At 32.5% G+C, this 72,089-nt stretch overlaps 4 protein-coding genes and 1 long non-coding RNA gene across 5 annotated transcripts; 3 read left to right on the forward strand and 2 right to left on the reverse strand.

Moving 5' to 3' along the window:
* The first annotated feature begins 2,155 nt into the window (after positions 1 to 2,155).
* On the forward strand, positions 2,156 to 4,228 carry LOC136068132 (protein FAR1-RELATED SEQUENCE 5-like). The gene is made up of 2 exons (XM_065774861.1): positions 2,156 to 2,297; positions 3,828 to 4,228. The coding sequence occupies exons 1-2, from the start codon at positions 2,156 to 2,158 to the stop codon at positions 4,226 to 4,228; spliced, it is 543 nt and encodes a 180-aa protein (XP_065630933.1).
* Positions 4,229 to 20,665: 16,437 nt separating this feature from the next.
* On the forward strand, positions 20,666 to 26,033 carry LOC111992689 (aldehyde dehydrogenase family 3 member F1). Its single transcript, XM_065774862.1, has 8 exons — positions 20,666 to 20,904; positions 21,084 to 21,152; positions 23,259 to 23,475; positions 23,983 to 24,092; positions 24,437 to 24,666; positions 25,089 to 25,179; positions 25,261 to 25,410; positions 25,522 to 26,033. The coding sequence occupies exons 1-8, from the start codon at positions 20,716 to 20,718 to the stop codon at positions 25,756 to 25,758; spliced, it is 1,293 nt and encodes a 430-aa protein (XP_065630934.1). The 5' UTR covers positions 20,666 to 20,715; the 3' UTR covers positions 25,759 to 26,033.
* On the reverse strand, positions 23,878 to 24,746 carry LOC136068128 (uncharacterized). Its single transcript, XR_010629537.1, has 3 exons — positions 24,403 to 24,746; positions 23,999 to 24,123; positions 23,878 to 23,903 (listed from the first exon to the last, which is right to left on the reverse strand). It is a non-coding gene; the product is annotated as an uncharacterized LOC136068128 (long non-coding RNA).
* Positions 26,034 to 38,957: 12,924 nt separating the features above from the next.
* On the forward strand, positions 38,958 to 41,919 carry LOC111992692 (glutaredoxin-C3). The gene is made up of 4 exons (XM_024024555.2): positions 38,958 to 39,219; positions 41,202 to 41,275; positions 41,360 to 41,458; positions 41,581 to 41,919. Exons 1-4 carry the CDS (start codon positions 39,047 to 39,049, stop codon positions 41,634 to 41,636), a joined length of 402 nt encoding a protein of 133 aa, XP_023880323.1. The 5' UTR covers positions 38,958 to 39,046; the 3' UTR covers positions 41,637 to 41,919.
* A 753-nt stretch (positions 41,920 to 42,672) lies between these two features.
* LOC111992696 (probable methyltransferase PMT27) lies at positions 42,673 to 47,593 on the reverse strand. Its single transcript, XM_024024558.2, has 8 exons — positions 46,272 to 47,593; positions 45,783 to 45,932; positions 44,658 to 44,928; positions 44,321 to 44,431; positions 44,058 to 44,232; positions 43,503 to 43,775; positions 43,214 to 43,408; positions 42,673 to 43,119 (listed from the first exon to the last, which is right to left on the reverse strand). The coding sequence occupies exons 1-8, from the start codon at positions 47,520 to 47,522 to the stop codon at positions 42,903 to 42,905; spliced, it is 2,643 nt and encodes an 880-aa protein (XP_023880326.2). The 5' UTR covers positions 47,523 to 47,593; the 3' UTR covers positions 42,673 to 42,902.
* Positions 47,594 to 72,089: the final 24,496 nt, after the last annotated feature.

Here is a 72,089-nt window from a genome sequence, read left to right on the forward strand (position 1 = left end):
TGCACTCTCCACAATCCTTTTGATACCATATACATCTCTAAATCCTCTAACTGAGTTTAAGTTGGAAAGGGCAAATTTCTCCCCACCACTTGAATCCAACAGTACTGATCCATCACAACCCTAGAAAGGCAAAGAATTCACACAACATTAAAAGGAAAAAGGAAGTTAGAGACTTTGAGAGTGGCTTCATAAGAATTCTCACTTCTCATGTTACATTTTTGAAAGAATGATAAATATTCTTTTATGCTGATTTTATACATGCGAATTCTTCATCAGCTAATTCTTGGAATTATTAATTTCATTAATTAAAATTATCAACACTTTTATGACCTAGGAATGTCTTTCTCTTGAAACAATAGTAAAATTACGAGACTTCTTTGTTCACAACAAGAGATACTAAAAACACCATTTAAAAGTTATGAAATAGACAAATAACAGTATTATTTGATGCTCAAACTCACATTTACAAAGCAAACATGAAAGTGAAGCCGAAGGAAAGAGGCAGCCATACGATTTTCCCTGTTGAAAGCTTTTTGCACTTCATTCCTCACAATATTTTGAAGATCAGGACATGTTTTATCATAAAAATGGTGGGAATTGGATCAGATTCTGAAGCTGTGTTGGAAGCGGAAGCCATGGATGAGCTATTGAAGCTCTGATACCATGTTACGAAAGAGTTCTAGAGAGTATTGGAAGAAAAGACTTTGGAAGATAATGAATTTTACTCAATAGAATCAGAAAATGGAAAAGGTTAATTAACTTTACATTGTGCCTCTGCTTTATATACACAAAGCAGACAAAATAGAATTCTAACTAACTTAACAAACTCTAATCTCCTAATTAGAGTGACAGCTGTAATCCACTAACAGTAACTCATACGTGCCAATATCTACACGTGCTAATCAGTTGAGTATTAACACTTAAGTACACGACATCGTTTAGCCTTTCATCTTTGCTTTCTTCCTTTTAGTATCAGCTGTGTCGTTTTGCTCTGTTTTACCTTCAGTGCATTCCTTGAAGTCTTCTTTCTTCTTGACTGCAACTTCTTCTTCTTTAGCAGATGTCTCAATACATTTACATGCAAAAATCACAATTTAAGCCAAATTCTTTTCAAATTTTGCAATTTTTACCCTATGACCAAGGGAATGCTAAAATTAATCGAACTTGACCCAATCAAATGCCAGATTGACCAACTTTGCAATTCGAGAGTCAAAATGACAAAAATAACTTTAATTGACCAAATTGACCGATAGTCAAATAAAGTCAAAAATTCACCAAACCACCAAAATTTATAATTTTACATAAAAATTAGTGTTTTCGAACTTGTCTTTCAATTTTAACCTTGGTTTGACCAAAATTTTGATCTTTCAATTGAGATAAATTTGATTTCATAGTAAAAATAACTGAATTCATTTTAAAAAAATTGCTCACAGGCCTAGATTCAACTTAAAATGAGCAAGACCGTGGACCATAAAATCAAACAACAAAATCTTCTTCCCCAAATTTAATACTTGACTTTGGTGTCTTTTTTGCATGTAAACTTACGTGGAGAATAATATAATAAAAATTTGTCTTGTTCCTAAATCAATGAGGTAAGTCTTACTTAATTCTATATGCAATTTAATTTCTTAGTAAGTAAATAACATGTCCACCTATGCTTTGTCAATTTTACTCCCTAAACTAAATTTCCTAATTAAGACTATGTTCATGCATATTTTGTAATGTGATTAAAACCAAATTGTCAAATATCTTAGTTACCTTTCAAATGATGAAATTTATGATTAATTTCAAAATAATATTTTATATTTAGGATAAGTGTCGTGGGGTACATAATACCTTTCTCACATATAATCGAACTTCTAAGTCCATATCTTTGGTTCGAGACATTAGCATACCATATTAACTTATGAACCTTAAGAAGATCCTTAGTTAATAAAAAATAAAATAAATTAAATATAGGTGTCCAATCACACCTTAGAAATCAATAGTTGATGGCAACTCCTAAAACATGAAAAAATAAATACAAGACTCACTCACACACACATCAACCAAATGTCGTACACGAATCACACTCTTTACACATGCATTAAGTGGAGATGGGGGTCGACTATTGAAGCTCAATGGTGGGGTAGTCTGACAATGCTACAACTCAAAGATGGAGGAGAACTTGCAGTCTCAACAATATGGAGACAAAATAGATGAAAACGATGGCAGATTTGGGGGGAAATTCTTACATAGTCCCAGACTACAAGGTCACCAAGTTGACCTTGTAGTTCCAGCCAATAAGAACAAAACATGTAAGATGAAAAAGCTGAAATCATTTAAATAGTACAGCTCATCAACAATGGCAGCACACTCTTGAAGTCCCTAATGTTAATTCTCAAAAAAAAAAAAAAAAAAAAAAAAGTCCCCAACATTAGACAACCAATTAATGTTAACATTATTAAAAGAATAAAATACAAAAATGGGAGCTAGCCAGCTGTTTTCCAATTGGTACTTAGGACAAAGAGAACCTTTTAGGGTTCTCACTCTTGTGAACAAAAGCCACTAGTCTTACTCCTTTGTGCTGACAAAAAACAAGTGCACAGTGTGACCGCAAACAAATGTTACTATGAGTGATTTTTGGAGAAAATTTCTTTTTGCCCCTTTCTGAAAAAAAAATCCAACAATTTTGCCCTCTTTCTCAAACTAATTAGAAAATGCCCCTCTTTTGAAAATCGAGTTTCTGAAAATCGATTTAGGCCCTATAGGGCGTTTTTAAGGACCCTATAGTGATGTTTTAAGGACCTATAGTGACGTTTTGTAACTCGATTTTCATAAAGTCGAGTTACATGCAATTTTTTTTCTTTTTTTTTACCTATAACTCGACTTTATGAAAATGAGTTACAAAACGTCACTATAGGTCTTTAAAACGTCACTATAGGGTCCTTAAAAACGCCGCTATAGGGCCTAAATCGATTTTCAGAAACTCGATTTTCAAAAGAGGGGCATTTCCCTAATTAGTTTGAGAAAGAAGGCAAAATGCTGGATTTTTTTTCAGAAAGGGGCAAAAAGCAATTTTGTCCAGTGATTTTTAGTGAAATCAAGTGAAAAGTTCTAGTGTAAAGAGACAAAATCTTGTTCACATAAGCATGGAAGAACCCAATTTTCAAAGTAATGGAGGTATAATTTATTTTGTCTTGTTGTGTTTTGTTTCATTTTTTAAAGAATGTATTATGATTTGTTGTGATATGTTTGCTCCTAAATAAAATATATAGAAATGTAATGAGTTTTGACTTTAATGCTTTTTTTGTGGTGAAAAATTTAATGCTTTGTTGTGATATGTTTGCTCCCAAATAAAACATATAAAATGTATTGAGGTATGAATTTAATGCTTTCTTTTGGTGAAAATTTAATGCTTTGTTTTGATATGTTTGTTCCCAAATAAAATATATAAAAGTGTATTGAGGTATGAATTTATTGTTCTGTTGTGATAAGTTTGCTCCAAATAAAATATATAAAGGTGTTTGCTCCCAAATAAAATATGTGTAGTGATATATGTTTTTTTTTTTGGTTATTATATTCTAAATTTATGTGTGTGTATATAAATATATATATATATATTTATATATAATATGATAGGAATAAATAATATATTCATCTTTATATTGGTAACTATGTCTAATTTCTAATTATATTTGTGCCTAGAAGTGGGGAAGATTTGTAATAAAGCATACCATAGGCCTTTAAGAACACATAAAAAATTGCACACATAAGATAATTATTGTATTGTGAATTCCTTAATATTTTATTTCAAACATTTATATTTTTCATAAAAATTATTGTAGTTATTTACAATTCAAGTGATATTGAAGGAATTGAAGATTGTTTGTTTGTTGAACGAGTAGAAAATAGTGATGACAATTTGTTGGATAAGGTGGCATATACTGAAGTTGAAGCATACAATTTTTACACTAATTATGCATCACGAACAGGTTTTAGTATACGGAAAGGAAAGCCTAGATATTTTAATGGGACAAAGAACATAAGGCAACGTGAATTTCTATGTTCTAAGGAGGGTTTTAAAATAGATGAAGATCCTTGTGAAGAGAAAAATTGGAAGAAACTAGAGACTAGAACTGGCTGTAAAGAATTTAATCGTTTCACAATTGAAAATGATGTGTGGAGGGTTACTGCATTTAATCCAGAGCATAATCATGAACTTGCACTACCATCAAAGAGACATTAGTTAAGATCGAGTCGTCGTATTTCAAAACCTAAGGCAGGTTTAATTGATTCCATGGTGAATGCTGGTATAAGTACAAAGAATACTTATTTGTATTTAACAGAAGAAGTTGGAGGGAGTGAGAAAGTGGGCTTCACTGAAAAAATTGTTGTAATCATGTGAACACAAAAAAGATGTCAACGATTAGTGCTGGAGATATGTAAAGCCTATTGAATCATTTTAAGAAAATGCAGATAGAAGATCCCATGTTTTTTTAGATCAAGTAGATCAAGAAAATCGCACGACGTTTTTTTTTTTTTTTTTTTTTTTTTTGAGTCATTTTAGCCACATACTTGTGGACACAACGGAGGAGTCACCACTTAGTTTTTGCAACGGCCTAGGAACCATGAACATAGCATCCTTTTGAGGAAAAACCATTAATCTTACTACCAAAAATATGGGTTCAGAGTTTAGGTATGTTCTTGGGAAGGTGTTAGGCACCTAAGACCACCCAACCCTAAGGTTGGTCTCCCATCATTGTGTCTTACGTCTTAACCTTAATAGAATCATGTTCAATACTTGTATTCTAACTCACACATACACTAGCATACATCTAAGCATACAACATGGCTTCATCATCCCAAAACACATATATAGCCATCCATAAAGCATAAGAAACCAACCCACACATATACAACCCTAGCATTCATCTAACATGGCATCAAAACATTAACATAAACCCTAGTGTCATATGTCTAAACATGATTTGTCATATTACATCATAGCATACCTTTACATCTCATCACCTAATCCTAATATTCATCTAGCATGGCATCACATCATATTCAAGGTAGCAACATGTGTGATCAAATCAAGGTAGAAGCATAAGCATAAGGAAAGATCCAAGTAACATGTGATTCATCCAAGTATTCACATTCATCTCTAACAGCAAAACAAGATCATATCACAAATGCATGAACATTTCAANGACTATGTCTTGAATGTGGAAGCAAGTTGATTGTCAAGATATAATTGATGTCTTTGAGGTGAAAGAATAAGATAGTGAAAAGTATGCCTTGTCCATTTTGATCATTTCAATAGCAACATTTCTTGTTCTTATAAAAATTTGAGTCATTGGGAATTCTTTGTTGTCATGCATTGTGGGTCTTCAATTTAAAAATTTTGACTAAAATTCCAAGCCAATACATTTTGAAACGTTGGATAAAGGAGGCTAAGAAAGGGATGATGGCTTATGAACAAGACAATCATTCAAGTGGCAATGCTAAAGAGGCTGAGATAGTGTGGCGTAATAGCATGTTATGTATAGCTAATACAATTATATCCAAAAGCCAAGGGGATGATAGCCTTAAAAGCATTTGTCAAAAGATACTATTGGGACTTGATGAAAAAATGGAAAGAGAGTCATCAAAGTTGGGTTCAAATGCAAATTTCGAAGAAAATGAAGTTGTAGAGCATAATACAACTGATGAAATGCTTCGCTTATCAAATCATGTGTCAGTTTTAAATCCCCATGTGTGAGATCAAAAGACTTACAAAACGATAGACTTAAAGGTCACTTTGAGAAGCACAAGGCAAAATCGTCTAAGAATGCATCCTTTTCACGTAAGAAATTCCTTTTTTTCTATACTAAATATATGCCATATTTTTATTTTTAATAAAACTTTTTATTTACAATTATTATTATGTTTGATTTTTTTTAATGTGCAATTTTATAGGAAAAAAAAAAAAAAAAAAAAGTTTCCAAAGAAAATTCAAATGTGTCATTCGGTGGCTCATACAATCCAGCTATATACCAACCACCAAATCCCTACTCTCATTTAGGATTTACAAGTGATAATGCACATGGTCAATCTTACATGTCATGGACAAATCATTCTCAGGTATTCAGCATCCTTTAATTTACAAATTTAGAATATTTATAATGTGTAATCATAGTTTTGGTCATTGACATAATATCTAAATATGAATTTGTCTCTATATAAGAAATGGGTTGTGTAAATGTTCAATTTACAACTATGTTGCAAAGTTCCAATGCTATTACGCAACCTAGTCAGGTAAATTGACACAATTGATTATTTATTTGAAATGAAATAAAATATCTATCATTTATGAATTAACATGTGTACAGAGCTTTGTTTTGAAATAATGTTTTGTTATATTTTGATCTCTATAGAATCCAACAACTTATATTCCCTCACAAATAAACTCATTGATGTATAACTCCAAGCAATCAAATTCCACACATACACAAGTAGGGGCGTAGCCAGGATTTTTTACATGGGGGGCCAATTTTCAACGACAATGATTATCATTGTTGTATGGATAGTCTATATTTTTAGGTTAATATGGACTTTCTTTGAGATAAGTCATCAGATTTCATCTTGCTTATTGATAGGAAATTCACATATTTGTTTACGTGATCCTGGATCACAATCTATCTCTTCAGATTGAATTCTTGAACATTTGGAAGGGTGTTCATCAGGCATTGAAGTATCAACATATATTTCTACAGCCACATTTGTTTCTAAATTGCTAAAATCGTTTTCCTTAAAAAATTGATCAATTGTTTTTCGTTTGCTCATAATTCTTTGAGCTTTAAGAATATGACTCAAAAATTAACCTAAAAAGAACTTAAGAAATAAAATCTTAATTAGAAATTTTTACTTAATTATAGGGATGTTATTCATACTCAAGAAAAAAACAAAATTTTCACTATAATTTAAACAGTCAACCCATCATCATTCCTATTATTAAAATTTTCTTGTATTTTAATTTTTTTTTTTAATTAAGAATAACCCCTCAATCAAAAAAAAAATAAAAAATTAAACACACAAGTACACAACATAAACCAAACAATTTAACAACACCCACTACCACATGATATCTAACTAATCAAAAATAGGTAATAAATCAAAAAAAAAAAATTACCTTAGAAACTTTGTCTTCACAAAGTGCAAAGATGGGTGTGGGTCGTGTGGGTGTGGCAATGCCTACTAGATCTTCCCTTCAAGACTCATCACAAACAACCTTCCCATGCCTTCAATCATATATTTCTTTAAAAATCTATGAAAAATAATAAAGCATATGAATATTTAAGTGTAGATAGTTGAGCAAAAAAAAAAAGGACGCTAAAAAGAGATGAAGGTGTAGTGCTAAAGAAAGAAAAGAAAACTAAAAACTCATTGGTCAGGTTTTTTTTTTTTTTTTTTCCGGATTGTGAGGACTAAGTCTAAGAGGAGGGATGAGCTGAGAGTTTTGTTTTGTTTGGGGGCTGCTAGTACCAGTGGGCAGTGGTGTGTACACAAAAGACTAGAAGAGAATAAAAAGAATAACAAAAGAAAGGGTTCTGATTTTGAGATTGAGAATGGGTGATAAAGTGTTATTTTGTTGGGTAGTGCCTTTGGGTATTTAAATATAAGTGGGTCATGTTTTGTTTTATTAGAGGATAAAAGAGGCCTACAATTGAAACTAGAGCATGTTGGGAGTGAATTGAACAGAATTGGGGGGGTTGAATGTCCATCATTGGGTTGGCCCAATTAAAATTTCTATATACGCTGGTGGACCCTTTTTTTTTTTTCTTTCAAGGGGCCACGATCTCCCCAAAGGGCAACGTGGCTCCGCCCCTATATACAAGAGGTAGATTTGAAAATTCTTGTGGTGTGTTTGCACTACCAATTTTATTACTTATTTCTTGTTCTTAAGGATGACTTCCTTTGTACAATGGGTTTTTTTTTTTTAACAAAAGATGGTCAACAACGTAGAACAGCAAGGTTAGGGCAATCCAAGAGCTCTAGATAAGAGAGTTCCAAAGGTATACTTCATTATTGATTGTTTTAATTGTAGTGTGATTGTATCAATACAAAATAATTAGAATGGTTTTTGTGAATGTCAATGTATTCAATTTTGTTCCATTCAATATGCTAATATGATTTTTATACGTTTCCAGGTGGGAAGACCGAAGATGTCATGCAGCCAAGAACTCTAGGAACTTCACAAATCTAGCACAAATTATTGGCTTGGAGCCAAGTGACATTTATCATGACACCAAGTTTCTTTTGTTTGTTATTTTATTTTTGAGGAATACATTTGTTCTCTTTGGATTTATTTTGACTTGTTGCCAAGTGAAAGTTATGTATTAACTATAGTTTTATTGTTAATGGAGATTGGAGTATGGCTTTGGAGTAGAAAACCGTGATTTGTAGTTTGCATTATCAATATTACGCTCAAGGTTAAAATTCCATGTCATAAAATGGCATGTGTACAATTGGTGATTTGGCTCCAAGTTTAGGCTGTGATTACATTATAGTAAAATTGATCTTTTGTTGGCACTTGGCAGCTTCTCAAAACTCCTACTCTCATATTCCACAAATACACCCTTTAAGCACCTTTTTTTTTAGATAACAAATAGAATTTTATTGATGTGTCTTATCAAAAAAAAAGAATTTTATTGATGTGTAAGTAAACAAAGTATAGAAATTAAAAAGGTCCCAAGTTAGCTGAGTTTGTTCCCAAGGATACATCATGAATAGAAATAAACAACCCCCAAGCTTTTCCCCTGTTCTAGCCTATTACAAACAGAGGGTCATGTGTTCAGGCCGAAAGTTGTGTTCAGGGTCATATGGCTAACGCTCCTTCCAAAATCACCTTTAAGCACCTATGATTCCATGAAAAAGGTGATTACAACTTAAATTTGGCATCAAGTTTTTCCTTCTATTTTCTCTGGAACTGAATAGAGGCTAAGAACTTCATTGATGATTCAAAGCACTATAGACAGAAATGTAAAACAACACTTAATTGAGTAAGAGTTTAACACACTTTTTGAGCTTTTGAAAGGAGAAAAAAATATTGTATAGCAATGGAAATAGTGGTTAATTAAGACATTTACAATTGATTTCACATCCAATTTCTCGGCAATCAAACAGAGGCTAAAACTAATATATAAGTTCAGTAACTTAGAAAGAGAGAGAGAAAGAGATATTAGGGAGTGCAATTTCATTGTCACCTTTTGAACCTTGTGGGTTTTCTTGAACCCATGCATGCTGATGATCTACAAAATTAAACAAAAAACATGAGAGACGAATTTTCAAGTTTTCAGTGATAAACAAAAAATGAAAAAAGCTAGAAGAAGATGAAAAAACCAATGAGACCATGCCTGTGTCAGCTAGGAGAGAGTTACAAGAAAGTGATTTTCATTTTTATGTTGAAGAGGAGAAATGAAATATAAGAAACAAGTGGGCGGATTGAAATTTGAAATTTGAAATTAAAGTGGGCTCGAAACTTTTGAACTGGTGAAACAACTGTTGAAAACAGCTGGCTAACAGGAAAGTTAACGGGAAGACCAGAATTTGCCATTGTTGATGAGCTGTACTATTTAAATGATGTCAGCATTTTCATCTTACATGTTTTGTTCTAATTGGCTAGGACTACAAGGTCAGCTTGGTGACCTTGTAGTCCAGGACTAGGTAAGAATTTCCCAGATTTGGGTGCTTTATCTCAACAAATATAGATGAAAGATATTTTTGTCTTATAATTTTAAGTGAAGGAATCTAACCCAATTAGTGAGTTCTGAAGTCATGTGTGGTGCATGTACTTCCATGTTTAGTTAGACTTCATAGCAAAACAAACAACATATGTGTGAGGGACACTGGAATGGAGTTATAACTTTTGGGGGGGGCCAATCATGTGTTTTGATAGTTCATTAGGTTAAGTTTAATTTTGATGAAAGTTTAGGGTAGGAAAATATAAATTGCCAATTTTTAAAAATATAAGATTGGTGAATATAATTTTTTTACGTTCATAAGTGAAAATAATTCTACCTTATTAACACAAACAATATAATTTTAACCATAATTTGTTATTATTTAGTATATATTTGTAAAAATTGATCAGTTTTAGTTGTAGTATTTATTATATATAAAAACAAATTAATTAATCAAATAGCTTGATTGTGTATTGTTGTATATATAGGTATATACATTGATAGGTTGTAATAATGATGTTTAAGTTTGGAGAGTATTGTTTTATAAAGTCAATAAAGTGAAAACTCAAGTTCTGAAATTTTCTAAGTGAAAATTCAAAATTCAGTATTTTTGATTAGTCGAAACTTTTGCTCGATCAATCAATATGATAAGAAAATAATCCTGAAGTCTCTGGATATCGCTATTCAATTCAAGTTCAATCGATCAAAAGGAACTCTCAACCAATCGAAACTTGTAAAACTGAATTTATTGCATAATTTTTTGGTGACTATTCTGAAGTTTGAAGAGGTTTCAAACTGTGTGAACAATTTTATGAAACATCTTGACTCTTCACACGTGCATTTTGATGAAATATAACCCTATGGGTATAAATAGAGACTTATGTTCACTTGAAGTTATCTCAAGAATTGTAAGTTAGAGAGAAACACGTTTTCTCCAGAATTGTAAGTTAGAGAGAAACACAAAAAATTTTGTGATTATTCTCTAAAATTGCTATCTATAGAACCCAACAACTTGGTTGTATCCTGGGGACAAATTTGTGATAACTCTTTAGCAACAATAATGTGGGGGCAAATATTGTTTAAGGATAACAATTTTGTACCTCTAAGTTATCTTTTTCTATTTGTCTTTTGTGTTATCCTTGTTCTTCCTTTATTATTTTGTGTATCATTCCCAACAATCTTAGACAATATTTCCTACAATGAAAAGAACAAGTGGTGTTTCAGCATTGAAGATGTTGAATCATGAGTTGGTGAAATTGGATCAATTTGATGGAACCAATTTCTCTCAATGGAAAGACAAAATGAAATTCTTACTTACTGCACTGAAACTCTTTTATGTCTTGGACCCAAATTTGATGTCTTTCCCTACTGCGAGTGATGAAGACACTAATGAGATAAAGGTATAAAAAAAGAAACGGGAAGAAGACGAACTGATTTGCAGAGGACACATTCTCAATACTCTTTCAGATTGTCTCTATGATCTCTACACATCAATGAAGTCATTGAAGGAGATTTGGAATGCATTGGAGTCAGAGTACAAAACTGAGAAAGTAGGTACAAATAAATTTATTATTCAAAATTATTTTGATTATAAAATACTTGATAATATCTCAGTTTTAGATCAAGTGCATGAATTACAGATATTGGTCAATAAACTCTGTAATTTGTCAATTAATATTCCTAAATCATTCCAAGTGGATGCAATCATTGCAAAACTTCCACCAAGTTGAAATAATTTTAGGAAGAAGCTTTTGCATATGTCGGAAGATCTCACTTTTGAACAATTTGGACAACATCTTCAAATTGAAGAGGAAAGTCAGGTCAAAGATGGAACTAACACCGATTCTAAAGTAAATGCGAACAATGTGAGCAGTGTTCAAAGTAGGAGTTCGAGTAAGATGATAAGCACTTGAAAGTGAACAAAAGTGGAATTGGTTTCAAGAAGAACAACTCCAAGAATCCCAACAAGGACAAGAAGTACCGGGCTTATTTCCATTGTGGAAAGAAAGGTCATTACATTCATGAATGTAAACTCTTAAAGAACAAGAAAAATGATGAAGAAGACAATGCCAGTGAAACAAATGTCATTAAGGAAATTGCTGCTGTGGTAAGTGGCATACATATTGATATGATCACTGAAGTTCATATGGTTGTGAATGCAAATCATTTTGATTGGTGGTTCTATTTGGGTGCAACGATGTATGTGTGCAACAATAAAGAGCAATTCAAGACTTATGATGAGTCTTCCATAGAACAACAAGGGTTAATGGGCAACCATAATAAAGCAAAGGTTCTTGAAAAAGGCACCATTGAAGTGAAAATGAGTTCCGACAAGATGCTGTTCTTGACCAATGGTTTTCATGTACCTGACATTGTTATCCTTATTCTTATTTTATTACTTTGGGTATTATTCCCAACATGTACAATTTTAAGCTTGTTTGTCCAAAAATTTAAAAATTTAAAAAAAATAAAAAGAGGAAAAAGAATCAGAATTGAACATATAATCTAATTTGGTAATAAACTTGAATTCTTTTTGTGTTCAAAATAAATTTAATTAATAAAAAACCCTAAACTTTTAAAACTCGGCTCGGCTCATTTATAGCCCTACGGCACTACTCCATTGTCAGGCAACTCTTCAACGGAGAATAAAAATTAATTTTGGAATAGAAATCATTGGCAACCATCCATCCCTCCAAAATTGAGATTTGACTTCCATATCCAACCCTTCATTTCTTTTAGTTAGTACAATTCTTCATCTTTCTTGGCTCTATGATGCTAAGTTGCATTTACTCTCTAGTTTGGTTTGGTTGACTTGGATCTATCTATTAAACTTGGCTCAGCTCATTTATAGCCATATGGCACTACTCAATCATCAAGCAACTCTTCAATGGAGGATAAAAATTAATTTTTGATTAGAAATCATAGGCAACAATCCATCTGATCCCTTGAGATTTAACTTCCATATCCAACCCTCCATTTCTTTTAGTCAGTACAATTCTTCGTCTTTCTTGGCTTTGAGATGCTGAGTTGCATTTACTTTCCAAGGTTTAGTTTGGTTGACTTGGTTCTATTTATTAAACTCGGCTTGGCTCATTTATTGCCCTACGACACTACTCCATCATTAAGCAACTCTCCAACAAAGGATAAAAATTAATTTTGGATTTAAAATCATAGGCAATCATCCATCCCTCCAAAATTGAGATCTCACTTCCATATCCAACCCTCCATTTCTTTTAATCAATACAATTCTTTGTCTTTCACAGCTTTGAGATGCAGAGTTTCATTTACTCTCCAAGGTTTGGTTTAGTTGACTTGGTTCTATTCTTTTTTTTCTTTTTTTCTTTTTTCTTTTTTTTAATGTGGTTTTCTGGAAGAGTTTGGACTTTAGAGTGATTTTTTTGGATTTTTTTTTTTCAAAATAACATCCATTTTCAAACAATTTTGTTAGCTAGCATCATTTTCAAACTATTTAGGAAACTAACATCTCGAGTCTTGTAAACTCGAGTTCATTGTAGCAAATCGAGTAGTGAAACTCGAGTATTAGATACTCAAGTTCTTGGTCTACACAAATAAAAAAGAGAAAAATAGATGAAAACGACCTTCGCCTGAGGAATCACACGTTCGTGGGTTTAGTCTGAGCTTGGGTTTGTGGGTTTCTCCATCTGGGTTCGTGGGTTCGCTGCTTGAGTTCGTAGGTTTTGGGTTTTGTCACTTGGATTCGCCGCCTAGGTTTGCTGGTTCATGCGTTCGCCACTGGGTTCATGGGTTCACCGCTGGGTTCGCCAACTGGGTTTGTGGTTTCTGTTTTTAGTGTTTTGATCTCTTGTTTTCAATGTTTCGCCAACTAAGTTTGTTGTTTCTTTGGTTGTCGTGGATTTTTTTTTTAGATGTCGTGGATTTTTTTTTTTCAAAGGAAGAAGAAGAGATTGAGGTTTCTTGGATTTCTTTTGTGGAAATTGAGTGTTTAATAGTCAAATTCTATGTGAATTTTAATAGCAATTGAGTCTGTGATACTCGATTTGCTACAGTGAACTCGAGTCCCTTAGCTTCGAGATATTAGTTTGCTAAATAGTTTAGAAATGATGCTAACTAACAAAATTGCTTGAAAATGGGTGTTATTTTGAAAAAAAAAAACTCCAATTTTTTTGCCATTGCTCAGCGTCCTGAAAGGGAACTGCTAGTTCTTGGCCTAGTGATCCATTGGATGATTTTGGGGAGTAAAGGATAGGTGGATAAATAGATTAAAAGAAAGAAAAAATAAATAAACTAGAGAAAAATAGAAAATCAAAAGCAAATTTGAAGAGGTATATAAGTAAAAATAATAATAAGTGAGTTCCAATTAACTCAAATGATAAAGTTTTTTATAGTTGAATAAGAGATATATAATTCAATTTATGCCTACACAGTAAGTTAAAACTCTATTAAAAAAAATAACAAAATAATATATTTTGTTAAAAAGTTTTTTATTTAATTTTTTTTTTGAGAGATAGTTTTTTATTTAAATTTGGGTGAGAGTAAAGACATCAGTGGAAAGGCTGTACCTCTCATCCCTCCTCTATAAACTATAAAGCAATTCATTGTCTGTTGAAATTTGATTGGGCTACAGCCTTTAAATTAAATTTTCAAACCCATGTCTTTTTAAACAGGAAAGCCTGCTCTTATCAAAAAAAAAAATTGAAAGCCTACCCCGTAGTTAAATCAGTGGGCCTGACTTCAATTGCATCATATACGTAGGAATGAGTTAGAAATTAGAATTAGGGGCGGTTTGCTAGTTGTGTGCATTTGGGCTCCGACTCTACTACTTAGCAGCTAGTCGACTAAAATTTTTAAAGGGTATATTTATTTCTAAATTTTTAAAGGGTATGTTTATTTTGGTAAAATTGGTAGTATAGGGATGATAGGCCCAGTAGTATGTACCTATGTATATATTGGGCCTGGAGCTCAATCTGAGGACATTAAGTAGTTCGAGAACAGGTAAAACACTGTCGTAGGAGTCTATATTAGTGAATGAAGATGTGAGGTTTGGTCATAAGAGTCCAAGAAGGTGGTCCTAGGATGAATGCATCCTTGGCTGAGCAAAGCCGAGGTCTGAAAGTTCGGTCTATAATCCAGGGCAATGTTCCAAGAGATTCTATTGATAAGGATAAGCATCCTAGAAGCACAGGACAGAGGAAAACCATATAATATCTAAGAGAAAGCTGCTACCACCGCATTGAATGCTCAATAGCTAACTCTCTAGCCGCATTAATGCAGAAGTGATACCCGAATAGTAATTTTCAACCTTACAGCTACTCTCCAAAGACTTCAAGAAGGTGCTAATAGAACAAGGATCAATACCAGCAATCTAATCTACACGTGGAGGGTAGAGATGAAAGGAGGAAGATAGTATAAAATATAGAGAAGACCCTAAGGTAAAAGGACCAAAGAATGAAGAGAAAAAGACTATAGCAATAAGAATTCCGTTTGTAATCAAATTCATGAGATATATATAAGAACTAATCTCCTCGGATTGTGCCGAGAACAATTTTATTTAGATAAAACCAGTCTATCTTTACTTTATTGTCATCTAGATCCATTATAATTGTTACCCGACTCATTAGAGCCTAGTTTTCTAACTCACTCTCTACAAATTCATTGTATTGGGCTCTTTGGGCCTAGACCCTTTTACATTTTGGGCTTAGGAACCAAATTGTGTCCTTACAGGTAGATTAGGCTTAATTTTTTTTTTTTTTTAGTTTTACTATTGGTAATTTTGATGCGATTCGGTGCATTAGTGTTGGTAATTTTGTTGTTGGATTAATATTTTTGGGCTTTTATATTTTGTTTTAGATTTGGTCTTTAAAATGAGGAAAATGTTAGAGTTACAATTTTTTTTACAAATTACTGATGTGATGAGTACTTATTAGTAAGTAAAAAAAATCATGTAAGAGGTGGGCCCAAATACGAACCAATAAGCATTTGCTACCTTAAAAGCATCCACATCAGTGGATGTAAAATCTTGCAAAATGTAAAAAAAAAAAAAAAAAAAAAAAAAAAAAAAAAAAAAAAAAACTCTTTATTTTACACATTTTGACCAAAAAAACACCCACATCAGTAGGTGTAAAATTGTGCATAAATGTACAATTGCTACAGTAACCGTGCATATATGCACGATTACTGTAGCATTTGCATTTAATATTTTATTATTATTTTCTCTCTCATTCTATTCACTCCTTCACTCTTTCTGAACACTCTCTCAAAGTCCCTCACTGTCTCTGAACTCTCTCTCTCTGTTTCTCAATCTCTAACTTAAGCTTCACTGTCAACTCCATCCCTCACTTTATCTGACCTTTACCGCTGATAGTTTTCCTTTGTTTCTAGTGGGTTTTGGGATTTTGATAAATGGGTTTTTGTATCTTTGGATTTGGGTAGGTTGATGATGGTGGCTTGGTGATGGTGATGATGGTGATTGGATCTTTGGATTTTTGTTGTGTGGCTTGATGATTTTCCTTTGTTTCTAGTGGGTTTTGGGTTTTTGATAAATGGGTTTTTGGATCTTTGGATTTGGGTAGGTTGATGATGGTAGCTTCATGATGGTGATTGGATCTTTGGATTTTTGTTGTGTGGCTTGATGATGGTCATTAGGTAGGTTGATGATGGTGTAGGAGGCAAAATTTTAAGCCAATCATAAAATGCCACATCAAAATTTAGTGAAAAAATTTAATTAATATGTCATTAAATTAGATAAATCAAGTGTTGACATGTGTCATTTAAGATGATATTTATCCTAATTAAATAGAGATAAATATCTTGATGATAATTATTCTAATTAAATAGAGATAAATATCTCAATTAAATTGGAATGATAATAGTTAGTCATTATCTCTATTAAAATAAATAAATAAAAATAGAGATAATTATCTACAAGGAAGTCAATCCCAAGTGGGACTTATCCTTTGAAACCACTATAAATAGAGGACATACCTCCTCTCATTTGAGACAATTTTTCTAAGACGTCAAAGCTCTGGAGAAATTCTGCCTCAAGAAAACATTCAAATAAGTTCTTTGAAGTTCTATTGGAATTAAGCTAAAAAAAAGCCTCCATAAACTTCAACAAACCTCAAATCCTTGAAGCTCAACGAATCAAACCTCTAAAACCCCGAAGAACTTCAACCTAAAAACCTTCACATTCAAAGACTTGAAGAACAATAAATCTCTAATAAGCTCGAAGCTAAAGATTTGTTGTGGAGACCGTTCAATCCATCTTCCAACTAAAGTCAAGAAAATTCCTTGTTCGAGTCAAGTTCAATGAAAATAAAATCAAAGGGTATTCTTTTGTAAAAAGGATTGAAATAGAGATTGTACTCATTATTCATCAATACAAATTATTATTTGCAAACCATATTTCTTTTCAATTGTTTAATTTTCTACAATTGAGAAAATTTTGTGTTTACAGATGGATCTTTGGATTTGGGTTTTAGGAGGCTTGTTGATGGTGGCTCGATTGAATGGGTATGTGAATTTCATTGATGGTAGCTTGGTTGAATGGGATGGTGGCTGGGTTGTTGTGTGGCTTGATGATGGTGGTTGGGTGGTTGGATGATGGTGGTTGTGTGGGTGTTGGGTCTGTGAGAGATGACAGTGGGAAAAAATGAATATTTTATTGAATAAATGTGTATAATAGAAAAATTGACGGGAGAGTTTTGTAAAAATAGGTGTGCAAAATAGAAAATATCAAGTTTTTTTTTTTTTTGCAAAATGGACAGATTTTTTGCATCAATTGATGTGGATATTCAAACAATTTCTAAAAATATTGTAGAAAAATTGGTGACTATAATAATACTCTTAAAATAATTAATAATATTGTTGAGAAGGCAAAAGTATAATTTTATAAAATAAAATTACTAAAATTAATATTCATATATATAATAATATATTAAAAAAAAAAAAAAAGAGGGTGCCATTGCCCCATGTTCAACCATGACTCTGTCCATGCATATATGGATATCTATCAAATAATTTATGTAGAGAAAATCTATAATCAATTTAGCCCCCCTTCAATTAACGAGGAGAGTAACTCACCATACCGTGTACGTCTTCGTCGAGCTGGAGTTAGGTATTGGCATTTATGTTGCCAGCTAGTAAACCACTACACTCTGACAAAATCAATCGGATAAAAGAAAAATAAAGAAAGTCTGGTTTTAATGAGAAAAAAAAAATATTCATAATATTTTCATAATAAATATTAAATAATAAATAATTATTTATTATTATAAATATTTAAAAAAAATAAATTAAGTGATAAATTTAAATTAAAATTAATAACAATTTAACACTGACAATTTAACGCTTCTATTTTTTTTAATTTTTTTAAAAAAAATCTACTTTCTTTTAATTAAAGGCCACAACAAGCTTCAGGTCAATACTCGCATGCCGTACTTTTCGCTTAATAAATGCTCCTCAATTATATATGTCTATCGGCCAACTCCAAACTAAATTCACGTTTGGTGAGGTGCAGCCGTGCAGACAAGAGACAAAGGAGTTAATAAGCACGCAATAAGTTTATCAAAATAATAATATTTAGTGTATTTGAAAATATCATAATATTTTATAGTTTATTTGTATGGATTGTGATAGTACATTCTGAGGCTCTGTTTGGGATCAAAATGAAAAATTAATCTTGATTTTCAAACATTATAATTAGTAGGTTTTGTTTTCAAACTATATTTTTTACTAGCATCTCGAGTATAAGAGACGCGATTTAGAGCCTATAAATCAAGTCTTAAAGTCTCAATTTTCATGAGTTGATCACGTTTGATGTGGCATTTTTTCTACATGACGATCACTTGAGAATCGAGTCTTAGAGACTTGATTTATAAGCACCCTTTAAAAAACAAGTATAATGTTTTATAAGCACACCCACCTTCTCTTCCTCTCTCTTTCTCTATTTTTCAATTCCCAAATTCTCAGGTCCAAGCTAGCCCAGCGCCGCCCGTGGTCCAAGCTCGTCGATCCAAGCCGCGCGGCCAGGTCGCACTAGCCTAGGTCGCATTGCCTAGGCGGTGGTCAGAGTGTATTTTTTGATTTTTGGGTTTGCATTTCCTATTCGATTAGTTTTTATTTTGGATTTTGTTCTTGGGTTTTTGGGACTTTGGAAGTTTGAGAAAGGAGAGTGGGAGAAGAACTGGGTCTGGGTCTCCAGACACTTGAAAATATTTGTATTGTAAATGATGTAGATGTAAATCGAGTCTTAGAGACTCGATTTACAAGTGGACGCAACATGAAAAAAGTGCCAACTCAAACCTGATCAAGACATGAAAACCGACCCTCAAAGACTCGATTTATAGTCCAAAATCGAGCCTCTTAGACTCGAGATGCTAGTAAAAAATATAGTTTGAAAACGTGACCTACTAAGTAAATAGTTGGGAAATCTTAGTTAAATTTCAATTTTGGTCCCTCTATTTGGTAGAGTGGTTTAACAACATGTTTTCAGTTTTTAAACAATATTACATGTATTTTTAAACACTTTTTCATCCACACATATTTCAAAAAAAATACAAATAACGTTACTAGAACAACGTTACCAAAACGACCCCTAATCTCTCTCACAATATTTCTACTTTGTTTTAACTCTCAACTCTTTATTTATTTTATTTTTATAACTTTTTGATCCAATGGTTAATATCAAAAATTAATTTTTTATCTTTTGATCTGAACTATTGAAAACATATTGTAATGGATCTCAATCCTATTTGTATAGTATTTATCAAAAAAATTTCTAAAAAAAAATATTTATTAAAAGATATAGTTTTTAGTCTTCCCCACTAAAAGAGCAATTAAGAGTGGATTTAAGGTTCAATAATGTCGAGAAGGTATTAGCTTTTTTGACCAAACAAACATTTCTTTTAAAAATGTTATAGACGCAACACTTCTATTTTTTTTTTTTTTTTTTGGAGAAAGATCTATTTTTTTAAATTAAAGGCCACACCAAGCTTTGCCTGACTTTCGCTTAATAATGCCTCCTCAATTATAAATGTCTATCGGCCTGCCTCAAACTAAATTCACGTTTGGTGAGGTGCAGACAAGAGACAAAGGAGTTAATATTAAGCACCGCAATAAATTTATCAAAATAATAATTATTAGTGTGTCTGAAAATATCATAATATTTTATAGTTTATTTGTATAGATTGTGATCGACATTCATCTCTCTCACAGTATTTCAACTTTGTTTTAATTCTCAACTTTTTTTTTTTTCAATCCAATGGTTAATATCAAAAATTATTTTTTTTTATTTTGATTGAACTATTAAAATGTATTGTACTGGATCTCAATCCTATTGTATAGTATTTATCAAAAAATTTCTAACCAATAGTATTAAAAATATATTTTAGTCTTCCCACAAAAAGAGCATTATGTAGTTATCAAAAAATTTCTAAAAAAATAGTTATTAAAGATATAGTTTTAGTCTTCCCACTAAAAGAGCAATTAAGAGTGGATTTAAGGTTCGATAATGTTGGGAAGGTATTAGCTTTCTTGACCAAACAAACACTTATTATATTAGGTGAAACATTCAACATAAGATTATTATTGATTATAATTTAAAATACACTAACCTTTTTAAGTTTTTCTTTAATAATTATTTTGTATTAATTAGAATTAGTAAAAAAATTTATCGTCGAATAAGAGATTTCACCTACACCAAACTAATTGATTTTTTGATTTAATAATAAATAACAATTATTAAGAGGAGATGCATTGAACTATCTATAAAAATAAATAAATAAAAACTTTTTTTAGCATAAACAAAGAAAAAAAAAAAACAGTGACATACTGACATGATTTTTATTTATTATTAAAAAATAAAAAAAAANTTAAAAAAAAAATTAAAAAAAAAAAAAAAAAAAAAAAACTCGGGAGGTCGTTGTGATGGATTTATTGTTTACCCGTCACAGCTTATTAACTCCACAGTTGGCTAAGAGAAAGTGGCATACATTTTTAGAGACTGAAAACAAAATTGACAGTAAAGAACGCAATGGAGGAACTAGAGAACAGCTTGGGCAAGCTAAGGCAATGCTTTAGGAGTGGTAGAACACGAAGTGTTGCATGGAGGAAAAACCAGCTAAGGGCTGTGCTTAAGCTCATCCATGACAAAGAAGATGTAATATTCGAAGCTCTTCAACAAGATCTTGGAAAACATCCCGTTGAATCTTACCGTGATGAGGTAATTAATTAACTGTGTTACTACTAAAGACCTTAATCATATTATATGTGAGAATGGTTTTAGAATTACCAAAGATGGAAGGCCAAAACATATATATTAGTTCTGTTAATTAACTAATTTGCTATAGTACTTTCTAGCACAGTTCATTACATAACTTGTGGTGCATTACTATGCTGTAGATCGGGGTTGTGAAAAAATCTGCAAATTATGCTTTGAGCAATATAAAGAAATGGATGGCCCCTAAGAAGGTAATTATATATTTGTTTATTTTTAATGTTTGCTGCTTAGTTGAGTTTTAAGCTTGGACACTACTGCGCACCTCCGCTATTAGAAGGGGATAGATTTCTAAAAAAGAAGCAAATTGTTGGGATAGCGGAAACTTTGACATTACTTGTCCAAAATTACTCACATATTTGAATGAAGAATTTACGTTGAATAAAATCCATAGAGAGAATGCAAGAATTTAAGTGGTTCAATAAACTGCTTACCTCTACGGGAGAGATCAAATCCATTATAATCATTTAGGATTACAATTCCTAACTTCTCTTGTATATATAGCACTCACTCAAGTTACTGTTTCAACCCTAAAACGATTATCAAATTGCTCTTATTCTAAGAGTCTTTTTCTTTGTCAAGAGAACTCTTCTTCTAATAGTATTGTCTTCTTTCCTCTCAACATGAAATAATTTCAACTTATAACTTCCGTTCCATGATAATAGTTCTTTATCATCCGGCTAAAACAATAATTAGTTTTGGAGTAGGGGAGATTTAAATCTCAGATCTTTTATTTGATGACAAGAGATTTTATCAGTTTAGTTAGTTGAGACCCACAATATTATCCTCTCTGAATTATTCTGCTAAAAGTTAGAATTCATCTTTTTAAAAGTTTTTTCTTCTTTGCATAAGGAGGACATTTAGGCCAAAGACAACTCTTTATCATACTATCTATATATAAACATTCAAATCCATTTTCTTGGTGGGAAAAAAAAAATTATTATTTCTTTGATAAGAAATAATTAAATTTTCCTTCCATATAAAGAAAACCCCAAAAGAGTAAAAAAGAAAATTTCCACACCAAGAATAGCCAAATAGATAAGTAAGTTCAAATAGAAGTTTCAAGAAAATTTCAATAAATCTTCACCTCAATTAAAAATCTATAGAGTAATAAGTAATCTTTCTCTTTTGCATGAAAACTCCACCTTAATCCAAGCAAGCTTTTCTTAAGAAAAATTATTTTTGTTTGCATAGCATAGGCAAAACTTGTGTGTCTATATTGACTAATTATAAACTTGTACAAGATCTTCTCTCAAACTATGCTAGTAATGACCATTGGCTAAGACAATAATTGATTTTTGGTGTAGGTGGGATTTGAACCTTAAATATTTTATATGAGAATAAAATACTTTTATCAATTGAGCTAAATAGAACTAATGATTTGAACAATTAATATTAAAGACAAATAGATCAAAAAGAACACACGGAAAACACAATAATATTGGTGGTTCAACGAATTACCTATCTCCATAGATAGAGATCACACTATATTCAATAAGGATTACAACCTTTTATCTCTCTTACATAGCTCTCACTCATGTGTATCCAAAGAACTCTTATTCTAAGACTAAGAGGGTTGCCCTCTCTTAAGAGAATTTTCTTCTAAAGAAAAATCAATTGCGTACTTCACCCCTAACCATTGTACAAGCTACTGCTTTGCTTATTTTCTTCATATTTCTGTCATCCGGGAAAGAGAAGGCTTTGTATGAGGGTTCATTGCCTCCCATGCCTGGAAAATTCTTGTTTTAGCTTTATACGGTATGAGCATTAATGGGGAATTCCATCAAACAAAGATCAAGCACATTCATTGAAGAAGCAAAGTGATTCCAGGAAGGAGAGAGGATTTCGAGGGGGACTTTTTATAATATTCACTGTGGTTGAATTTTACATCATTGTAATTTATCACAATGCTGGTTATTTAAATACTTAGTATAGAATAACTAGATTATTGATCATTTGCATCAGTAAAGTAGATTATTCTCACGCAACTTTAAGCTTTTAACATTATAGAATCTTGAATCTTGTCAGTGATGTTCTGTTTTAAACTTCTATAGATGCAACTAAATAAGTTACATAATATGCACTTCCTATATTTTATCCATATCATCCTTGCTATTATCCTGAAATTTTTATTTATTTGATCCAAAATTTATAATTTTCATGATGGGACATTTATTTGGGACAAAGGCTTGGTTATTGTTGTTGTTATATGATAGGACACATATGGACACAAGGATAAAACTTTTGAGGTTTTGAGTTTTGTTCTGTTATTAATGCTGACTTACACATTTTGACCCCAGCAACCTGTGCCTTTGTTGTTCTTCCCATCAAAAGGAGAAGTGCTGCCCGAACCGTATGGTGTGGTTCTCATATTTGGATCTTGGAACTTCCCTATCTGTGAGTCCAACCGATTCTTGATTTGCAGTGAAATTGAGTTGTTGTGGAGCCAACCAATTTATATGTCATTCAAGAATCACTTTGCTACAACAGCATGTTTAGTACTGGCACAATTTATATGTCATTAATGTTCATATCAAAATTATGCAATTATCCTTCTCTCGTACACTTATCTGTTGCTATCTGTTCTTTTGTTTTCCCAAATTCTAAGCATGACTGATATGCTAGGTATCCAGGGCACCCTTGTTGTGCTTCCCTGGTATTTTAAATATCAAAATACAAAATGGTGCTTAAGCAGTGACATGTTTATGGAAGTATTCAAGCTTGACCAAACGGTTATCTAATTGGTTCTATATCACATTAGTGTCAAGTTGGACGTTGGCTGACATAACACCAATCAGACTACTCCAATTTTTTATATAAAGGTCTGTTTGGATTGAGGGAGAGTAAACTAGAGTAGAGTTGGCTGGAAATAAGCCTATTTCCGGCCAACTCCCCTCCACTCCACCTCCCTACGCCCCTCCTCCTACAATTCGTTTGACAGCCACCTTGAGGCCAACAACTAAGAAGAAAAAAAAGATTTAAGTAAGTTATAGTTCAATTTCTCTGTATTACATGGTATTACAGGCAGCAGCCAAACAACCTTCATATCTGAAGGACTGGAGAGAGAATCCAGGATTGCAGGGCATTTTCCTCCCAACTCAAGAGTAACAGGTGTCAAATTCTTTGCAGCTGCGGTCATGACTTGAGACGCCACTCGCGGGCTTCCTAAAGACATGTGGTCAACTATATAAGCAAGAACTACTATTTTGATCATTTACACTGTTGAGAAAGAACCAATTTACACAATTAAAATTTCTTGTTAAAGATATCAAATTGACCAAAAAAAGCCCAAGATACAACAGATGATTGTGTTGTGGTGACTTTTTTTTGGTGTTTGGTGGTGGTGGGGGGGTTTTTGTGGGGGGTGGTGGTGTGGGTTTCTAAAGAAACTCTTGCACTTCAACTTTTGCTAGTCTGTGACTTGTAATGGAAAAGAAATGATACCAGTAAAGAATATTTTATCCCATTCGTGCTGCAGCAGTTGCTCACTTTCATTTGCTCCACCCAAAATCACTTTAATCGCACTGTCATCCAAGTAAAGAGGAGAATATTAGCTAGAAAAGAAGCGCATGCTGGAGCTTGCTCTGATGGTTTTATGACCACTGCATTCCCCGCAGATATAGCTCCTATTAATGGGTCCAGTGCCACGGCTGCATTCAAGAAGATGATCATTTGTATTTGGATAATTACAGTGCATACCAACAATCTGTTTGTGTAGCTTTTGTTTGGATTGAGGGGGGAGGGAGGTGGAGTGGAGGGGAGTTGGCCGGAAATAGGCTTATTTCCAGCCAACTCTACTCTAGTTTACTCTCCCTCANAAGGCGTTGAAGATGTAGACAACTTACAGTGCTTCTTCATCTAATGAACCACCCATGAACGATGGAATCTGGCCTCAGCAGTTTTTTTTTTTGTACCTTATCTCACCAGTTTGTTTAAAAAAAAAAACTGTTCTGAAATACGGTAAAATAGTACGAATGACTGCTAGTTAGAGAGTCAGAAAGGTTGTTTTCGGAAGTTCCACTGCTAGGATATTGAATTGCATAGTATATTTGATGTTTTGATTTTCATGTGCAACCAGCCACATTGTTGGCAAGTATATAAGTTTATTTATCTTATCCTTTGTTTTACAGGTATATCGAGCCCACAATATTGTTAAACCCTCCTCTTAATGCTGATATCATGAATGAAGAAATCTTCGGCCCTCTGCTTCCAATAATCACTGTGAGAATCAATAGACTCTTTGTTCTTATTGCACAGTTCTTGAAGCAATTACTCTCCATATAATTGCCGCTCTTTACACAGGTGGATAACATTCGTGAAAGCGTTGACTTCATAAATTCAAGGCCAAAACCTCTTGCCATTTATGCCTTTACAGAAGATGAAACATTCAAGAGACAGATTTTAGCTGAAACATCCTCAGGAAGTGTTACATTCAACGATGTCTTAGTTCAAGTACTGTACAATTTATCTTTTAGCTCTCTACTTTCATATCAACCTATCAAAAGAAAAGAAAAACAAACAAACAAAAAACTAAGTCTTTGTAATGTGTAATTATTCTTGCAGTTCCTATGTGATGCTTTACCATTTGGAGGTGTTGGTCAGAGTGGCATTGGAAGGTACCATGGTAAGTACTCTTTTGATACTTTCAGCCATGAGAAAACAGTTATGCAAAGAGCCTTCTTCCCTGAACTTGAGCCTAGGTATCCACCATGGAACGACTTCAAGCTGAAATTCATAAGATTGGCATACGATTTTGACTATCTTGGAATACTCCTCCTCATGCTGAATTTGAAAAGATAGCCATAGTATATCAAGTCAATTATGTGGAGATCAGAATGTCGTTGAATTTCAATAATGTGGAGTAATGTGATATACATGCCTATCTATGTGGAAAGACTGAAAAACATGCATCATATTGTGCTTATTGAGTACTTTTTTTTTTAAGCTGGGTGTGCTTATTGAGTACTTTTTTTTTTAAGCTGGGTGTGCTTATTGAATATTGAGTACTGGAAAACATAAATTTCATTTTGTTTGTTCGGATGATACTAAACAACTAAAGTGCAGTCATACAACATCACCATGTGCCGCACCATTTCAGGTTTTTTTTTTTTTTTTTTTTTTTTTTTCAAATAAAAAACTCTCCGCCTAAAAAAATATAAAAATTTTGTCAAACATTTGGATTTTATATAAGTAAAAAAAAAAAAAAAACAACTCTAAAATCATCATACTCTATATACTTTTTTTTTTTCATCAAAATATTAAATTTCTATACTCAGAAAAATCCACTGCACAGATCCAACCAAAAATTTCGAACTCAATCTGTCAAATCTGAGTCCCACAACCAAATCTGCCAGTCCCAGTCACTCGACCCTCACAACCTTTTCTAATTGCGACTTTCATACCCAGAATTAGAAAAGAATTAACTCTTTTGCATAAAAAAAAATTTCTCAATGGCCCAAAACAGACAGCTTATTTTTATTTGAAGCAAAGCAAAAGTTGATTGAGTTGTGGGTTCCAGTTAGTTCAATTGTTAAAGTCTTTGATGGTTGAATAAGAGATCTAAGGTTAATCCTTGTCTACACCAAAAACTGATTGAGTCTTAGTCTGATGATAAAGACTATCACCAGCAAAGAGCCATTAGTTTCTTTCTCTAAAAAAAAAAAAAAAAAAAGTGGTTAAGTCCTTATGTACCTAAATTCGGTTAGAATTGCTACCCAAAAACAAGCCACATCACCACACTCATAATGCACCATATGGCGTAAAGAAGAAAAAAGAAGGGAAAAAAAGAAGTCTAGGGGCCTAAGGACAAAGTTTGACTATAATTTTGGTTGTAGGCTAAGATTACAACTTCACTAAATATTTTTTATTAAACTGAATTTTGACAAATCCACGGATTATATTATTTTTTATATTCTCCATGTTGCAAAATTTTTAGGAGATAAAAAATTAATAACTCTGTCATCAATCAATTGTTTAAAGTACAAGTTTTTGAAGTCTAAAATTATGCATAAAAAATAATTTATAAATCATATAATAAATAACATTCGATTAGTACAAAATTTAACATGTGTGTTAAGAGTGTAAAAAAGCATGTACTCCAAAGGTTTGATTTTCAAAATATGCAATGTTAATTTTTTTAAATTGAAGGAAGTTATAACCTTATGCTACAACTAAGTTTGTAGCCAAACTTTGCCCTTGATGTAATCACAAGATTCATAACTATAGACAATTTTTATCATATAATGTATGTTATTAGTATGTACCAATAGAAAGTACAAAGGTGCATTGTGTACTTAAGAAACTTAGAGCCAGTTAAAGCAGGGTTGGAAGCAATGTTTTGTATGGACAATTTAATCAAAAGGAAACCTTAATAAGATTTTTGTTAAGCTTAAATTGAAATAGTTACTACTGCGCACCCTTGGCTTGAAGTGTGGGAGACAAGGGTCAAAGTTTAAGTCTTTATGAGAGAGCTTTATAGTAGTGTATAATAAGAGGTCTGGTATAGTAGTGTATTTCAGTTAGCTCAACTAGTAAAATCTCTGATAGTTGAATAAGAGGTCTGGAGTTCAATCTCCTTTTACACCAAAAATCAATTGGTGTCTTAGTCTGATGATAAAGATTTATTATCGGAGCGGACACTATAAATTGAAACTCTCTAAAAAAAAAAAAAGACTAAGCTAAAGAACATTCTATTCNTATATAAGTAAAAAAAAAAAAAAAAAAACAAATCTTTTAAAATCATCATACTCTATATACATTTTTTTTTCATCAAAATATTAAATTTCTATACTCAGAAAAATCCACTGCACAGATCCAACCAAAAATTTCGAACTCAATCTGTCAAATCTGAGTCCCACAACCAAATCTGCCAGTCCCAGTCACTCGACCCTCACAACCTTTTCTAATTGCGACTTTCATACCCAGAATTAGAAAAGAATTAACTCTTTTGCATAAAAAAAAATTTCTCAATGGCCCAAAACAGACAGCTTATTTTTATTTGAAGCAAAGCAAAAGTTGATTGAGTTGTGGGTTTCAGTTAGTTCAATTGTTAAAGTCTTTGATGGTTGAATAAGAGATCTAAGGTTTAATCCTTGTCTACATCAAAAACTGATTGACGTCTTAGTCTGATGATAAAGAACTATCACCAGCAATAGACGCCATTAGTTTCTTTCTCTAAAAAAAAAAAAAAAAAAAGGTTGGTTAAGTCCTTATGTGACCTAAATTCGGTTAGAATTGCTACCCAAAAACAAGCCACATCACCACACTCATAATGCACCATATGGCGTAAAGAAGAAAAAACGAAGGGAAAAAAAAGAAGTCTAGGGGCCTAAGGACAAAGTTTGACTATAATTTTGGTTGTAGGCTAAGATTACAACTTCACTAAATATTTTTTCATTAGACATGAATTTTGACAAATCCACGGATTATATTATTTTTTTATATTCTCCATGTTGCAAATTTTTATTTTTTTTTTTTTTTTTACTTATATAAAATCCCAAATGTTTGACAAAATTTTTATATTTTTTTAGGCGGAGAGTTTTTTTTTTTTTTAATTTGGGAAAGATTCTGACCTTTTTCGATCCTTCTTCTTTTTTGTGTTCTTTTCGGTTTAGTTCCTTTTTTAAAAAAAAAAAATTGTAGATAATAATATTTTTTTTAAATTGTTTCTTTGAAAAATATTTTTTTATAGAGTGAAAACATCAATGCAGAGAATCACCACATAAATTGGATCCACTTATATTAAGTGTATATTTGGAAACAACTTATTTAGCTTTTTGTTAAATTTTTTTTGTTGAATGTGTTAAAATATACATGTACTTTGAAAATGTAAGGTCTTAAAAAACTAATTATAAGAACTAAAAAGTAGCAAGCTAGCTTATAAGTTGTACACAAACACACACTAATGACCAGAAAAGAAAGGCTCTACGCTCTTCAAGTGGTTGATCTTAGCATGCTAGCTGGCTACTACGTCATTCTCTCTCTTAGCGCCGCACCCCGAGGCAGGGGAAGGGGCTCTATTGGGTCCCTACATAGAATTATTGTGGGCTTTTTTTTTTTTTAATTAATTTAAGAAGTTTAAAAATATGAAAAATTATGTCTTTTTGGGACACTTAACAGCAACTCCTTTACAGCAACTCCTTTAATGGAAGTGGACAGAAGGACTACATTGAATAAAAGTAAAATTATAAGAATAAAATGAATAATTAAGAAGTAATAGGATTTGATGGGGTCCAAGTCAAGTTTAGTTCGTCCATGATGGTCGTCCATAACCAAATCATGTCCACAGAGATTTACAAGGAAGGAAGCCGAACAGAGACACTACAAACGTGAATAAAATCCAACCATGAAATATGGCAACTGTCCAAATCAGGTTGGTCATCCATGGCTTAAAAGGTATGGACGACCAAATGACACTTAGCAAATTTCAGAGAAATTCTCTACAAGCTCTATGTAATCGAGCCACGATTTGTCATTCTGAAACGTGGGAAGGGTTCCCCGAAATCTACTCCATTTTCTCCATTAACTCCACACATCTCTCATGATGATAGTGGATACGAACAAGTAGACCCACTCCTAAGTCTCTATAAAAGGATCAAGTCTCATTCAACCAAGGTAAGTTCTACTATTCACAATTCACCATCCTTGTGTTCTAGAGAGAAAACTGACTTAACCATCGAGGGGTCCTTGGCCGGTTCACAACGGTCACCGTTGACATTCTTTTTTTCCTCTTCAAATCCTAAAGCCATCACCATAGCTCGAAGCATTCAACCTACTGATTTTCGTGCATCATCAGGATTGAATTAAATTTTGAATACAATAGATGGTGAAATACTATAATTTGTAATTTAGAAGAAAAAAAATATGTTGTTACTAATGGAAGAAGTTTATCTTGAAAGCAGAAAAATTATTCCAACTCACTATATGACGATTTTTTTTTTTTTTGGAGGAAAAACACAATGTAATATTATTAAGGAGGATTGGCTAAATCAACCTAAAGTATAGAAGCAAATTGGCTATAGGCCGTCTTTGAGCCGCATTTAAAAATGCGGCTTTAGCCTTGTTGTCAGCTACATTGAAGAAAATATAGGCATGTTTTAAAAACGTGGCTATAGGTCTGAAGCCTTAGCCGCGGCTATAAATGCAGCTCAAAGCTGGGCCTATAGCCGCGTTTCAGAAAAATGGCTATAGGTCTGTCCTTTAGCCGCGATTATAAAAACGCGGCTATAGACCCGCAAGGACTATTGCTGCGCAGATTAGGCCAGGTTTGGAAACGCGACCATAGCCTATAGTCGTGTTTTTCAAAAGCTGCTATACCTCCCTTTTTTGTAGTGATCCTTTCACACATTAAAATCCGAGACAGTTATAGCATGCTTAACTAAGTTATGAGTGACTTTATTACCTTATCTCTTAACATAAGAGTAATGTAATTGAAAAAAACTATGAGAGCGAACTTTTACATCTGCAATTTGGAGGCCATAGGATGACAAATAAATGCCCTCCTCCACTAATGCTTTAATAAGAAACTCATAATAACATTTCAAAACTACGCTGTCCACACTTAATTCTAAGGCAAATTCCACAGCTCTTGCAGCGGCCAATGCTTCAACTTTCACTACGAGATAGGCCTAAGAGAGTTGTTGAGAGAGAGAGAGAGAGAGAGCGGTGATGACTAGGCCTTGGTGATTTTTTATAAGCAAAGGAAGCTCTATCAAAGTTGATCTCAAGTAGACTACATGGAGGAGGACGTCAAACCATACGAGACTGCCTGTTGTTAGGGAAGTGCTTGAGGAGTATGCAAAGCCAAAAATTTCTCAAACCTGTCTTTCAAAACTTGGGCAAGCTGACGGAGATTGCAAGTCGACTAGGCTAGATGTACCTTGTTACGTTGATTCTAGATAGACCATGCAATTGTTGCAAATAGAGTAGGATTTTTTTTTTTTTTTTTTTTTCTGTTGTATGATACAAGAGAGCAGCTCCTTGAAGTCCAGAAATTGGTGAGATCTTTGAAAATTCCACATTACCTTATTGAACTAGACTACATCAAGTTCTAGGCAAGACCAGAAGGCATGCAAGGAGTCTCCAAATCAGCTTGACAATGATCACAAACAGGATTATCCAGTACTTGCCAGACAAGGTTCTGTTTTGTGGGTAGTGAATTACGACATGCCCTCCGCATCAAGTTTTTCACTTTGTTTGTTATTCTGAGAAACCACACACCCTTCCAAAGCTGCTTAACCCTAGGCTCAGCTAACTCCAGGGGATGTAAAGTTTCTTCTTCCTTCAAAAACCCGTAACTTGTTTTGTAGGTGCAATGTCAATTCGAAGACAGAGACCAATATAGAGCATCTTCATAAGCAGCATGGGCTAGGGGGATTTTTTTTGATAATATTGGCTTCATGGGGGGCAAAGACTAAAGAGACCATCAATCAACCCATTATTTCATTGACGAGTATCTTCATCAATGAGCACATCCACTGTAGCCTCCTCCATAGATTCAACTATGGCAATTGAACCATTGGAGGATGCTTGATGAGGAGCCAACCATGCTACCAAATTTTCACAGATTTACCATTCTCAATCCTCCACCTAGAAACCCTTTTTATAACATCCCTCCCTTCTAAAATACTCCTCCCATTACATGACAATTGATAAAACTATCCACTCATACTTTTAGTCATACACTCACATGTCATATTTAGTGAATTATGTAACTTGTTTAAATAACACAGGTTGATGATACCAAAAATAAATAAATAAATAAAAACCAATGGGTCATATGTTTAAAAATAGAATCTTGGAAAACCTACTAGGAGAAATCAGTTAATCACTTAATCTAAGAATACTAGTGTGGTGTCAACCTAAACTTCTTGGGTACTTAAGTTAGGAACTCACAATAATCCAAGGAAAAAAAAAAAAAAAGACAAAGACAAAGTTTTCAAGGTTTTGTACTGCCTAAAAGTTGGAGGTGATATGGCGCTTATATAGGAGATTTATTTGGCTATTTTTCCTTTAATTTACTCCATTTCCCTCATTTATAGTGTGATGGAAAATAATAGAAGGTAAAGATCCCATGATTTACTCCCATGATTGGAAATAGTAAGTTGATAAAGCAAAAATCACGTATTGAGAATCAAAGAGACATACCTTTCCTTTATAAGATTTTCGTCCTTAGTTGCTTGTTTAACTAGTTAGACAATAAAACCTAGATAGTAGATGATTGTTGTCATTTGGAGATGTGGGTTTAGAAAAATGATGCTTATTTCAAGTGAATCATTTTATAAATCATCACGTAATATAGATTATAAAAGATTTTTTTAAATTGGTTTAAAAATTATTAGAACATTATTATTTTTTTAATTTGTGTTCTAATAAATATTAGTGTTTACTTTAAAAAAATAATTGGTTTAAAGAAAACTCTTTAGTCTTATTAACATTATTATTTAGATCACTCTTGTGGCGTACTTTCCCACGTGCACATGGGTCCCAGAATGAGGACCCCCACTTGCAAGGGCAAGCGAGAGAGAGAGAGAGAGAGAGATTCACAGGTGAACACGCACTTTCTAGGTTCCACACGTATTCCATGTTGAAGCCGTCAGATCACAAATGCGTAAATTTCCATGGAAACGGCTGTAAACCATGGAATAAACGCTCCGTACACGTCAACAACAGCCAATCATCGTCCACCAAAGACCCAGAATGTCCTTCGACTCCAAGCCCATGTTCCCTTTGCCATGAGACGAGCCTCTGCCAATATAATCATCGCCAACCTCAACAATCGCCTCCAAAAGCCACAACCCCTTTGCTTTCACACACACGACTCCATGGCCGAAAAGGACCCAACAAGCAAAGCTCAACCATTTGAATCAAAAACTGAAGGCATCAAGAACAAGGAGCTAGAAGAAGAAGAAGAACAAGAAGAATCGAAGAAATTTCCTCCGCCGCCAGAGAAGCCATTGCCAGGGGATTGTTGTGGCAGTGGATGCGTGCGGTGCGTGTGGGACGTGTATTATGAGGAGCTCGAGGAATATGACAAGCTTATTTTTTTTTTTTTTTTTTAATTAATTTAAGAAGTTTAAAAATATGAAAAATTATGTCTTTTTGGGACACTTAACAGCAACTCCTTTAATGGAAGTGGACAGAAGGACTACATTGAATAAAAGTAAAATTATAAGAATAAAATGAATAATTAAGAAGTAATAGGATTTGATGGGGTCCAAGTCAAGTTTAGTTCGTCCATGATGGTCGTCCATAACCAAATCATGTCCACAGAGATTTACAAGGAAGGAAGCCGAACAGGGACACTACAAACGTGAATAAAATCCAACCATGAAATATGGCAACTGTCCAAATCAGGTTGGCCATCCATGGCTTAAAAGGTATGGACGACCAAACGACACTTAGCAAATTTCAGAGAAATTCTCTACAAGCTCTATGTAATCGAGCCACGATCTGTCATTCCGAAACGTGGGAAGGGTTCCCCGAAATCTACTCCATTTTCCCCATTAACTCCACACATCTCTCATGATGATAGTGGATCCGAACAAGTAGAACCACTCCTAAGTCTCTATAAAAGGATCAAGTCTCATTCAACCAAGGTAAGTTCTACTATTCACAATGCACCATCCTTGTGTTCTAGAAAGAAAACTGACTTAACTATCGAGAGATCCTTGGCCGGTTCACAACGGTCACCATTGACATTCTTTTTTTCCTCTTCAAATCCTCAAGCCATCACCATAGCTCGAAGCATTCAACCTACTGATTTTCGTGTATCATTAGGATTGAATTAAATTTTGAATACAATAGATGGTGAAATACTATAATTTGTAATTTGGAAGAAAAAAAAATGTTGTTACTAATGGAAGAAGTTTATCTTGAAAGCAGAAAAATTCTTCCAACTCGCTACATGACAATTTTTTTTTTGGAGGAAAAACACAATGTAATATTATTAAGGAGGATTGGCTAAATCAACCTAAAGTACAGAAGCAAATTGGCTATAGGGCGTCTTTGAGCCGCATTTAAAAATGCGGCTTTAGCCTTGTTGTCAGCTACATTGAAGAAAATATAGGCATGTTTTAAAAACGTGGCTATAGGTTTGAAGCCTTAGCCGCGGCTATAAACGCAGCTCAAAGATGGTCCTATAGCCGCGTTTCAGAAAAACGGCTATAGGTCTGTCCTTTAGCTGCGATTATAAAAACGTGGCTATAGACCCGCAGGGACTATTGCTGCGCAGATTAGGCCGGGTTTGGAAACGCGGCCATAGCCTATAGCCATGTTTTTCAAAAGCTGCTATACCTCCCTTTTTTGTAGTGATCCTTTCACACATTAAAATCCGAGACAGTTATAGCATGCCTAACTAAGTTATGAGTGACTTTATTACCTTATCTCTTAACATGAGAGTAATGTAATTGAAAAAAACTATGAGAGCGAACTTTTACATCTGCAATTAGGAGGCCATAGGATGACAAATAAATGCCCTCCTCCACTTAATAAGAAACTCATAATAACATTTCAAAACTACGCTGTCCACACTTAATTCTAAGGCAAATTCCACAGCTCTTGTAGCGGCCAATGCTTCAACTTTCACTACGAGATAGGCCTAAGAGAGTTGTTGAGAGAGAGAGAGAGAGGTGATGACTAGGCCTTGGTGATTTTTTATAAGCAAAGGAAGCTCTATCAAAGTTGATCTCAAGTAGACTAGATGGAGGAGGACGTCAAACCATACGAGACTGCCTGTTGTTAGGGAAGTGCTTGAGGAGTATGCAAAGCCAAAAATTTCTCAAACCTGTCTTTCAAAACTTGGGCAAGCTGACGGAGATTGCAAGTCGACTGGGCTAGATGTACCTTGTTACGTTGATTCTAGATAGACCATGCAATTGTTGCAAATAGAGTAGGATTTTTTTTTTTTTTTCCTGTTGTATGATCCAAGAGAGCAGCTCCTTGAAGTCCAGAAATTGGTGGGATCTTTGAAAATTCCACATTACCTTATTGAACTAGACTACATCAAGTTCTAGGCAAGACCAGAAGGCATGCAAGGAGTCTCCAAATCAGCTTGACAATGATCACAAACAGGATTATCCAGTACTTGCCAGACAAGGTTCTGTTTTGTGGGTAGTGAATTACGACATGCCCTCCACATCAAGTTTTTCACTTTGTTTGTTGTTCTGAGAAACCACACACCCTTCCAAAGCTGCTTAACCCTAGGCTCAGCTAACTCCAGGGGATGTAAAGTTTCTTCTTCCTTCAAAAACCCGTAACTTGTTTTGTAGGTGCAATGTCAATTCGAAGATAGAGACCAATATAGAGCATCTTCATAAGCAGCATGGGCTAGGGGGATTTTTTTTGATAATATTGGCTTCGTGGGGGACAAAGACTAAAGAGACCATCAATCAACCCATTATTCCATTGACGAGTATCTTCATCAATGAGCACATCCACTGTAGCCTCCTCCATAGATTCAACTATGGCAATTGAACCATTGGAGGATGCTTGATGAGGAGCCAACCATGCTACCAAATTTTCACAGATTTACCATTCTCAATCCTCCACCTAGAAACCCTTTTTATAACATCCCTCCCTTGTAAAATACTCCTCCCATTACATGACAATTGATAAATCTATCCACTCATACTNATCAAGGTTTTCACTTTTGTTGTTGTTCTGAGAAACCACACACCCTTCCAAAGCTGCTTAAAAAAAAAAAGACAAAGACAAAGTTTTCAAGGTTTTGTACTGCCTAAAAGTTGGAGGTGATATGGCGCTTATATAGGAGATTTATTTGGCTATTTTTCCTTTAATTTACTCCATTTCCCTCATTTATAGTGTGATGGAAAATAATAGAAGGTAAAGATCCCATGATTTACTCCCATGATTGGAAATAATAAGTTGATAAAGCAAAAATCACATATTGAGAATCAAAGAGACATACCTTTCCTTAATAAGATTTTCGTCCTTAGTTGCTTGTTTAACAGTTAGATGATAAGACCTAGACAGTAGATAATTGTTGTCATTTAGAGATGTGGGTTTAGAAAAATGATGCTTATTTCAAGTGAATCATTTTATAAATCATCACGTAATATAAGTTATAAAGGATTTTTTTAAATTGGTTTAAAGATTATTAGAACACTATTATTATTTTGACGTGTGTTCTAATATTTATATTAGTGTTTACTTTAAAAAAATAATTGGTTTAAAGAAAACTCTTTAGTCTTATTAACATAATTATTTAGATCACTCTTGTGGCGTACTTTCCCACGTGCACATGGGTCCCAGAATGAGGACCCCCACTTGCAAGGGCATGCGAGAGAGAGAGAGAGAGAGAGAGATTCACAAGTGAACACGCACTTTCTAGGTTCCACACGTATTCCCTGTTAAAGCCGTCAGATCACAAATGCGTAAATTTCCATGGAAACGGCTGTAAACCATGGAATAAACGCTACGTACACGTCAACAACAGCCAATCATCGTCCACCAAAGACCCGGAATGTCCTTCGACTCCAAGCCGATGTTCCCTTTGCCATGAGACGAGCCTCTGCCAATATAATCATCGCCAACCTCAACAATCGCCTCCAAAAGCCACAACCCCTTTGCTTTCACACACACGACTCCATGGCCGAAAAGGACCCAACAAGCAAAGCTCAACCATTTGAATCAAAAACTGAAGGCATCAAGAACAAGGAGCTAGAAGAAGAAGAAGAACAAGAAGAATCGAAGAAATTTCCTCCGCCGCCAGAGAAGCCATTGCCAGGGGATTGTTGTGGCAGTGGATGCGTGCGGTGCGTGTGGGACGTGTATTATGAGGAGCTCGAGGAATATGACAAGCTTTACAAAACTGATTCCAAGCCCAAATCTTGAAGTTTATTGTTTTGTTTTGTTCGATTAGGTAGCTTGATTTGTTCAAGGATATGTGTTTCTTGGAATTGGATACAGATTTTTCAATTGTTGTACTTTATTTGATGATTAGTTGTTAATGAAAAAGGATTTGTCTTCCCAATTGTTGGGAAATCATTCTTTGTGGATCAAATTAAATTGGGTTATTTTAGCTCTAAAGCGTGCAATTGTTGATGAATTGCCTTTTGAAGGCTGTTTTCTTTACCCTTATTAGAAGATTTGAACGATGAGTTAGATGAAGTACTTTTGCAGAAAACTAAGAATACTGTGTGATTAAAGGAAATTGTTACTTTTCGAAATTTTAGGGACCGAAGTGCAAAACAGGCAAAACTTAAATTACAAAAATGGTTGTTTTCCCCTTTGTAATGTTAGGAGCAAAGTGTTCCAAGTTCCAACTGAAAAATCAGACACTTTGAAAATGGTGGACAACCATTGTGTTATGTTAGTGGTACAAGATAAAAAGATTCAAACTATATGTTGAGAGAATTCGAACAAGATTAAAAAAATAAAAAAATAAAAAAATAAAAAATAAAAGATTCAAACTCAAAAAGGGGTGTGTAAAAAAAGGACTTTTCTGCTTCTAAACAAAAGGAGTTTTCTCTATGTAAAATAAATGGGAAAATTTTGTTGAATACTTGAATCCAAATGTTGTGGCTGAAACTTTGAATGAGATTTTTGAAATAATTTTTTATTTAATATTGTAATTGGATATTTCATATGCTAAGATTTTGGTAGCTATATTACTTTTTAGTTTTTACACTTTCATTAGGATCATTATCATTATTGTGCATTACTTTTCACACGATCAATAATATCGTTATTGTTATCCTTATCACTACATTACTTTTCACACTATTACCGATATCCTTGTCATCATTGTTATCACTACGTTACTTTTTACATTATTACTAGTATCATTGTTGTCATCCTTGTCACTGTGTTACTTTCATACTATCACTAGTATCATTGTCATCATCTTTAATTGTTAACAGTGCACAATTTATTGCTTAATCCCCCCGCCCCCTTGCCTCTATCTACATATAAGTTTCTTGCTTTGCCAAACAAATTTATTGTTTCTTTTTTAGAAAATTGAATAACCCTCGGTCTTTTGATCTATAGAAAGCAATCTTAATCACACTAACTTGTTTAAATATGCAATAGAATAAATGGTTAGGTTTCTCTAAGCTCATAAGGTAAGTCCATTATAGAATTCTTAAAATCTTATTTATCTATTTTCATACAAGTGGATTAGATTTTATCGTGTTGTCAATAATTTAAATAAATTCCAAAATGGTAATAGACAACTTAAAAAAAAAAAATGATGACATGATATCATCTAATTCACTCATTTCAAAATAAATAGATTAGGAGTATCTGTATGACATTTATATTAGAACCAACTCATCCAAGTTTATCACATTTGCTAATCTAACTTCACTTTTTTTTTCTTTTTCTTTTTCTTTTTTAGGGTGAATTACAAATTAGTGCTACACCTCCTAAAGTTTGTGGTTGTTTGAATTTTACATCCCGAAGTTTTAGAATTTGAATTTTATCCCCTGAAGTTTGGGGGTGTAGATTTTACACCCTAATGTTTCAAATTTTGGATTTTACTCCCTAAATTTTAGGAGTGTTTAGATTTTATTCATTAAAGTTTGGAAGTGTTTGAATTTTACACCTTAAAGTTTCAAAATTTAGGGTGTAAAATCCAAACACTCTCCAACTTTAGGAGAATAAAATCTAAATTCTGAAACATTATGGTGTAAAATCCGAACATTCTCAAACTCTATGTGTAAATTTCAAATTCTAAAATTTCAAGGTGTAAAATCCAAACACCCCCAAACTTTAAGGATGTAATTTGCAATTTACCATATTTTTTATATAGTTACATTCTAAGCTATATATATTGAATAATGTGCACTGGTTTTTGTATCTAGTTTATATTATGAGAGAAAAACTAAAATTAAGAGAGAGAGAGAGAGAGAGAGAGAGTCGTTTTAATGAAGAGGAGATAGAGCCCAGTTCAGATGACAAGCCTGCTAGGCTTCAAGAAACTGGGCCATGGGCCCGTGGGTTATGTTATCACAGGGATTTTGTTGTTAAATACGTATTGGGAGGTTTAGACTAAACGCGTACGTATATATGTCGGAGTTGAAAACTACGAAAAACGACAGCGGTGTTGGAGACACGTAACGTAACGAAGATGCGCAGTTTTCAGTTGAGGGGGGTTGTTGTTGTTGCAGTGGTCGGGTTGTTGTTGTTGTTGTTGTTGGGTCACATACCAAAGAAAGTCAAAGCCTCCACCTCGGCTTCGGCCTTCGTACAGAACGTCATCTACTCCAACAAGATTGCCTTTTTCTCCAAATCCTACTGCCCGTACGTTTTCTCTCTCTCTCTCTCTCTCTCTCTCTCTAATGAATTTCCTGTTATTGTGGATTCTAGTGGGACATTAGTGTTGGGGTTTGATACCCCATTTGGAATTTCGAACCATGGCACAGTTTAATTATTGGTTCAAATTTGATTTGGATGTGATTTCATTTCTGTGAATTTCACCACGAAAAGGTATATATGGATTATTTTAGGAAAATTTTCATGGAAATATAAAAAGCTCATGAGACATCCATTATCTTTTCCCCTATTTTAATTCCAAACCAAAGCAATGATTTGAAAAACTTGGTGATTTTCTTTAACTATGTCCATGCTGTATGCTTTCAACGTGTATGCTTGCCAATCATAATCTTTTTCCAATTGCTATGTGGCTATTTATTGATGTGATTTACTTCCAACTTTTCTGATCTTAAATTTGTGGGAAATCTTTGGGTTTTATATGAAGAATGAAAATTTTGGAAAAGCAGATAATGTATTACATAGTTGCATCATTTGGAGACCATTGAGAGTTTTGAAATCAATTGTGTACGTGTGTGTGATAATCAAGCGTAAATTTTGTTCAGAAAAAAGCTTGAAAATCAGCCACAACAGCCAAAAGGCAGCTCAGTTACAGTGAACAAAACACAAAACAGACAACGCCAACAGCTAAAACTATCTTCAATGAAAAATACACCCTCACCAGGGAGAGAACAAAATACAATCAAAACAAAAATCTTATTAGAAGGAAAGCTAGCTACATTAAAATAAGCAACATCTGAACAGCAGCTAGACAACTACACATTTTCAGTCCTGCTTAAGAATCCTATCTGAAATACCACTTCTGTAGCACTGGAATAAGGAAAAGGAGCCAGCTTTTTCAATGAAATATTTGACCTGCTTCCTTATGATTCCCACTATGTGCTCCTTTATTCTAATAGTCCCTAGGTGTAGAATGGCATTTATATGGGACCAAATGTGATAAACAGAAGCACTAAACCCCAGCCTACAGCTGTGTGTACCCAAGCTTTTAACTTTCCAATGCTTCACAGCTCAAGTAATGAGGGATTCCTGACAGCACAAGCTTATAATGTTCCTCCATATCCTTTGAGCAAAGAAGCACTTTAAAAAAGAGATGATCTCTATTTTCAATACCAGCTGTACAGAACACATGTAACAAGTCATTGCCAATTCCCAATTTAGCCAGCCTTTTGTTAGTGAAGAGTCTATCCCTCATTGCCAACTAAGTCATGAAAGCAAACCTTGGAATAGCTTTAGCAAATCGTACAAATCTTCCACCTACTACTTACAACAGGTCTTCTGGGCCTGATCTGGTCCCAAACATTTGCAACAGAAAATGAACCTGGCTTGGAGGAAATTCGTATAGCTTTATCAAATTCACAAAATTCTATTAGAGGATAGCACAAGAGGATATTGGAACCATCTCCCTCCTGAAACTTGATATTACTCATCATTTTATATTTGGAATTCAGAGACCGAGTCTTATTGGCTAAAGTTTTCAGTCTAAAAGATCCTAAGCCACACTTTTTCAAAGTACAACTTTTTTAAACTTTAATTTTTTCTATGTACAACTTTTTCAAACAATTCCATTTTCAAAAGGCTGAAAAATAAGTTGTACCAAAGGAGCATGAATCAGAAGAAACTGCATATAACAAATAAAATCAACCACTCCTTTTTCAGTCTCAAGAAATGCAGACGCATGACATGTTGACTGTTGTGGATGTGTGTGTGTGTGTGTGTGTGTGTGTGTGTTTTAGGTTAGGGGAGCATTATCCCCAGTTCTTTCCAACCTCCAATGTGTAAATGACGCGTTGCTAGCTTCAACTCTTGAATAAGATTCATTGATTCCCTCTATTGTCCATTTCTTTTACATTTAGAGTGCTTGGCTGGTGCTCTTGAGTGCGCGCATGTGTGTGTGTGTGAAACAAGTGATGTGGAATAAGGAATTGTGTGCTACTTTGCCTTGTTGCTAGGTATTGCCTGCGTGCCAAGGGGATACTCAGTGAACTACATGAGCAGCCTTTTGTTGTTGAGCTTGACCTCCGAGGTATCAATTACAACACTTGTCTTTATCTACTTGTATGACCATGCAAAAAGTGTTTGGAATGTCTGTCATGATGAATTTGTGCAGATGATGGGGCTGAAATTCAAGATGTTCTTCTGGATCTGGTAGGCAGACACACTGTCCCACAAATATTTGTGAATGGGAAGCATATTGGTGGCTCTGATGGTAAGCTCTTAGCTCAGTAATTAAAAAAAAAAAAATCTCCAATAGCCTTCAAATGGAAGTCATTTGTCTGGTTCTGTTTTGTTTATCTTATGTTGTTGTTCACTGTAAATATTGTAATTCAGATCTCAAAGCTGCAGTCCAGAGTGGACAATTGCAGAAACTTCTTAGCACAAGTTGATGAGGCACTGGAATTAGAAAGATTCATTCCTGCAGCTTGAACTTGAGTTTATGGTGAGATTATATATTCAGCTCTGTGAATAGAGCAAATCACGTTGATGTATTGACTCTGCTCAGGCTTATGGATAATGGAGCTTAAGGCAAAGACTAATGCCCCTTTCTAGCATTTGTGGTTTTGGCATGTAATCACTTGTTAATTTGAGTTACAGATTATTTTAATGCATGTTGAACTTTAGACTTGTGAATATTTTACTCAAATAAGAGCAGCGAAAAAATTATAAAGCCATGTATCTTGATGTTTGACATTGGGAATTGCATCCTCTTTTTAATCTGCTGAGATTTTCTAGAGCTGCGCATAATTGAGCATGCTTAGTCACTGTGTCATATACCACATGCAGGACCAGATGGCCTGTAGACCAATGTCACCAAATGTCTTGCGTCATTCAATATATTTTTAGTTGGAACCTAGGGCATTAAGCGTTGGTCTTAAATGCTAAAAATTAGATGTGCAACAAGAATACCGAATATAATAAATCGAAGAAAGCAATTAACATACATTCCCTGAGGCTGGAACCTAGTACATTCTTTATCATAGTACATTAAGAGTGGGGTTCTTCTAGCCATTATTGGTAACTAATCAGAATTTGTAACAGCCAAAGCTGCAGAGCAGCCAAACTGCCAGGATTTACTGTTTTCTTAGTCCTTTTATTAACCAAACTGGTTTCAGAATAATCCTCAAAGAAGTCTGCTAGGTATGTCTCATCTATCTAAGCAGCTTTCGGCTGATAATGTTCTACATCCCAGGACTAGTTTTAAATAGTGAATTTTTGTGGATTGCCTTTAAACCTGTATAAAGGAGATAGTGTTTTCATTTTCTTAGTGAATGCGGCCTTCATAATGTGACCAAGGGAGAAAAAAAATTGCTTTCCATGCCATGATTATATCCAAGATTCTGGGTTGAAGATGTATAATATCTGCCAATTGGTCGATTACATCACTTTGCTTTCCAAGCCATGATTATATCCAAGTATTCTGGATTTAAGATTAATAATTTTTGCCAATTGGCAACTTATATCAATTTCCATTGAATATTTATCTCACAGTTTTACAAAATACAAACAATTTTGATGTAACAAATTCATCTACCCGCTGAACACAGCAAATGATGTTACACTTCAATGATAACCACTGCGCTAAAGATGCTAGCCTTCAAAATGTCAGAGAGCACCATATAAACTAGAACCAAAAACCTATGTTCTCTCCATGATCAGGAAGAATCTACATATGTGTCTGGCCGCCAATCGCCTTTCTGTGCACTGAGCAACCCTTCTTGGTTCTTGGAGATGGTTACATGAACCTCCCAGTGCAGAGACTTCAGCAAGTTCTCAACCTCCCGAAAAATGCTGGACTCGTCACGGACAATCAATTTACCTCCAGGTCTGACTATTCTATCAACCTCTGCCATTACAGGAGCAAGTTTGCACCTGTGGAAGCCAAAAATTTAATGCTCAACAATGTGCTATAAAGATAAGAGTGAAAGATCACAAAATTATATTGCAATGACCCAGCCATTTCTACCTATTTTTCAGCCTTGAGAATAGATGATCAGCATGCAGTAGATCGTAACTGCGTGGGTATGTGCTGAAGGATTCACACCAATCATGGTATATGCCAAAAAGACCACGCTCGTAGATAATGGGAAGTGTATCTGGAGAGTCTATGTTCACCACATTCATGACCCATACTGGAAGGTCCTTTAGAGCTGCTGCAAATCTGCACAAACAAGTGGAATAAGCCTAAATGATGGTCTTATATGGCTGGCATATTGAGCCTTGGTTAGGCATAATAATAAATTGACAAAGATTACCCCCCATAGACTGCTCTCATGTCCATGACATTTCTCACATTGGACCAGCTGATGCCTAAACTGGTCAAATATGACTTGCTCACCACTCGCTTCCAATGTTCATGGTCTGTGGCAAAGTCTTGAGGAGATGGTTTCCCATAAATTCCCATCTGGGAACTGTTTAACCAGTAAGGAGGTGTCTGTACTCGACGAGGCCAAGGCTCAGGCCATTTGGTGCCTCTCTCAGCATTGTCAACGGGCACTGGATGCATGCATGCCTGCAGTGGCACATACCTGGAAATGGTCCAACAAAAAATAATCAAACAAGCTCTAGAATAGTGTTGTTAGAGATACTACAATTTTCGCAACACAAAATTTACCAACGGACTTGTCACCAATAACAAAAAACTAATTTAAACATCCATTTATTACATTGTTTAAGTGATTCTAATTATATTCTTAACACTTCAATTTGTAAGCTCTTTGTAGTACGTTTAGCATTTTCCTAATAACAAATAATATGATTGATTACTCAAAAATCTATTCTTTTAGACGTAAGGAATAGCAGAAACATACCAGGCTGCATTTGGATCATCATCTTCTTTGCACATTGGTGGACGTTTATGTTTTCTCTGGTTATAGCAATCGTTTGTGGTAGGTTTGCGGTAGATGGCAGCTCCAACTGAATTTAGTTTATCCTTCTTTATGGTGACCAGCTCCCAACACATGGAGGCCGTCAGTAAAGACATTGCTAAAAACATGACTACATATGTCAGCCTAACACTAAAGTCTAAAACTGCCTATAAATAAAGAAATGTTGGTATCTATAATACTATTACCCTTCCAGATTTCCACATCTTCTGGGAGCTTTTGGTACACTGGAGTAGCAGACCAGACAAAATAACCCCCTGGTCTTAGAACGCGGTTCAATTCCAAAAGATGCAAACCATCTGCACCCAATTTTGATATTGTTAAATTGTTCTCTTACATTCATTGATATACACAAATGTTCAATTTTTTTTTTTTTTTATTGATATTCACATTTAAAATGTGAAATGAACGATGTGTATGGACAATCAATAATAACCAGTGTGAGAATCAATGCCCCAAAAATAAAACATGAAAACCAGTTAGAAGCAAAGTAATGAAGATAAAGAGAGAGTAGCTAGTTAGAACCATCTGCATGCCAAGGCACTCTACAACGTGCACAGTGCACAACATCAAAGACCCTGCTTGGGAATTGAAGGCGCTGAGAACCCATGACAGCGGATATTGCAGGTATTCCTCTTTCAAGGGCAAACTGAACTTGAGCCTCATGTTCATCTTTGGGTGCAAAAGACATTGCAATAACATTTCTGTCGAAAAGATAACCCCCAAAGCTGGCAACACCGCAGCCAACGTCCAAAATGACTCGAGTTTGCTTCCCCCAAGCGATGGCAGGTACTGACTGCAGCCACCAATTCAAGATCATGGACCATGTCAGGGAAGGAAGGACAAATATGCACAATTCAATTGCCAATTAAAACAATTCCAGAGACCATTATTGGGAAGAAAAACAATCATTTTTATCATTCTCTGTCTCTTTTTTTTTTTTTTTTTTTTTTCAATTTTCAAACTAAAGTACTAAGTTACACATTGTTCATACCTCATCGTGGAGGGGGGAAGCATTTGAAAACATTTTTTCTTATTCTTTTCTGTTAAAATATTTGCATATGAGTGGTTTGGTTAGTTAATTAGTGAAATCCTACATTGAATATCAATGATAAAAATGAGGATTTTTTTTTTTTTTTAAGAAACAAACCAATAGACTGAATGTAGTATATATGTATGTGTGTGTATATATATAATCCTTTCAAAAAGTGATATGTTAGGTATTGGTTGATTTTTGTTTAGAAGTATTCACATTATTTGACATCATATGTAAAACGTGAACATTTAAAATAAAAAGTGTAAACACCGTGCAAAACATTACAATTAAAAAAATGTTGTGAACAAATAAATACACAACACGTTGTTAGGGGCATTTTTTTTGAACTTTTTGAAAGTTGATTGTTATAAAAGGTGGTAGTTAGAAAAATTGTATTGTGGAAAGTGTTCACTTATTAGAGTGTCCTCTAAAACGGGCACCTAATGAAGTGTTCACTAAACTAAAACTCTATACGATCCCATGACCATCATTAAAAAGACAAAAAGGCAAAGATCATAGAGAATATCCTAGCAAGAAAAAAGCATCGACAACCAAACAAGACACTAATAATATGCATGGTCCATCTAATGAATCAATTAGGTTAGGTTAGTTACCTGTTGAACAAAATCAATGTAGTGGAGCGCACCATGTATGAACTGAGTCCCACCACCAGGGAAAGTTAAGAACTCACCAGTCACCTTAACCCAATTTTGGTGCCCCTTCACCTCCGCAAGCTTCGTGTGTGGTACATTGTGGTACCATATCTGCCAAATCACAATAGAAAAGAGTAAACCAACCAAGATCATATATATAATAGCAATGATTATTGTACATTGCTTATTTATATAACATGAGACATCAAAAATTAATGCTAATTTATTTTCAAAATTTTAAAACTTAAATTATTAAAATAAAGTCGAGATAGAAAGTGGTGTTTTAGGACCCATAAAAGCACAAATAGTACATAAAACAAGTGTAGGACACATAAAAGCACAAATAGCTAGCTTAATCAAATGCCTAAAACACACATAAATCACGATTATCAGTTAAAAAGACAATAAGAGTTATTTCCCATCATGTAATCCAAACTCAAAACGTGTTACCTTATCTCTGCTTTTGGGCCACTCAATGGGTTTTTTATAACCCTCCGGAACTGGGACAAGGCAAGTGGGTCCCTCTTCAGGACAATGCCTCTCTCTGTGCTCGAAGTGTTTGGTACTTCGCAATTTTTTCACAGCTTTCTCGTTGTCCAAACATGGTATATAATCAGGACCAGCTGTCACGTTACATAGCTGCCACGTGGTCTCATACATACCCTCGTTCCCGCTCGACTTGTCTTTGCGTCTCTCTTTCTCGTTCGCTGATTGAGTTGCCTGAGTCGCCCACGATTTCTTTGACTCTTTAGACTCTTTTGGAATCACCGTGTTCTCTACAGCAGGGAATGTCTCGACCGTGTTTGGCTCAGTTCCCTTGTTGCTTTCAGTGTTTCCCTCCTCTTTGTTGTCTTCTTTTTGCTGCGTTTCTTGATTCCCAGCTTGGGTTTGTTGAGATTCGTCTTGGTATTCTTTGTGTGGTTGAGTCTCAGGCTTTTCTTCAATATTGCTCATTTCCACGTCTTTTGGTTGTTGTTGCTGTTGTTGATCTTCATTATACTGAGATTCTTGGGTGTTTTCACGGCTTTCATCTTCTTTCAGTTGCTGTTGTAAGCGTTTTTCTTGATCTAATTCATCAGGCATCTGAATAATTTCATTTGGTTTTTGATTTTCAACACTGTTCTCTTCCGAAACTCTGTTTTGCTCGCTTTCTTCATTATTATTACTTGTTTGCTTGCTTTCGTCGGAGGTTGTTTCTTCAATTCGTTGGTTTTGAGTGAAAGAGCTTTCCTCAGTATTCTGATTTTCGCTTTCTTTCTGCTTTTCCTGCTCCTCAGTAGATTCTTTTCCATGTAAATCTTCTGCAGATGATTCTTGTTTGTCAGTAATTATGGCATCACCACCATTATCCACAATGGAGTCCTTGGAAATCTCTGGCAATATCGCCACCTTCTGATCTTGCTGAGACTTACCACCATTATCGTTAGCTTCATCATCGGATTTAATGGCATCTTCAGGGAGATCACCTGGATTGTCTTCAAAAGCAGGAAGATAGGATTTGGTGGTGGTGGTAGTGGTTTGGGGTTCCTTTCTGATTATTGTGTTGCGAGTGGTTGTTTCTGGTGGAGTTACAGAATTAGAGCTAAGCATCCATACACCCAAAACACATAGTGCTAAAAACACCAATGTTGTTGCTGTTGATGCGTACGAATTTGAAGAGGAAGAAGACCTCTTGCTAATACGGGACTTTCCCATTGGCATACTCTCAGGTGTTAAGAGAGAATGAAAGTGGGGTGTTTTGTTTCAATTCTTGTGGAGAGAGATGAAATTGAAAATGCTAGAGAGAGAGAGAGGTTTCAGTTATGTTTGTGGAGGAAGATGGAAGTGAAATTAATTGACAGACAGAGAAATGTTCCAACTTGGAATGTCTCAAGATCCACAGGAGTCGGAGAAGGGAATTTGTTACACCAATTGTATAATTGATTGATTAATTAAAAAAAAAAAAAAAAAACCCGATAAATTCGGTTATAAAATCAGTTATAAATGCATTTGGCATTGGATGAAAAATGCCTTTTTTTTTTTTTTTTATTTAGTTTATTTTTACTACTAATTAATTTATTTTTATTACTATTTATAGATCTTATTGTACTTTTTGATATTATTCATAGATTTCACCATACTATTTCAGCTAACTTTTAACTTTATCTATAATACTTTCAACAAAAAGTTCTGAGTTTTAGCTAAATAAGTTGTTCCCCAAATGAACTCTAAATAGAAAAAAATCTGGCTCTAAACCTAAGTAGCACGAGAGCTAACACAAGTAAGAGTACAGAGGTACAATAGTTTTGGAATAACTAAGGTATGGAATGTTTGGAGTATGACAATTAATTAACTTTTTTAGGTATATTTTAAATATTTTTTGACATAATATGTTTATTTTGTATTTTAAAACTAACAACAATAAAAATCCTAAAAACACATCTAAAGTTAATTTAAAAGCAATAGTAAATAGAAACAAAGAAAAATAACACTCGTAAAATGTTGTTTGAAGCACAAACCAAGAGTTCAAATAAATTAGACACCTAAGTTGATCAAGTACTCACATGGGTATAGGTATTTGTCCATTTTAGCCATGTTCATCCAACTTATTATGTGATAATTGAAGAGAGTATTCATACGTAATTTTAGCTATATATATATGACTTTTTTTTAATTAATTATTTAACTTATTTAAATAATTTTTTTAGGGAGTTTCAACCTATGACATTCGTTCCTAATGATAGTTCTTTATCATCAGACTAAGATACCAATCAGTTTTTGGTGTAGGCGGAAATTGAACTCTAGATTTCTTATACAATTATCAAACGCTTTACTTGTTAAACTAACTGAAACCTACATAATTTATTAATTTAATTTAAAAAGTTTATTAAAAGTTTTAATTACTAGTTTGATTCTTATACTAGTAATTAAAACTTGTCTTAAAGACAAAAGACTCGATAAGCATTGTCTAAAACATAAGAGTAATGATAGTTACATACTCTTTATTCTCATCATATACATGCTAACAGAATTTTACACATTCAAAAGAATGTGTACAGGATATACAATAGGAAGTGTGTAATAAGACTTTTCCTAAATGGTTTGTGCCCCACGTGGGACCGATGATTTTGTTTGCAAAAGAATAGGGCAATGCAAAAGCAAGTGCAAGAAAGAAAAGAAAAAAAAAAAAAAATTCCAAATTGGGTTCGCCAAGCACCTATCTATTCATTTCCTAATATATGTTGGACCCGTTCTAATCTTTAATTGGTCCAAGTAAATTTAGGCTGACGAAAACCCAAGTTCAGGGGCCTACCAACTTGTTTACAAGAAACTTATAAGAGTGCATTAAACTCCCCATGATTATCAAGGAAGAGAATACTGGGCCTAAAAATCTTTTTAAAAAACCCAAAAGCCCAAGCTGGTAGCAACCTGTGGTGCTGCATAGATAGTCAAAAATTATTAACCATTGAGGAGAAGAAGAAGACACATACACAAATCACAAGGGCATGCAAGCTTTAATCTTTATCAAGCCAAAAAAAAAAAAAAAAAAAAAAAAGAGAGAAGAGATACTAATGTCCACAGTTATGCAATTTGAGTGCCACAGAATCCAAATAATACCCGAAAACCCAATTGAATCCACCTTATGGAACCTACCAAAACCCAGTTTCGGAGGGCCATGCATGGTTCAAAAATAATTAAAATCTCCAATTCATATGTTCACAATAATTGGGGTGCAGAAGAATATAAGAGCCGAAGTGTTTGTTTCTCCGCTCCCTAGCTATCCATTTAACAATTATAATTTTTTTTTTAATCTTCTATTTTTTTTTTTTTTTTTTTTTGCTTTTTTTTTTTTCAATTTTCACAATTATCCAAAAAATAATTAATAAAAACTCTAAAATTTTGAATATTTTAACTTTGATACTACATCATTTATTTAACTAAAGAAGACACAATCTCTCTTCTCATACCATATTCTCAGGAAATTTTTCAATCACATACCCACAAAATTTCACCTTTATAAAATTATTTTTTTGTTAATAATAAGGAGATAGGTTAAGTTACTAATTCGGTCCACCAATTATTGGGTAAATTTAAATTGGTTCCGTTCACCATTAATTATATTAATTTTGTTTCTCAATTTTCAAAATCAAGTCAATGTTATCCTCATTCTCAAAAAAAAAAAAGTCAATGTTATCCTTGAATCTCCTCTCCACATAAATTTTAATGAAATTAATGGTTAAAATTGATATGCTTTTAAAAAATTTACACTTTTTAGTATAACTTTTTAATGTGTGCTCCACTTTAAAAGAAAATAAGATCCAAGAATGAAATGGACTGAATTGATACAATTAATATATAGTGGAAGTACCACATTTTATTTTACACAATATTTGGAGCAAAAAAGTAGTAATTTAACTACAAAAAATATTTTACATATGCGATAAGAATTCAACCTCCATATATGATTTAATTATATGGTGAACTTTTGAAATATAATAATTGGGAAAAATTTTATGTAATTCTCCCTATAATTTAGTGGTTTCAAATCAAAACCTAAATTATTTATTAAAAAATTAAAAATAAAATAAAAAATTTGGTTTTTAAAAAAATTTCAACTTGCCCACCCACCAAAAAAAACAAAACAAAAAAATACACAGTTTCATTAAACTATGATTTCTTAAAGTTATTTTGTATCTATTTTCGTGTCAAAATGCTATATGTGATTTATATGGAAAAAAGAGTCTAGATATGCCATGATTACAACTAATATAAATTTCTATTACTTTTTGTTAATAAGAACTGATCACTAAGAAGGTAAATTGAAACGGTTTAGAAAGTTTAATTAGAAACTTTTGAAATCTATAGTTAAATTTAAAATCAGTCCCAAACTATGAGTGAAATTGTGTAATTTAATGAGAAATTAATATTACAAAATTGTGTAATTTTTGGTGTCTAGATATGCCATAATTATTCGTGTAAGGTACCTTAGTTTTCTTTTTAACTATCAATGAAAAGAAGAATTATGAAAACTTGATGTTTCTGAATTCTGATACAGGAGCATTGGCATTGGGGTTGTAAAACTCCCCAAATTGTAAACTCATAGCATCAAAATTATAAAAGTGTGCAATATCCATAACTCTAATTGTAAAAAATTTTACAATTATGCTACAATACCATCTTAAAATGGTATTTTTTAAAAAATAACATTTTATTGGATTTTGGGTTTTATTTGGATATTGGATTATATTAATTTATTGTGTAAATATATTATTTTAATGTATTATTTGGTAAAATAAAAGTTAGAATGTTAGGTATATTGTAAAATAGAATAGTATAATAGATAAAGTAATTTTTGAAATGGTAAAATGAGATATTTTTTAGATAACTATCATTCAACAAATAGTAATATAGTTTGGCACAAGAAAAGAATAGACATGGACTTAAAAAATTCTAGCATTTAGGGTAGACAGGTTTTGACGTGCTGTGCAAGTCTATAGAGCCCATTATTATACTATCTTTTTTAATGCCAAATGTAGCACTGATAATCGCACTATTTTATTTGATCCATGCAAATCCATCCCTATTTGCAGTTTAGGCCAATAAATTGTTTTCACGAATAATTCAGGATGGTAATACATTTACCCTAAACAGTCATTTGCTAATGTACATGAATCTGGGGCTTACTTAAAATTTTGGAAATGTTATATCATAGTCACAGCTAGGGTACGTAACCTTTTTGAGCAAATTACTAGAAGTGAACCCTAATAAGTGTTCATTAAAGCATTAGTAAATTTTAGTGTACAAAGTTGAGAGGGTCAGGGCCACAAGCCCCGTTGACCAGTCATCATCTGGTCCTCACAAAAATAATTAGCCATGAGAAAGTTGTAGTTTTCCTTCGATCTTTGTATACCCTTGTCCACATCTATTCCATTATAACACTGCAAGCTAAGTGAATTAGGCGCAAAGACAAGCAAGTCAATGACCCTATAAATTAACTTTTTATTATTAGCCTTGAATGGTAGTGTGGGGATTGATTGGTAAAAATAAGTAAATAAAAGCCGAAACCACCACATGAATACGATGACCACACCTCAGGTCACTGCATTGTGCAAAGCAAGGACAGCCATAAAAGTTTCTTTCCATTATCAAAAAATAAAAGCTTTGTTTTTTTTTTCTTTTGGAATTGTGATTGACTATTATGTGCCTGATTATATAGTGATAGTGCAGTAAGAGGCAAGTTATGAAACAAGTTGTACCATTTTACATGTCATTAGCATTACTCCAGGTTTTATAGACACAAAAACTGTAGCTATTATCCATCTATCTGTTGACTGGTTATGTTTTGGTCCTCATTCCTAACACAAATGACATCAAAGAGTTGTACATGGTACTTTGCTGGCTCACTTCATTAAAAATTGTCCACTATAGATTTGTGATCCAAGACATGTACATCCACAGTTATTCGCCGTTTGGTAGCCACGAAGCCTTTGATTCGAAGTGTACCTCTCAATTTTAGTTCTTTCATTTGAGAGCGTACGAATTTTATCATTCATTCAGTGGGGCTTGGTTCCCTTCAATTATAGGACAGAAAAGAAAAAGAAAAGATATGAGGAAATAAAGAAAGAGATTTGCCGTTTGGTAGTAAGGTGAGTGGTCATTTTTTTTTTCTGATACCGTGCCATTCTGTACTAATCAAAAAGAAAAACAACAATGTGTAAACGAAGACAAACTAACATATATTTCTTAATGTAGTTGTGGCGTTGTCAATTCCATAACTTTTATCTTCTTTTTTTTTTAAGTATTTTGAAAGTCACGGAGAAGCATTATAAGGCTTTTGTTGACTAATGATTTAGTTTTTTTCCACCATAGAGCAATTGCGATAAGCTTTCTATCAAAGTTTGCCTTATCTTTTTATTTGATTTTTCTTTTTGGGGGGTTTCCTTGGAGTGAAATGAAAGATTTTATCTTGGTATAGAAGAAAAGGTGATTTATTGGTATGGAATGAAAAAAAAAATCTTTACTTAAAAAGTAATTGCGCATTTTTTATCTATCAAAAGATAGAATTAATGTAACCTTATAAATAAATAATGTAGTAAGAGTTTGGTGACTTTGACCCATTAAGAGTCTTCCTATATATGAAAAAGAAAAAACTTAGGTACAGTACTTAGGTATTGTTCCTTAAATTCCCCCTTTAAGATTCTGTCACGTGACTACTTAACTAAAAAATACACTTCCGTCTCATGTAAAAAAATTCACATGGCAGAATGTTAAAATGGGAACCTAAAAGCATCCATAGCAGTGGATCTAAAAATTTAGCTTTTTAGCTCCACCAAAAGTTACTTTGTATTTTACCTACACATATGCTACAGTAGTGGATCTATTTTTGTTTTCAATACAATAAAATAATATAAACATCACAATAAAATAATATATCCCCTAAAATAAAATAATATACCCCACTATCCAAAAAAATCCACAACACCAACCACAACCACCTCTACCATCAACCACAGCCACAACCACCACCACCACCACCACCACCACAACCACCACTCTACTTTGGCAACCACAACCACCACTCTACTTTGGCAACCACAACACAACATAGAAAAAAAAACAAAAACAAAACAACAACCACAATCACAACCCTATCACCACCAGTCACCACAAACAACCAGCCATGACAACCACAATCCACTGCCACTGCCACAACCACAACCACAATCATAAACCACAAAACTCATAGCCAAAATACACAAAACCCACTGCCAAAACCAAAATCATCCACCACCACCAAAATCAAAATCCACAAACCCATTGTCAAAATCATCCACCACCACTACCATAGCCAAAATCAACCACCACCACCATAGTCACCAAACCCATATGAAAATACATTAAAAAAAAAAAAAAAGACACACACAATCATAGCAAAGAGAAAAGAGAGATGGACGGCAGCAACGGCTTGTGGCTTGGGGTCTGTGGCAGCTAGGTGAGTGAGATCGGCAAATAGAGGAAGATGGGCAATGGGCAATGTGGGTCTGCAGTGGCTAGGTCGGTGAGGGCGAAGTGGGTCTGTGGGTCAATGAGGACAATATGAGTTTGTGGGTCAGTGAGGGCGATGTGGGCGGTCTGTGGTGGCGAGCTGTGCCGGTGTCAATGACGTCGAGCTTCGATGGTTGCGACATTGATGATGGTCGAATCGGCGGCAATAAACAGAGTGAGAAGAGACCGAAGTTGAGAAAGTGAAAGGTTAAGAGACTTGAGCTGAATGAGAAAGAGTGAATGAGAGACCGGTAAAAAAAAAAAAAAAAGCAAGATGTACTCGGGGAATAAAAAATTACTTTTTTTTTTTTTTTTAGATGTACACTGTAGCAGTTCAGCTAAAAATTTTAGCTATTGCTCCACTGCTGCAAAGGAGTTTTTTGTGTTTTGGCACATCTAAATAGCTATTTAGCTCCACTGCTGCAAGTATTCTAAAGAACAACACCTAAATACTGTACCTAAGTCTCGCCCATATGAAAATGTGAAAACTTTTAAAAGAATATGAGTGAGTTTTTCAAAAAGTAATTTCGTAAATGTTTTGTGTTGAGAGATATCTGTGTTGGTGAGTTAAGAGTTTATTATTTGTGTGAAAGAAAGAGATTGAGTATGTTGACTTTTGAGATTGTGAATTTGTGTGTTTGAGTTTTGTGAGAATTTTTGTTAATTGATGTGTTTGTTAGTGTTGTCTTCAAAGCGTGAGTTTGATTTGTAAGATTTGATTGAGAGCAGTAGTTATACTTATACTGGCCAAAGAGGATTTTGATTGGTATTGTCCATAAACGCATGTAGGTTTGAAGGTGATAGAACTATATTTTTGTATCGTGTGGATTTTTTATTTTATTGTTTATGTGAAGTACTATGAATGTACTTCTATGCTAACCACAAATTTGAAATTTCAACACTTGTTATTAAAAAATGAGTATTACTTACAAGGAAAAAAACATACAATTTTTTAAGCTTCATATCGGTGAGTAGACTCATCAATAACCAACGAAGTTAATTATTGCATTATAAGCAACCCGTTTTTGGTATGGTTATGATGATAAGTGATACCAATTAGGCAATTACTTGATTGTTCTTGTGATGGTAAGTAATGGTATCACATAGAGATTATCATTTGCGTTTTGCACCCACTTAGGTTAGGTGTATATATCCTTGTGCTAGAAGAAATACTAACACGCCTAACAAATCGAAAGAATTATGCTACACTCATGATTGACGAAAGAAGGAAGATGGTAAAAAGTTAACGAGCTAGGGTTAGAAAGGGGATGATTTCTTCTATCAAAGACACCAACTAACTAGCTAGTTTGGATGTGATTGTAATTGTACAAGTAAATTACGATCTTAGTTTAACATGATTTACAATTAATTAAATCTTTGCCAAGTTCCAACTTACACTTAAATTCAGTGGTTATAGATAATAAATAGAATTGAAATATATGAATTCAACCGCTCAAAAAAAAAAAAAAATATGAATTCAAGGTTTGCCCTTACATTTCATGCGCATGAAATTCTGAACTTTTTCTTTTTTGATAAATCTAAACAGTTGATCCGTGTTGTAGCTATCAGACTTTAGCTTAAATAGTAAAAGTATATGTTTAGAGTGGGAATAATTAAGTTTCAAGTCACATAATCATAATAATTATAATAATAATTAAAAAATTAAAAAAAAAAAAAAAGTTTAGCTACAAAATTTTAAACTACCACCTTACTCAATTTCTTTTTATTGAAGGTGAATTTTGACAAATCCACCATTGGTTTACATCTTCTTCTTATATCCTTCATATTTGCAAAATTTCTAGAAAATTAAAGATCAATAACTGTGTTATCAATAAATTGTTTAAATTGCAAGTTTTTGTAATTTAGAATTATGCATAAAATATAAGCTTATAGATCATGTAGTAAATAATATCTGATTAACACAAAATTTGACATGTGTATTAAGACCATGAAGAACATGTAATTCAACAGTTAGATTTTCAAAATATTTAGTAATGCTTATTTTATTGAATAAGGTTGTAGGCTTAAGTTACAACTAATTTTGTAGCTAAACTGTCTAAAAAATTTCAAGTTAATATATGCAATGGACTCTCAAAAAGGGGAGGGGAGGGGGGGAGTTTAATGTATGCAATGAATGGGTGTTCAAGATCTATAATACCCTCACCTTTTTAATTTTTTAATTTTTTGGGTATGATATTCCACCTAGTAATGAAATTACACATGGTAATAACTTCGTCATATTCGTTGCTAATTAACATCACATTGAGTAGTAATTATACAGTTTTTTAGAATTTTTTTTTTTTTTTGTCATTTCAAACGGATATTAATAACAAGGTCACACATAATAATAATTTTCTCACATTCGTTATTGTCTCGTATCACATTATATATCCTAGCTAGTATACCCGAAAACCATTAAAAGTACAATAAAAGGACTTAAGTAATAATATAAAAGAAAAAGGAAATAAAATAGGAATAATATGCTATATATCATATAAATACTTAAATCAAAGCACGTACATATATACATGATGAGACAAACTTCCATAATTTAAGTTCAAGTTGCTTAAAAAAATTTCAAGTTCAGTTTACAATTTATTTCCTCAATTAGTCCCATATTTATAGTCATGTCACATATACTTTTGGTTGGTCTGTTTGGTTCAGGTGAAAGGTGATGATAAAAAACGAATGAGAGAAAATGGTGGGTGATTACTATTTTTCTTTGTTTGGTAGGAAAGAAAACTTAGCAAAAATAAATAGTTGCGTCTACTTGCAAAAAATTCAAGATAGATATGTGATATATATATATATATATATATAGGAAAATGTTAACGAATGCCCTTAGAGCATTGGTTACTAATCCATTTAAAGAAAAATTTTATAGAAAAAGAAAAAAAAACAATTAATATTTTGACAACTTTTTTTATTTCCCGTAAAGTGGTGTCAAAATTTTTTTAAAATAGATTATTAATCAATGCTCTAAAAGTGCTCATTAGCATGACTCATATATATTTTAAATTTTTATTTTTAGAAAAAAAAAAGGGTAAAAGCTCAATGATAAGACATTAAATGCGTATTAGCTTAAGCACTTTTAGAAGTTAGGATGCTTGTTAGTAAAATCCTACTTGAAAGTTTAAATACTTTAATTAAAATGTAATTGATTTTTTACTTAATAATTCAATGGTTATAATAATGGAAGAAATTGAATCTCAATGATTATTCTCATTAAAAAAGTCAAATAATAATACTGAGTTACAAATCTTTTGACTTTTAATTAAATGGAAGTATGGAACTATATATTTAGAAAGTTAAGAGATTTTTTTTTTTTTTTTGCCTGATATAAAATGAGAAATATTATGTCTACAATATTTTTACAACAAATTCTAAGTAGCAGGTTATTATTGGTTGTTATTGTTGGGGCAAAAAAGTAATCTTAGTGTTAGTTTAAAATTCGAACCAATAACAACTAACCACCTGTGATTTGTTATAAAAATGTTGTAAAATTATTATAGACGTAGCATCTCTCAAATAAAATAGATTTCTACTTTAGTATAATCTAAGTGTAAATATGTGTAAAACTTTTTCTTGGAAACTTGAATCATAACTTTTTTCCCTACACTTCATAAATACTTATATTTGTGAAGTGACCATTACATTAAAGATGCGCGCTAGTTGAAAGTTAAGAGAATAGATAAGGACTTAACTTGAATATTTTCTTATTTATTTATTTAGAGAAAGGAAACCTGACTTGACTTGACCTGATTTTTATTTTTTTTTACTATACGATCCACGAGTTGTTTCTAGTTTTTGTTTTATTTTTTTTTCAGGTTAAGTAACAAAGGAGTCAGTAGTTGTCATAGAAGTGCCTAAGTTATCTTGGGAGTTGGTAGTTGCTACTCCTTTTAGTATTTTTTTATTTTTTTAATGGAAAAATGAGTGGATCTCGTTATGAATGTGAGACGATCCCTTTAATGAGATGGATCTCATTATGAATTTAATGAAGAGACCTTATTATAAATGTGAGATGAGATAACACTATTTTTTATACTTCGAAAATACCTAAGAATTACTCTTTTTTCACATACTTAATTTTGAGTCCAAATCTTCTGTCCCACTCTTCCTGTTCTACTGTATACTCCACAAATAAAAACATGTCACATGTCCATCTATTTAATTAAATATTAAATTTATGTCTTCTATTATTTCAATTTCCTAATATAAATAAATAAATAACCCATCATATTTAAATAATTGAAATAATAAAAGGCATAAATTTAGCATTTAATTAAATAGATGTGTATGTGGCATGTTTTCATTTGTGGAGTATATAGTGAAGCAGAAAGAGTGAAATATAAGATTTAGACTCTTTAATTTCAAGCTTAAACTCAACTCAATTCTTTAAGAGAAAAGTTTATATTTAAAATATATATAAATATATATATATATATATATATAAATATTTTAGAGGAGAGTTCCAATAATAAAATATATATATATATATATATATATATATATATATAAATATTTTAGAGGAGAGTTCCAATAATCCACTATATAACGATCAATAAAACTATGTGGCTTGTTTAAAAAATATATAAGAATGATTTTATGAATGGATATATTTAGATTCTATATATATTATTTAAATAAATCACATGATTTATTCAAAAAGTCATATGGCTAAAATTTATATATAGATAATTTCTTTAATTGCCCGCATAATATATTATAACAAAATGACTTTAAAAATGTTTAGAAACAAACTTTTTCATTATGAATCACTACGTATTAAGTTAGAGAAAATTCCTTTGAAATAACGATTTTCTATTATTAAACAAACATAAACCATTCAAAATTTATATGCAAGCTATGGTTAGTGCCTCGGTGGTGACACACAAAAGTGAGAAACATGTTTTAGCACCAAACTTTTTCTTTTATGAATCGCCCTGAATTATGGACGAGGTACTCGTGAAATGACATTTTTCTATTATAGAACAAACATAAACCATTCAAAATTCATTTGCAAGCCATGGCCCATGGTTGGTGGTGATGCACAACACAACAGTGAGAATAGCACTGACTGAAAATGAAATTGGGACCAAAGGCTGATCTTACATGGCCCTACCCCCAAACTATAAGACGAGAAATGGTGGGCCCTAAAAACACAAGTGTATGTGATATCCCTAAGTTCCCAGTTCACAGAGGGCAGAGGTGGGACTGGTCAGAATCCAGAATCTAGAAACCAGAACAACCCCTCTGCTCTGCTCTGCTCTGGACCGAATCAAAAGAATGTAATTTTGAGTTTGGCTTGGTTAAGAGGAGGCAACCAAATCTTTTGCGCATATTTTAGTTTTACTTACCTGTACCCAACGACAACCCAACATTTAATGTCATTTTCTTATTCTTCTTTATTTTTAAGTGTTTTTTTTTATCATAAAAAAAAAAAGTGTATTTTTTTTTTGGCTGAATCTCACATTTAGTGCCTTGACAATGACTTCCTCTCTCTTTTACAACAAAACAATGCCACACTCATCCCTCTCTCTTTCAAGTGGACAAGAAACCCTTCAATTACCTAGTGGTGCGATTCCAATTGTTCTAGCCAAAAGTGGGAAGTTGGTGAAGTTTATTGGCAAATTTGTTAATGAATTTTCAATCTTTGCTTGTGAGTTGTGACCCAAGAAGGGAGTTAGTTATTTTTGGGATTTGTGGCTTCTTGGGGTCTCCCTAATTCCCTTCTATATTATACCCCTTAAGATTTGCAGAAAAAATTGAGTCCCAAGGCTCTATAAGCATCTAAGAGGGTCTAGATAATATTAAAAAATGAAAGAAAATGCGGAATCATGATCAAATAGACAGATCAAATGCGCGTTTTATTGCTTTCTCTCTCTCCCTAATGAAAAGTTTAATATCTCTCTGTGAACCATAAAAGTGGATAATAGGTGGTAGTCAACCATGGGAACAAACACAGGGCTCGAGAATGACAGGCACCGGTACAACAATTATTGGGACTCGCACACATCATTCACTTCTCCTTCCTTGCCAAAAAACTATTGTCCTTTTTTCACTCTTGGAGCCTTTGGTTCTTTGTCTTTCCTTAAAGCGCGTGGCAGAGAACTTTCAAGTTTCAACTATGCATAGCTACACTTTTCTTTTGCACAAACCCAACTTTCATATCCCTGTCAGGAGGTTGTGCTTGTTTTCATTCACTAATAATGACATTACAATAAAATAATAGTAATTTGATGGGAAAATTCCAATCTGCTACAGTATAATACAGGAGTATTGTTTGTATTTTTTTAAGATACGTATAAATAAAAAAATGTGTAAAAATATATGTAATATTGTTTAAAAACTGAAAATATATGTTTAAACATATGCATCAAACAAGTCAGTAACTACAGCTACCTGTACTATTACTCCATGCTCTTTTTTAACTGGATAAATATTAGGTATCTTTTTTTTTTGGCTGAATAATAAATATTAGGAAATTAAAACAACTTAAAATTTTTAATTAATTAAATTCATTTCATTATTGTATTAACTAATAAAATAAAAACAAATCTATCTTTTTCAATGATAATTATAGGTGATGATATAATTCACTTTTCATTGTAACCACATAATTTAATTTGGCTACATTTGTTTCGGAGTAAAAAATATAATACGCTTGTAACTTCCAAAATGACTAAGATAACCTAGAACCTCTAAAATGATTAAAAATATCTAGAGTGACCAAAATTCTGTTTAAATATTTTGGCCTTTCGGTGGTGGGGGGATTTTTGTCATTTTAGTTGTTTCAAGGTAATTTGGTCATTTGGTCATTTTGGTAATTTAAATGATATGGGGAAATTTGGCCATTTTAAGTTTTCGATGGCTTGTACACCTTGACTTGCCCCCCAAAAAAATTGTATACGTATTATTTTTTAAAATTAACTATGATTTGATAATCACTAGAATTTTGGTTCAATAAAGATAATCTTGACTCCCCTAAACATAATCCTTAACCCCTTAAAAAAACAATATCTAAAAAAAGGAAAAATAAAAATAAAAGTCTAATTAATAGCAATAAAAATTAGAGGAATTCTATGGCCACAACAAAATCTCACAACACACTTACTTTTAATTGTGGTGGCTCCTAGTCTAATATTTTATTTATTTCATTTTGACATATGAGAGACTGGCACCTCAGCCGTTGTGAAAATGTTGTAACAATTTGTTGTATTCCTATCACAACTCTAAAAATTAGCCAAAATAATTGCAAAAACAGCCTAAACAACAACAAAATTAGGCCAAACAACAACATATAAACACACTATTCAACAAAAAAAAAAAAAGTCATTAAAAACAAAAACAAAAACAAAAAACAAAAAACAAAAAAATCCTAATCATTCAAATTCGCAATTTGTTCAACTCACTCTATAAAAATAATTTATAATTTCATTTCTCCTAAAAAGCAGTACCAAGAGAGATATTGTGGCCATGAATTCTCCTCAATGATGATAGTAGTTTTGTTTCCTCGGCAACTCAATAACAGTAATAGCAAGTATTGCCCGTTGTGCTCTCTCTCTCTCTCTCTCTCTCTCTCTCTCTCTCTCTCTCTCTCTCTCTCTCTCTCTCATTTTAGACTCTCTTTCATTTTATTACTCTCATCTCAGTATTCCCAGTTCTAACTTTATCTTTCATCAGTCCATTTTTTTCCTTTTATTTTATTATTAGAAGGAAATTGTCAGTGGCATCTCTAGAAGTTTTTCCTTTGGGGGTTAGTAAGAAACATGACTTACACAAAATCTAAAACAAAAAAGAATTTAAATATATCGACATCACCAAAAAAAAAATGCAGATACTTGAAGTTTTACAACTATTTTTTACGAGATTTCATTTTTTGAAATTGCTGCATAATAGTTTCATTATCAATCCTACGAGTTACATCTCATTCAAATTGTTAAGATCTAAATGGGGTTTTTTTTTTTTTTTGTGGTTTAAGATCAACAAATTTCTACTTTTGTTGTTAGGCTTACATTTTTCTTTCTTTCCATATTTTAGTTCGAATTGGTTTTTGTTGGGTTGGTGTGTTTAAAAGGCCAAAATTTTGTTAAAATGATCATCATATTCAATCCTTATTTTTGCTAGGCTTATAAAAAAAATTAGGTTTAAGCTATTCAAAATTATTTTAGGGGGTCAAAACAAAAAATTAAAAAAAAATTATATGGTCAACTTTGGGTTCATTTGAACACTCTATAATGAACATGGCGATACTCCTAAAAATTGTAAAAGTTTATGTATTTGTGTTTGTTTTTTTTGTGTGATATTGATATATTCAATTTTTTTTAATTAGATTTATATAATTTAAGTTTCTTAATGAATATCTAGAACAAATTCTTAGAGCTGCCATGAGCATTTGCACTCCAAACCCTAACTGCACACATCCATATCATTCATATCACATTAGAGATAATTTTTTATAGGAGATTTTTTTTTTTTTTCTTTTATAGTTTAGCACAAATCAACTTAGCATAATATATTTCATTAAAAAAAAAAAAAACTTGGGCATAATATATATTTGAGAGAGACATGCATAATTTTAAATTATGGGATATTGTAGTCAACTGTGTTAGTAACTAAGACATTTGTTTTTGAAATTTGGGATTTAGCATGCTTCTGCGAATTAGAAATTGGGTGCACGAATAGATTCTAATAACCCGTCCGTAACTTACTTTCAAATATATAATGATTATAACAGAAATGATATGGGAAAGCAACGAATGATCAAGAAGGACGTGGATTAATCTTTTCTTGTATGATAAAAATCAAATTCCTATGAGAACTTGACGCTAAAATCAAATTCTTTATAATAATGCATGAAAAATCAATGAACCAATCGACTAGTGAAAGCTTTGGAAGACATGCAGGAAGGAAAGACACTATTGAAGGGTATTGGTGTGATCCCGGTCTAAGTTTCTCTAATACTTAAGTTCGCTAATAGAAACCTGAAAAGGTAGACAATGCAATAGTTTTTAAGGTTTTTCACTCATGCCTCAAAATGGGGGAGACTTAAGGTTTATATAGGAGAGTGAATTGATTGTCTTTCCATGATTCCAACCACTTATCCATAGCTGGAGCTTGATAAAAGGTGAGATTCATGGTGGTGAGATTCTTAGGTTTGTGTCCACAATGGGAGAGTGAATTGGTGGGCGAAATATCTCTTGCATAGAGATTGGAGTTTCCATTTATATATATATATATATATATGGGTTAGATTCAAATCACACCTGGTGTAACTAAGCAATATTACACCACTCAATATTTTTTAATTGAATGCAAATTTTGACAGATCTACTGTTAGATTATATTATCTTCGTATATTTTTCATGCTTGCAAATTTTCACGGTGATCAAAGATTAATAGTCATATCATTAATTAATTGTTTAAATTCAAATTTTTGTAATTTAAAATAATGCAAAAAGATGAGTTTATGGATCGTATAGCAAATAACATTCAATTGACATGAAAATTAGCAAGAATGTTAAAAATATATAAAATATGTAATTCACAGTAGAATTTTCAAAATATGAATTATATAACAAGTTATTATGTGGTGTAATATTACTTAAAGTTACACTAGGGGTAATTTGAATCCAACTATATTTCTTAAAAAAAAAAAACTATATATATATATATATATATGTATGTGTGTGTGTGTGTGTGTGTGTGTGTGTGTTTGGGGGGAGGGGGAGTGGTACTGATTTTTAAACGCTGCCTCAAACAATAGAAGCTTTACAAAAGTTAAAAATATAAAATGAAACATGTTTAATTTGACAAGCAAATTACAGATACTGAAATGATTTGAGACTGGATGCAATCATTGTAATGCCGATCCTAACAGTGATTAAATTAAACTGAAATATAAGAACATACAGGAAATTATATTAAAATTCCAGATTTGGCCCTTTAACACTGGAGGCCAAGTCAGCCAATTCAGCAAGCCAGCTGTAACTGTATTAAAAGCTTGACAATGACTCCTTAACCTTAGAGTTTAACCATAAATAAAAAGTTACCAAAAAAAGTTTTCTTCAATCTCACTCAAATTCTACGTATAGTTAATAAGCTCGGTTTGGCAGCTTTATAGATTCTAAATCCTAGTGATTGCAATCTAACTAAAAATCAAGAATTAGCATAATAAAACAAAACCTCATGCTCAAATAAAGAAAAAACTCACTTATAATAAAAACTTTTTTTTTTTGGGTGGTGGGGGAACTAAAATCTGAACAAAAAAAATATTTGGCAATATGGGGAATTTAAAAACTAACTTATAACTAATTTTAAAAAATTAGATATTTATTTATTATATTGTAATAAAATTGGTACTAATTTTAGTTTTGTAAAATTTATATAATAAAATTTACAATATTCTTAATTTACTTATATTATTTTTACAAAAAATAAAAAATATACATAGAAAGTAACATTTTAATAATCACTAGCTTCGAACAGACACTTTGCATGTGCTTAAAGATCATTAAAAAAAAAAAAAATCCATTATGGAATATTATTCTTGGTCAAAGTAGTTGTCTTGATGTGAAAGAGTTTTGAAATTTTCCTTATTTGCCTTTTATGATATTCCAATTATTCTTTTAGTTACTTGTAAAATGCTTTTTAATGTGACTATTTCCCTTTATTATTTATATATGTTATTCCAATTTATATTATTTGTAAAAAATATTTATTTATTTATTAATTTTGTAATTTATTTTTTTAGAATAATAATTTAAACAAAGCAAATGAGGGTTTCGAAATAGTATAAGGTGGACACCAAAAGTCCTATTCCAATTATATACTACAGAAGATAGCTAATTAATATAAATGAAATGCACTAGTGTGCCTTCAATATATATATATATATATATATTTTAAATTATTCTGAATGAAATCTGTAAGTTCCACCGTTTTTTTTTTTTTTTTTGATAGGCTGTAAGTTTCACCTACTGAAAGAAAAGAAGTCAAACAATGAATTTCCATTTTTATCTTCTGGCATTCACCAACACGACTTTGAAATTCAAAATTTTGTTGTAAAATAATAGTTGTAAAAGAAAATGATTAGACAACACAAATAAATATGAAATGAAACAATATATAAACTTCTCCATTCAAGTGGTCATCTACATGATACTGAACGTTTGTAAATTGTAATTGTCTCATTTTACTACTAATGACTTATATATATATATATATATATACATCTCAGAGTTGATTTAGCGACCTTTGTCTTATATGGCAATCAGTTTTCCTTCCCTAAATTGTATTATAACACTCTCTCTTGAAATACCACTTACTAAAGATATTTCTCATTAGTGGAAAAAAAATGGCAGAAGAAAATGAGTATAGTAGTCTTGTAAACTTTTGAGTGCTTTCAAATTATTTTATTAAAACTTTGCAAAGGAAAATACAGTTGGAAGAAACCTTAGCAAAGGGTATGTATGTTTATTATTTTTTTATTTTAGAGAACAAAGTGTAAGTTTGTTGATTTGCTACTTCTTATCGAGTGGCTACTTCTTTCATATTTTTGACATTATATAACAATTTTATATTTGAAAAATGGTCTATATATTTATGGTAAACTTTTTTTATAAGACATTTATGGACACCTTAATAATAAGTATTGTCAAGAACCTAGTGTCTTAGTGGCGCCCGATCTCCCTATAGAGAGATTTTGAGTTCTAATTCCTCTATCACACATACATCCCTTGTGTTTATATTGACAAGAAATCAGTAACTAATGTAGTGCAAATGTGTAGAAATAGAACCCGTAACACACAATTCCAACAACTTTTTCACAAAATTGAAGTTCTACTAGATGTGAAGAACACTAGGCTATAGTAATTAAGCAAAAGAATAGAGTAAATCTGTCAATTTAAAAAAAAAAAAATTTAATTAATAGCAACTTAATATCACCATCTCTTTCTAAAGAGTGTCCATATATAGGAAGAGTTTTTCTCCTAATCCTTTAAGGAAAACAAAATAAAAAAGTTATATTTTTACAAGAGAAAGAGAAACAACTTAACTAGGAAAAGGAAGAGTTTAGCTTACTTCTAGATTTCTAGTACTTTTTTAACTGAAATTTCTTTTTATTTTAATAAGAGACTATCATGTTATCCACTAACTAAATAAAATGTGAAAATCAAAATATACTACCACTTAGCATTGTATATTTAAAACAAAATGACATGTTTAGTTAAAAAAATATTGGAAATAAGCTAAATTTGAAAAGAAAAACAACATAAAATCCTAATTTGATTAGGAAATAGAAAAGAACAGAATCTAAAATCCTAATTTGACTAGGAAAATAAAATCCAAATTCAATTAAAAAATGGAAAGTAGCATAAAATATTAAAAAATATTATTTTTTGTTCAATTTGCATCAGTAACCCCTTTCCATTTCCTTTTCCTTCAATTCCTCTTTAGCGCAAGGCACTTTTTTACTATAGTTCTTACTCTGATTTCTTCACGTACGTCACCGATGATTACATTTAACTATGATTTTACAGCATTGTCACCAAGACCTTGATTATCAATTAACTTTAGATCAATCATGAAAATCGACACGTTTTTGTACGACCCCACTTTGAATTTCATCCTCGTAAATTATAGTTGACTCGCTTGTAGGTTAGAGTTTAGCTAGACAACTTGGGATTCGCTATCGACACATATCTCTCAGGCTGGTCTTCGTAATATGATCTCAAATTCCAAATCTGAAATCCAATTAGCTAGCTTAACGAAATTGTACAGTGATTTTACTTTATAAAAAGATAAAATTTATAATTATTGAGATTTTAAAAGATAGCTAGGATTGTGAATTCCGTCATATCTTTGTTCAAACTTCAAACATAAAGTGAAATTTGATTTGATTAAAAATATTCTGGTCTACTGAGTGACACGTACGGCTTCATTTGTTTTGTTCAACTAGTCCATCCTTTCAATAGTGCAGCTTAATTCTGTGGATGACTGACTAGAAGGTACTAAGCCAAATTGGATTAAGACAATTGGCTAGAAGATATCCCCAAAACAAATAAAAAAATGTATTAAGCCAAATAATTGGATTTAATGTATAATAGAAGCAACAATAATGTGACACATTGTTGAAGTTCTATGATTTGTCCCCCATTAAGTGAAAGTGATTTGCTTAGCCATGTTTTGCATGAATCAACGCAATATAACGCCTGGTCCTTGATATGGCTTATAATGAATGAGAGTGATAGATTCAGTTAATTAGTCCAACTCCTTGGAGTTCAGTAGGACCATCCTAGATTATATAAAATCTTCTTTCAAAACTAATTAATCGTGTTAGTATCTAAAACATAATTTATTTTTGACTTTGTGTAGTAGTAGTTACTTTGCACTAGGGTATGCTTTTTTTATTGGAGGACTCAGGTTGAGGTGGTCCAAATTTGGATCACCTTCTCTTTCATTTTTTTTTTCTTTTGCTGAATAATAACATTTAATATAAATGATTTTTGTCAAGAACTTTGTAGCTGAATCAATACTTCCTTATGCATAAAGTGTTTGTGGGTCTAAGGAGGAAAAATAATTCAAGTTGTGAAATTAGTAGCATATATATTGTAATTATTTTTCTGTATACTCATTTGAGTTGCAGATTTTGGCTTTAGGTAAACTTACGAAAATGCCATCCACAGCATGTTATCATGGAATGATGTGATTGGGTGCAATTACTAACCAGGAGCCTAAACAATTACTTTGGCCTCACACGAACGTTTTTCATGCAGGGTACGTTTTTCACGCCCATCTTAAATTAAATTGAAAAATTAATGTTTCATAAATTTTCAACACAATCACATATAACATATTGCTTCTAATAATAATAATAATAATAAAAATCACATATGGCTGATTGGCCTGATTTTACCCAATGGGATTGATCTAAGGGGGCTTGAATCTTGCCTAGAGGATTGGTAGATATGACAAGCATTGACACTATATATTGTGTGAGGGAGTTTTGTTTGTTTGTTTGTTTATTTGGGTACATGACATTGTTGTGTGTTAAGCCCGGACAAATGAAATAATGTAAGAAGTTTTTTTTGGAGACATGTGATATACAAGGGGACCCCCTTTAGCCTTAGTGCATAAAGTTTCTATACATAAATAGATCTATTTTATACGATTTATAAAATGTTACAAATTTAAATATGTCATTCTCAAAAAAAAAAAAAAAAGTATTTAATGCTACATGACATTATATACATACAATATTGTGCTTTATTTTATTTGTTAAGAAATTCCAATCATTATTAATTACTTTCAATTCTGTAAATTTGTTTCTTGAGAATATTAGTTCACAATTGGATCAAATATGTTTCATAAAAATTAGCTTAGGTTATATATATATATATATATATGCTTTCCAAAAATGAGTTTTTATATTTTGGTGTGTGTATATATATTCCCTATTAAAAAGCACCAATTATAAATTTAGTATTTTCATTTGTAGATAATTCTATGCTACACTTTCATATGTATACTCCTATCAAAATTGATTCTAATCTAAGGCTAAACAAAATAAAAATAAAATAAAACAAATTCAAAATAAACTAGTTATATTTGGAATTTAATTAATTTATATTGAAACTAACTCACTATGTCAATTATTATCACTACAAGAAAAAAAAAAGTTTATTATCACTATAATGGCTGGGTTTTTCTCATTAAGCAGAGGAGGAAGAAGAGAAAGAGGAAGTTCAAGCCAAGAAGATCAAGAAATGAACAACAACAACAACCCACAAAACGAAATTCCCCCAGAGAGTTTGTTCTGGTACAAGAATAAGGAAGAAGTGTCAGCATACAAGGGTTTCAAGCTATGGCAACGACAAGAAGAACAAGTACTTCTCCAACAACATCAACAACAAGATCTCTACAATAGTTGATATGGGGTGTTGAAATAAAATTTGAGGTAATAGGTTTGTGCAACAAAAGCTTTTTGTTGCAATATACTCCAAATATTTTAATGATAACTTTGATGTAATTATATATATATATATATTGTTGGAATAAAAAATTTACTGTTTTGAATATCTTGTAAGTATACACTATTATTACACAAATCTGATTATCTGATTATAATAGATTGCAAATAATTGACAAAAATAAGTCAAATTAAATTATTGCAATGATAACTTCGTTTCAATAAGCTATTAGTTTGAAATTTTTGTTGTAATAAATTACAAAAATAATTTGTATCAATTTATTGCAATGATTTATTCATTTTAAGTTATTGTAACAAACCTTCCTAAAAAAAAAAATAAATAAGAAAAAAAAGAAGAAGTTATTGTAACAAATATTTCTAATATATTAAAGCTTCTATTGCAATAAAAAATTATAAGTTATAGTAACTTATTAGTGTTGATGCAATAATTTAATACTTTTAGGATATTATTGTAAAAATTTTAACTTGTAGATGAGATATTTTGTCTAATACTAATATACATATTTTGTTGTATTGACCTTGATGCAATAAACTTTTTTTTTGGGTGTAGTGTTTATTGTTATACTAGGCTTGGGATGACTTCAAAGAATCCCAAACCCAAGATCTTCCCTCTCCATACGGTCATTTCGCTTCCCCTCTTTTTGGACAAGAAGATCCCAACCACAAGATGTGGTGTACCACTCGGGTATTCAATAAATGGTAATATATATTATACACCAACTTTCAAAAGGAAGTGCTCAGTCCTTGGGAAATAAATAAAACATAAAAGAAAAGAAAATAAAAATAAAGTAGAGAAGAGGTTTGCTTTGTACCCGAAATGTATCCATTCACTTTTGGCATATACCAACCAGCACTAAGGTTTGAGGTTGCATTTTGGGAAGTTTATGCTGGCAAAGCTAGACATATCGTGGAATTGGATCAGGTTTCCTTTAGCATGCCATACCATTCGTCACTCAAATGTTGAAAGGAAGACTAAACGCTGATGGTCATAGTTTCAAGAATTAAAGCTTGATATGACTATCAAGTTAGTGAGTGGAATCCATTCAATTTGATAAACATAAAGTGAATGCTCGAAACTCCTACATATTAGTTTATAAACTCATTTTTTGTGTCAAAAACACATTTTAATATTTAATTATTCTTACCATTGGTGCCTGCCTTAGATAAACAATCCCATCCCTCCACACCAAAAAAAAAAAAAAAAAAAAAAGGAAAAGGAAAAAAAGAATAATAATTGAAGAAAATGATCTTTCTACCCGTCATATTTCTGATTCTCTATATGTAACTCTCTTTCAATCATCATTTCGACTAGTACAGACACAAGACATAAACTTGAGGGTAGAACAATATTTTCTTCATTATTTTATTTATTTTTCTGATGGTGTTGTTGATACTTTCCGCGTCATTAATTTAATTTAAAGTTGGTGAAAATATTTCACAAAACAAACCACAAGAAATGTAAACGTCACAAAACAAAAATACAAGAAAGTTTCATGTTTTTAGGGCATAATGAGTTGATGATATTCTAAGAATCTTGTAACTAAATTGGCTTTTTTTCATGTACAAAGTAAGTGAGGATCTAGAAAAAAAATAATTTGAATTAGAGTTAATAATATATTGTAATTATCGCTAAAAAAAAGATAAAAAAATAGTGGTATAAGTAATTTATCAAAAAAAGAAAAAGAAAAAAAAAAGGGCAGGTGTGTCCTGATTGACCCTCCGATGAATAATGAGAGAACATTTTTTTTATTTGAGAGAACATGAGATAGTGTAATGTACAATTCACTCATGCTACGAAAGCTGTCTCATAAATTTCATTTGGGGATGCACCATAGGTTAGGACAAGTGTGTCAGATCTTGATACATATTCACACACTATTGCTAACCAGTTCTCTCTTTCGTGAATAATTTGCAGGTGACCATCACGCACCACAATTGTAAGTGGACCAAAATATTCATTATTACTTACTTATATAAAACTGTACGGCTTCCCAATCCCTGTCATAGGCCTCATACGCCGGTATTGCAGGCCGGCGTTGTCTGTGACAATATTTATCATTCTTGTCAATGATACAATTACAACCAAAAATTTACACTATCCTATGGACCAAATCACCCTTCTTCTTGCAAATAGTCAACTCCACATTTCATTTATATTTAAAAAAAAATACCAACTAATTGGTCCATAAAGCCACTTGGAAATGGTAATAATCTAAGTTTGAACATGCTGAAAGCCTGAAATTGAATTTAGTAACAAAATATATATAACACTATAATTAAAATTATAAAGTACGAGGAGGTGGCGCTGTGTTCCCCTCAATTGCACAACATACACACGTATATGATTATGTTTTAGAATTTCGATAAATACTCCTCTTTTTCACTGCCCAAATCTCTCTACCTCAATAAACTATTCACAAAAATAATAATAAAAAAATGATTGGGCTTAAATTTATAGCTGCTTTAATTATTTTGGTAGGTTTAAAAAATTTATTTACGAATATACCCTCATTCAGACAAATGTCAGTAGAACAATGCCCTATAATTTTGCTTTACAGCTGCAAATTCTTATGGAATAGAATTTTTTTTTTCCTATCAATTTTTTTTTTTTTTTGGTGTGGAACTTATGGTATTTATCTCTGTATCCGTTTATATTTTTCACACCACAACGTCCATACTCCATAATAATATTAATATGATTTTATAATATCTTACTCTATGAAAAAAAAATTACATAATACATGCAAAATATGTTCTAAATTTTTAGAAAAAAAATAATAATATTATCATCAAAATTTGTAAAGTTTGAAATTGAATTGAATAAGTTGCAAACCTTCTTAACAAACCCAAAAAAAAAGTATAAAGTTTTGGATTGAAAGAATTTCATGCAACCCACAATTTAGTAATTAATAAAAATATTTATATATATTATTTAATTAAGTGATGATTAAAAAATTTAAATAATTAAATTTATATATAAATAGTGGATCGGACAAAATTTCTTCTTTCAAAAAAGGTCATAAAATAAAAGGATTTTCGAAAAAAAAAAGTTTAACTAGATGAGGGATAAAATTTTTTTTTTTCCTGTTGAGAAACAAGGTGAGGGATAATTAATTATAATAAATGAAGAAAAAAAAAAGAGAATAGTAATAAAATAATAATAAAATTAAAATTGGTTTATTAAAGGGAGAGTCACGAAAAAGTAGCGGGTTTTCCGGTGCAAAGGCATGGATAAGCAAAAGCTGGTGCGC

The sequence above is a fragment of the Quercus suber genome, unplaced genomic scaffold (assembly GCF_002906115.3).
Source record: "Quercus suber isolate HL8 unplaced genomic scaffold, Cork oak 2.0 scaffold_100, whole genome shotgun sequence".
NCBI lineage: Eukaryota > Viridiplantae > Streptophyta > Magnoliopsida > Fagales > Fagaceae > Quercus > Quercus suber.

What these genes read in the sequence shown, in the direction of transcription:
- LOC136068132 (XM_065774861.1), top strand. Translation starts at nt 2,156, where the DNA reads ATGGAGGAGAACTTGCAGTCTCAACAATATGGAGACAAAATAGATGAA. An exon ending in AGCCAATAAGAACAAAACAT is followed by an intron (nt 2,298 to 3,827) that starts GTAAGATGAAAA and finishes AAATTATTGTAG; the next exon opens with TTATTTACAATTCAAGTGAT.
- LOC111992696 (XM_024024558.2), bottom strand. Translation starts at nt 47,522, where the DNA reads ATGCCAATGGGAAAGTCCCGTATTAGCAAGAGGTCTTCTTCCTCTTCA. An exon ending in GGCCCAAAAGCAGAGATAAG is followed by an intron (nt 45,933 to 46,271) that starts GTAACACGTTTT and finishes GTGATTTGGCAG; the next exon opens with ATATGGTACCACAATGTACC. An exon ending in AGATGTGGAAATCTGGAAGG is followed by an intron (nt 44,233 to 44,320) that starts GTAATAGTATTA and finishes TCATGTTTTTAG; the next exon opens with CAATGTCTTTACTGACGGCC.
- LOC111992692 (XM_024024555.2), top strand. Translation starts at nt 39,047, where the DNA reads ATGCGCAGTTTTCAGTTGAGGGGGGTTGTTGTTGTTGCAGTGGTCGGG. An exon ending in TGTTGAGCTTGACCTCCGAG is followed by an intron (nt 41,276 to 41,359) that starts GTATCAATTACA and finishes GAATTTGTGCAG; the next exon opens with ATGATGGGGCTGAAATTCAA. An exon ending in GCATATTGGTGGCTCTGATG is followed by an intron (nt 41,459 to 41,580) that starts GTAAGCTCTTAG and finishes ATTGTAATTCAG; the next exon opens with ATCTCAAAGCTGCAGTCCAG.
- LOC111992689 (XM_065774862.1), top strand. Translation starts at nt 20,716, where the DNA reads ATGGAGGAACTAGAGAACAGCTTGGGCAAGCTAAGGCAATGCTTTAGG. An exon ending in TTGAATCTTACCGTGATGAG is followed by an intron (nt 20,905 to 21,083) that starts GTAATTAATTAA and finishes ACTATGCTGTAG; the next exon opens with ATCGGGGTTGTGAAAAAATC. An exon ending in TCAAATTCTTTGCAGCTGCG is followed by an intron (nt 24,093 to 24,436) that starts GTCATGACTTGA and finishes TTCGTGCTGCAG; the next exon opens with CAGTTGCTCACTTTCATTTG.